General features: G+C 36.8%; 1 long non-coding RNA gene across 2 annotated transcripts; it reads right to left on the reverse strand.

Moving 5' to 3' along the window:
- Nucleotides 1-12313: 12313 nt before the first annotated feature.
- On the reverse strand, nt 12314-37329 carry LOC122905568. 2 transcript variants are annotated; one of them, XR_006384359.1, is made up of 6 exons: nt 37310-37329; nt 36979-37054; nt 36683-36840; nt 26929-27001; nt 13206-13293; nt 12314-12443 (listed from the first exon to the last, which is right to left on the reverse strand). It is a non-coding gene; the product is annotated as an uncharacterized LOC122905568 (long non-coding RNA). The 2 variants fall into 2 exon arrangements; XR_006384360.1 differs by lacking the exon at nt 12314-12443 and adding an exon at nt 12996-13045.
- Nucleotides 37330-72089: the final 34760 nt, after the last annotated feature.

A 72089-nucleotide genomic window follows, 5' to 3' on the forward strand; every position in this document is an offset into this window, starting at 1 on the left:
AAGAGAATTCTAACAAGGTAGCCACAGTCTTAATCAGCATAAAATATCTAAACCACAGATTGAGTGGGTTTAGTGTATAAATCTCCAGAGGAAAGTTAATGAAACCAGAATGTTGAATACTGTTACATATATATTCAGCCATAATTGGCCAGAAGTAAATGTTAGTTTTATATAAGTGATCAGGCTAAAATAATTATATTGTTTTAATATTAGTAAGAATTCAAGTTAAAGGTTAATAGAATAGCTCATACATTCCACAGGTACTCATTAAGCACCTCAGAAGTATCGAAGTGTATTTCCTAATTCCTAAAGTAGGAATTACAAGAGGTAAGAACGAGCAAGATCTTATGTCTTGTATGGACATAAGTAAGTAGGCAATGGTGATATGGTGTGGTAGGTGCTACGACAGAGAAAGACACAGATAAGAGAATAAAAATGCAATCTCATCAGGACTTGTGGGATTTGGGAGAGAGGAGATGGAATTTTTCTTGAAAAAAGTTATCTAGAATAAGACCAGAAGGGTATGATGATTAATTTTGTCAACTTGACTGGTCCACAAAGTGCTCATATATTACACTGGGTGTTATATGCAACTAATGAATCATTGAACACTACAAAAAAAACTAATGAGGTACTATATACTGGCTAATTGAACATAATAATTAAAAAAAATTTTTAAAGAAAAATAAATTTTAAAAAAAACCATTATTCTGGATGTGTCTGTGAGGCTATCTCTGGATGAGATTAACATTTGAATTGGTAGACTGAACAAAGCCTATTGCTCTTCCTAATCTGAAGTGCCTCATCCAATCCATTGAAGGCCTGGATAGGACAAACAGGCAAAGTAAAGGAAAATTCATTCATTCTTTCTGCCTGTCTTTGAGCTGGGACATTGGTTTTCTCTTTTGGACTTGGACTCAGACTGGAATTTATACCATATATATTCTATTGACTCTGTCTCTCTAGAGAACCCAAATAATACAAAGGGAGAATAATAAAAATGGAGCAAAGGAAGACATGTCTTAGGCAATGAATATGGCAGGGTAAATCCTCTGAAGCAGGACAGTGAATGAGCTATTCCAGGAACTGGAAGTGTTTCGCTGTGTAGCAGGGAATGTCAGGGAGGAAGAACCAAGAGATAAGGCTAGAGTAGATGGAACCAGATCATAAAGTAAACCGTGACCCAAGTTAAGGAGTTTAAACTTTAATTTTAGGGCAGAAGGGAGCCATTCACATGTGTAGGCACAGGAGTAACATGAAATAAGTAGCTTTGTCTGCGTTTGTATTAATGCAAGAAGCAGGCTAACAAAATAGGATGCTGTTGCTGTCAACTGGGTAGATGATGCTGATGGCTTAGAAGGGCTGCAGAGATGGAGAGAAGGAACTGGATTCAGTTAAGGAGGCAGAATTGAGAAGATAACAGTAATTGACTGGATGCAGGTCTGCTTATGGAGAAGGAACCATTTGGATGATACCCAGTTTTTTTGTTTTTGTTTTTGTTTTTGTTTTCAGAAAGTAAGCAATTATATGGGTGGTGATATCTTTCCTTAAGATTTGTGTGGAAGAAAATTAATGAGTTCAGCTCTTCATAATTATTGTTTAAATGTCTGTAGCAGGGAACAGTGGACAGTTTAGAATGTAGACACAAAACTCAGGTACAAGACCTAAGTTGGTAGCTCAGACCCACAAGTCTTTGGAACAATTTGCGAATGTGTAATTACAGTTCTTGGAGAGAATGAGATCTTTCCAGGTGAGAGTATTCACATGGCATCCATATATAATAAGCTGAATGAATATTAAAAATATGTATAAGGGTCAATAAGGCACCTCATAAAAATACTTCCCATTTTTTATACAACATTGCTGGTTAAAGAGAGGTGCATAAATAATGAATCTTGGAACACTGAAAAATAAAATAAAATTTTCAAAAAAAGAGAGAGGATTTCATGTAGACTGGAATCAAATCTGAAAGTCACTCTGTGACAACAACTCATATAGAAAAAAAAAGAGAAGGGAACAGCCAGCATTGATAAGAAGATATAAAAAATTATTATACCTAATATTACCTAGAACAGGTATTCAAGAATATACTGATATCAAATAAGATGTATTTTCTGTTAACTTTGTGTAATTTAATGAACACACAAGAAGCCATGATTTATTCCTTTTCTTTGAAATGTATTTGAACAATATATCTAGCTACCTGTAGTGAACATGACTACACACTTTATCTCAAGGTGAAATGTGAAGTTCTCATTTCAAAAAACTTCATCATTCATGAAATAAAATTGTATCTTGATGGTAATCACACAGCAGATTTCATGCATCATGTTACATTCAATTACTGTTAAATTGGTCAAACACAGTATGCACTAATAATACAATGGATCAGTCAAAAGGCCAAATAGTGAGTTTAAAAATATCAGTATCACAACAATTCATTATTGAGTGCATATTGCTCTCCAAAAATTGTATTTCTTAAATACTATCCAAATAAGGCAAATATAGCTTCTTTTTTCTTTCTTTTTTTTTTTTCCTTTCTAACTTTCCCTTGTTTCTTAATGTTCTGGCCCACTTACCTTTTCTCACTCCTCTTTCCACCTTTAGGAAATTAGCCTCTTGAGAATTATGGTAAACAATCCAGTTCCTAGACAAGAACTTTCTCAGCATATATTTAAAGAAAAGCAATAAATATATTAGCTATTTTTAAAAAGATTTATTTATTCATTTGTCAGAGAGCGAGCGAGCACAAGCAGGGGCCAGAGGGAGAAGGTTCCCCACTGAACAAGGAGCCCAATGTGGAACTTGATCCCATGACTCTGAGATCATGACCTGAGCTGAAGGCAAACACTTAACCAACTAAACCACTCAGGTATCTTAATATATTTGCTATTGAAAGCATAAAGTACTTCACAGGAAATGGGGTAAGGACAAGTTGAGGAGAAAATATAAGGGTAATAATTTCAATAATGATTAATATTTGTTGAGTGATATTATATGATGGACACCTGCCAAATACTTTACTTGTTAATTAAAACCAAAATTACAAACAATAAAACGGTTCAGAAAGAATGGTGGCCAGAAATAAAGAGACAGAACATACTATATCTTGAACACCAACATTGTACCAGAATCTTTGTTCCTTTCAACAACCTTATCAAGTAAAAACAGGATACAAAGATGGCTCTATTTGGCCACCAAATCCTCATGCTTTCCTCTGACTCTCCTGCCTTTACCTGTGTTCTGTAGCTTCATGAGGAGGGAGAGATCCTGGACCTAGACCTAAGGTAGCTCTAAATCCTGCTGCTAGGGAAACCAACAAGAGAGAAAAAATATTTTGGAATTAAAAAGGAAAGACTGATTTAAAACAAAACAAAACAAACAAACAAAAAAAGTCAAGCAGAGAGAGTCAAGTACCATATGGTTTCACTTACTTGTGGAGCATAACAAATAGCATGGAGGACATGGGGAGATAGAGAGGAGATGGGAGTTGGGGGAAATTGGAAGGGGAGGTGAACCATGAGAGACTATGGACTCTGAAAAACAATCTGAGGGTTTTGAAGGGGCAGGGGGTGGGAGGTCGGGGTACCAGGTGGTGGGTATTATAGAGGGCACGGATTGCATGGAGCACTGGGTGTGGTAGAAAAACAATGAATACTGTTATGCTGAAAATAAATTTTAAAAAATTAAAAAAAAAATGCAACAAAGATGTCAGAATTGATGGCTTACTAAATAAAGAAAAACAAAAAAGGACTTAGTGAAACAGCCAAATTAAGAACCAATGAGGAATTTTCAGTAGTGAAAAATGAGGTGCTACTGTTTTGAACAGAAGCGTAAATGTGCTCAAAGGTCATCTTTATTGACAAACAAGGGTCTGCAGAAGGAAAGTACCTGGAAGACACACTGCTAGCTAGCCTCTTTCTATAAGAGTAAAGTATTGTTAATATTAAAAAATACTGGACCTTTCAACAAAATCTACCATATATATTTTAAATGATCTGGTAGTAGTTTGAAATATGCAAATATGGTGATTTTTAGTTGCATTTAAAGCATAAGTGTTTAGAGAACTTGGCCTAAAATAAGAAAAAATACAGCTAAAGTCCAGGTCTTGTCTTACATAGATGTAGAAATAAACCACAGGCATAATTACAGGATAAGGAAAGGCCAAATCAGGCCATTAAGAGCTAATTTCAGTTCTATAGGTCAAGGAGAATTTTACCCTGAGATCCACTATATTGTGAAAGATACTTTTAAGAGAAGACATGACTCTAAGTACTGTTACTGGATTTTAAAAATACATCCCATAGGGGAAAAATATATCTCATGAAATAAAATTAGAGGCCAAAACCTCTCCTATGACAAATGTATATTAAAAAAATGTTATTGAACATCAGGGCTAGGAAGAGAGATAATCACTATTTCCTATTGGTGGCAGAAATAAAGTCCGGAGTTTTTCTCAGGGTATATTATTGAAAGAATATATGGTGGGTATTGGGGGGCACCTGGGTGGCTCAGTTGGTTAAGAGTCTGACTTGGTTTCAGCTCAGGTCTTGATCCCAGGGTCGTGAGTTCAAGCCCTGCATCAGGGACCATGCTGAGTCTGGACATTACTTTAAAAAAAGAGTCATATATGGGAAAATATTGAGTCATTATTCTTTCATTTTGGGTGAAAATAAAATGCTTATCTCTCATTCTAGTTAAAATAAGATTGCCACTGGGGTTTCATTTTAAAGGACCAGAAGCTGACAGATCAGAGGATGAGATGAGAAATTTTTCTTGACACTAACAATGCAATGAGCACTAGAATACAATATTAAAGAAGCACCAAAAGACAGGATGAGTTTGAGTTGGTTCTCTCCATTCAATTGTTAGGAATATATAAAATTCATCCCTGTACCACATCTGCTACTCTGATACATCTACTTGAAGAAAAAAACACCATTAAGGGAAATAGCATAAACTTGCAATGTACTTTTCTATTATTCCATTAATTTCCCTTAAATTTGCAAGTATGTAATTTAACTATCCTTAAATTTATCATCTTAATAAGTAGAAAAACATTTTTAAATGCAAAAATAAAATTTGTGAATTTCCTCAAGATAGTCATAGGTTTTTAAAAAAAGAAATGCAAAGGGGAAAGTTATTTAAAACAGAGAACAGAATTTAAATAACCATACCTATCTATATCGGCAAATATCTAGACCTGCGTATATTTTATATAATGAATTGATTTTCAGTCTAGCTTTTCCTTGTTTTAATGCATTCCACATCCTTCTCCATCACTTGATTTAAATGCTCAGAGTTTTACTGTTTTTATAGAAAAGATCTCTTGACATTATGCCTTTGACTGAATGACATGCAGAGTATACACCCACAAAAATTTTTTTAAAAAGGGTGTCAAAGAACATGACATGATAACATCAAACAAAGTTTAATATCTTTTTGATAATTTCAAAATTTCAAACTCCACAGAATTTGCTTTGCCTCTGACAGTTTAACCTTGTGAACTACAGCATGTTCTTTATTTAATTATGGAAATTTTCAAACATACACAAATGTGAGAAAATAGTATAATGAATACACATTTTACCTACGACTTGCCCTAACAATTACTAAATTTATCAATCTCAGCATGTCAAAATTATATGCCCTTATTAAAGAAAGTAAACTCTAAACCACAAATAAACATACTACTATATATTACCTTGTACCTTACAATTTAGATTTAAACTGGACCTAAGAGTTTAATACATTTCCCTATCATTAAACTACTGAGTTTATGGGATCTAGTTAAATCTAAATTTTATGTATGTAGATATATATATAATTATATATTATATAATATTTATAAATGAGGATATGTATATATCTACTGCCTTCTCTCTCTTTTTTTTTAATATCTCAAGTTTCTATTTAAATTCCAGTTAGTTAACACGGGGTATAATATTAGTCTCAGGAGCAGAATTTAGTGATTCATCACTTACACGTAACACCCAGTGCTCATTACAAGTGCCCTCCTTAATACCCATCTACCATTTATCCTCTCCCCCTGCCCACCTCCCCTCCAGCATCCCTCAGTTTGTTTTCTATACTTAAGAGTCTCTTGTGATTTGCCTCCTTTTTTTCCAAATTCCCCTAGGCTCATCTGTTTTGTTTCTTAAATTCCACATGAATTTAAGAAATTCATATGGTTATTTGTGAAATACCATATGGTATTTTCTTTAACTGACTTACTTAGCATAATGCATTCTAGCTCCATTTATGTCATTGCAAATCTCTGCCCTCTTGTTAAGAAAAAATATTTTTAAGTAGGCTCCATACCCAGCATGGAGCTCAATGTGGGGCTTGAAACCACAACCCTGAGATCAACAGCTGAGCTGAGATCAAGAGTCTGACGCTTAACCATCTGAGCCACCCAGGCACCCCCTCTACCCTCTTTTTTAAAGAATGAGATGTTTAGTGGGCTCTGACTTCAACTGGAAAGTGTAATACAGGAATTCTAGCGTTGGGTCTACCATAGCAAACCAGATAAACCCATGCAAGTCACTTGTATTTTATATCTTGTTTCTTCCTTTCAAAGGTTAAGAGGTTACAATCATCTTCAGCTCTAAAATGTTTTCTCAAAAAAATACATCATAAAAAAAAAATACATCATGGTGGTATTTATATCAAGTCTATCATTATTATTTAAGATCCTGCTCTAATTTATGTCACTATCACAAAATTTGTATTTTTTGTTAAAAGACGCAAATTAATTGTTCAAATGTGCAGAATATATGGAAAGCTAAAGGAAAAACAGCTGACAACCAGGAAATATATTGTACACCACATCTTAAACATTTTTTTAAAGATTTTATTTATTTATTTGAGAGAGAAAGAGAGAGTGTGTGAGTGCACAAGTGGAAGGAGGGTCAGAGGGAGAAGAACAAGCAGGCTCCCCACTCAGCAGGGAGTCCGATGTGGGGCTTGATCCCAGGACCCTGAGATCACAACCTGAGCCAAAGGCAGATGCTTAACCGACTGAGCCACCCAGGCTCCCCAAATTAAATACTTTTTGAAAATTATTTCAGTATGTCATGAGGAGAATTCTTCAAGAATGTAGTAGGACTTTCTGTGAACTCTTTTGTCAGTAGTATAAGACTGCAAAAAATATATACAAATGAATAAGATAAAAGAAATGATTGAGTGTTTCCCAATCTAAGGACAGTAAAGAACATTATCCCCAGATTAAGAGAAAAGTATTCAATTTTGAAGACCCTGTTCCAGCTCAGAACTGGATAGGAATTTGTATTCATTATCTATGTTCCAGTATCCACACACTTAGTGGCTTAAAAGGACATGAATTTATTATCTTACAGTTCTGTAGGTAGGAAGACTGACACAAATCTCACAGGGCTAAAATCAAAGTGTTCCTTTCTGCTTTCCTTTCTGTAGGTTGTAGGGGAGATTCCATTTCCGGCTCATTCTAGTGTTGGCAGAATTCAATTCCATGTGATTGTAGGACTGAAGACTTGGCCTGGCGTCAAAAACTGGGGCCACACTCAGGTCCTAGAAACCTCTCCTTAGCCCTCGCACATATACCACTACATCTCTGAATAGGTAATGGGGCATCAAATCCTTCACACATGGTCAACTCTCTCTTGGCATAGCCAGTTAAAATTCTCTGACTCTAAAGTCATGTGTGATAAAATTGGGCATATTTGAATAATCTAGGATAATCTCCCTACCTCAAGGTCAATGACCTGAATCACATCTGCAATCTGAGATAACACATTCACAGGTTCTGAGGATTAGGGCATGGACATCTTTAGGGCAGGGGACATTATTCCACCTACCACAGAATTGTATTTTCAAAAGGAGCAGCAAGATTAGCAAGAAAAAATGAGGAAAAATTCTGATTTCATGGAGATATTGCCACTTATTGGTTGTCTGTTTATTTGTTCATTCATTGACCCATCTATTAAATGTTCATTGTGTGCCAGGCACTATACTAGATGATAAGGAAACAGTTATAAATAAAACAGACAATGTGCCAACTGCCACAGACCTTACGTCTAGAAGTTACTACATACATTATACACTATATAAGATTAAGTGCTGTGAGTATGTATTATGAAGGAAAACATACTGGGGTTTTCCTCAGGCCTGTTATTGAGGCTACCATAACGCATGCTCTCAAGATAAGGTGTTTGAAAGATGAGGAGTTTGCCTGAAAAGGTAGTGACCAGAGAATTAAGAATCTGAGGGTAAAATGAAGCCATGCAAGACAAAGAGAACAGCATGTGAAAGGGTTCTTAGTTATAAAGAGCATTCTCTATTTCAGGAATAAATAAAGACCAAGAGAAATAAAGGACAAGACCAGAACTGCCTTCATATTTGTAGAGTCCAGGTTAGACTACCAGTGCAGACCCCTAACCGGCTCTCCTCCCCACTCCAGATCCATCATGCCCTTTGTAGTTTTCACACACATGAGGATGGACTCCCCAGTCTTCATGTCCAAGTTCTAGCCATCCTCCCCAAACATTCATGTTTAAGGATAAGAAGACTTATTATTGTTAAATGGCAATACTCCCAAATTTGATCTGCAGATTCAACGCAATTGCTAACAAAATGCCAGTTAGTAGTATTTTTGCAGAAATTAACACATTGGTCTTAAAATTCATATGGGAATTCAAGGGACCCAGAAGATCTAAAATAACCTAGAAAAAATAATGCAGTTGGAGGACTCACACTTCCAGATTTCACAATTTACTATAAAGCTGTAGTCATCAAGACACCGTGCTATTGCTATAAGGTAGAACTATAGATAAATTCAAAAGATTTTGGGGGGATGGGGGGGTGCTTGGGTGGCTCAGTTAGTTCAGCTCAGGTCATGATCCCAGGTTTCTGGGATCGAGCCCTATTGGCTTCCTGCTCAGCAGAAAGCCTGTATCTCCTTCTTCCTCTGTTGCTTTCCTTGCTTGTATGTGTACTCTCTCTGTCTCTGTCAAATAACTTAAAAAGAAAAAAAAGGAAAAGATTTTAGGTCCACAAATAAAGTATCACACTTAGGATCAACTAATTTTTGACAAGGGTACCAAGAAAATCCAATGGGGGAAAGAATCATCTTTTTTCTTTTTTCTTTTTTTTTTTTTTTAAGATTTTGTTTATTTATTTGACAGAGAGAGAGATCACACATAGGCAGAGAGGCAGGCAGAGAGAGAGCAGAGGAAGCAGGCTCCCTACCAAGCAGAGAGAGCCCAAGATTGTGACCTGAGCCAAAGGCAGAGGCTTAACCCTCTGAGTCATCCAGGTGCCCAAGAATCATCTTTTAAACAAACGACCAAATGGTGCTGAAACAAATAGAGAACCACATGAAAAAGAGAGAGAGACGGAGGGAGATAGAGAGAGAATTTGGACACCTTATTCAGATCATATACAAAATTAACTCAAAATAAAATAAAATAAATGTGAGAGCTAAAACACTTAAAGTTTTAGAAGAAAATATAGAAATAAATCTTTGTAACTTCAGACTAGGTGATAGATTCTTAAGATATGACTCAAAAACACAACAAAAAAGGTACATAGATTGGATTTCCTCAAAATTAAAAACTTCTGTTCAAGGAACACATCAAGAAAGTGAAAAGCAATCCACACAAAATGGGAAATAATATTTGCAAGTCATATATCTGATAAGGGACTTGCATCCACAATACATGAAGAGCCCTTACAAGCCAACAACGAAAAGATAAATAAACCAATTAAAAAATAGGCAAAGGATTAGAATAGACATTTCTCCACAGATCATATATGAACAGCTAATAACTACATGAAAATATGTGCTATCACTATTAGCTATCACAGACAGGCAAATCAAAACCAGGAGGCATCACTTCATACCTAGGAGATTGACTGTGATCAAAAAGATAAAAGTTTTCGGTGAAGACATAGAGAAATTAGAAATTGCACATACCACTGGTGAGTATGGAAAAGTCTGGCAGTTCCTCAAATGGCTAAGTATGGTGTTACCATATGGCCAAGCACCTCCACCTAACCAAGAGAAATAAAAACATATCCTCTACACAAGAACTTGTACATGAATACTTAGAGCAGCATTAATCTTAATAGCCAAAATGTGGAAACAACCCTCCTCCTTATTAAAAGAAAATAAAATTTGGCTTATGTATGTAATAGAATATTATTTGGTGATAAAAAGTGAAAAGTAATGAAATGCTGATCTATTACATACTACAACATGGATGAAACTCAAAACATAATCTTCAGTGAAAGAAGTCAGTAACAATTAGACCACATATTGTATTATTCCATTTATATGAAGCATCCATTACAGGCAAATTTTAGAGATAGAAATAAATTGTTTTCCAAAGCTGGGGTGTGTGGGATAAGGGTACAGGACTTCTTTTTTATAATTATACAGGCTTTCTTTTTTTTTAATTTTTAAAATTTTTTATAAACATATAATGTATTTTTAAACTCAGGGGTACAGGTCTGTGAATCACCAGGTTTACACACTTCACAGCACTCACCATAGCACATGCCCTCCCCAATGTCCATAACAGGGTTTCTTTTTTGATTGATGAAAAGGTTCTAAAATTAGATTACGATGATAGTCATACAATTGTGAGTATACTCAAATTAATATAAAAATTAACTGAATTGTCTACTTTAAATAAGATTGATTTTTATGATATATAAACTCTATCTCATGAAAGCTATTTAGAAACATGTCTATTACAGATTTGCGTCCAGCATCCTGGCTGTTTTGAATGTTGTTCTTAAAGTCTCATTCTTTTATAGCTTTTAATCATAATATGTTTACAAGGACCCCTAGCCCAATATTAAATAGAAACAATCATGATGACTATACTTACCTCATTGCTCATACGAAAGGAATGTTTCTAACCCTTCATCAGTAGGTATTATGCTTGCCATAAATTTAAGAAGATACTTGACTCATATCTTACATCCTCTAGAAAGAATTTTCAGACCATTCCAGCCCTCAATCATGTCTTCTTTGAGAGCCTTTGGTATTTATTGTCTGCCTCATGGATGTAAAGATAATAATCTTTTCTGTTCTAATACTTCTTAACACAAAACAACCTTCAAAGAATAAACTGAATGCCCATCAAACTTCCCAGACCAGACCATAGCAGCCTAGAATGAGCTACTTCACCTTTAAATAGCCACACGAGTCACTGAGCATGTAGCACGGAACAGATTTAAAACGGTTTTTGTGTGATTATTAATTAAGTTTTATGCATATTTTATGACCGGATCTTATTTCTCTGATTAAGGTCCTGGTGGACATGGACTGTGTTTATTTGTAGTTCCATGACATCCTCAATAAACAGTAGTCAAATTGATGTAATACAGTCCTTTTAAAGGTCTGTACTGTCATTACAACCCCCAGGGTTTTATATTATATCCATTACTTCCATTTCCTCATAGGACACACGTGATTTTCGGAGATGAAGGACTATATACTGAGAACACTGATTTAATCAGCGTGGGCCTAGGAGAATCTGCTGTACTTATCAATTAGCACAACTTCAAAATCAGCAGTAAAGCAGACTTGTAGATGAGAATACCAGTCCATCTGGAAATGAGGGACATCCTTACTTACTTTTTTCATTTTGTTTGTTTGTTTGTTTTTAATTTCACCATTCTGTTTTAATGGTCAACTGCTTCAGCTCCAATTCTGAGCAACCACAGAATCAAAGCAATTTTAAGAAGCTCTTCTTCAGGCCTAAACTCTCATTCTGAGGGTGAATAAAGAGGAGAATAAATCAATCACGAAGTTCTTGTAGTGACCTGATATTAGTGCTGGAGTTAAACCTCCCCAATTGTGTTCTATTGATTGGGCAACTAAACTACGATCTCCTTGTTTTGCTTTCCTTTTCTCATTCAAGATTTTCATTTAATGAACTGGTTCGTGAGATATGAACTGTTGCCATTCCTTGGGCTACTGAGTTAAAAATATCCAGGCTTTATCAATAAGAATTATAGAGTTGGATTTTTAAAGTCTGCCAGTATCACCATAAAAATGTGAATAACATCTTTAGATCAAATAGTACATAAAAGAAACTTTAGCAATAAAAATTAATAGTGTATCCATTTACTGCCTTATGGTCTGCTGCGTATTGAATTAGTCCAGTTGCTGAGGATAAAATCATAAAGCTTACTAAAGAAAAATAACATAAAAACATATTTGTTTATGATCTTTCAGTACCAAGAGAGGAATCAAATTTGTGATTTGAAAACCATTTTTCAAAAACTATAACAGAATACAGAATAAAAAGCAATTTACCTTTACTCAGTAGGGTATGTTAAGACTGCAGGAATAAAGTGAAGAAACTCTCCACTATGTGCAGTTTTTCAAGGTGAAATAAAATCCTTGTCAAATCCCAGCAGTGAAAGGAAATGAGGAACGATGATTAATAACACTGTTGGCAGAACAAAATAAACCTTGAAATCTAAACAATCTTCTAGCACACAGAAAGCACATGAATCTGTTATCTCTTTGCATTTTAATTATTGGTTATTTCTTAAGTACTGTTGAACTCCGTTTAAATGTGTGCAAATATTTTTCAGCATTAAAGTAGAATTATGGAAATATTAGTGAGCCATATAAATACCTGATAGCTCCTATTGCTTTTAAGTACATATAAATCCTTTAGCTTCTCAGGTAGTCACTTAGTAATTCCTCTATCAACATTGCTTATACACTGTGTCTGACAAAGTTACTATGTGTCTGTGTAAAGTCTGACACTCTTTACTATGAGTAAAGTGTTTAGCTACATAAACTAATTTCACTGCTGTTTGAAATGACCTATTCTGGACCATTACTTGGATTACCAAGTTTATCCTTAAACAACCAAACACAATCACAAATATCCTCCCGTTGAATTTTTCACCTGATTAACAACTCTTAAAAATTATTTTTCTTTTTTACCTTGGATTCATAGCGTTTTTATTCATAAATTGTGTCCTCTCTGAAATAGGATACTTCCACTTGGAATTGCTCAAATGTGAACACTGATTTTTCCTAATAAGAACATTAAAAGTACTATTAAAGGAGAACTCTCATCGTATCAAATTTATGTACTAGCTATTATTAACAAATGTATCCCCAAATGATCAAAATAATTGAGATTATTTTGTTTTTCATACACCATTACTGAAAGGCAAATGTATTGGTAGGGTACCCTCATCCATGTAATAATTCAGAAACCCAGGCTCAGAGCAGTTTTGTAATCTTCAAGGTCACCACTGATTGTCTCCATGCCCGCTAGCCTGAAGGGGAATAAAACAAGAAATGCGCATAAGAGGTCCTTAGGAACCGGGAACGGAAATATCATGCAATACTTCCTCTCACATTACACAGGCTCAAATTCAGTCACAAAGCCACAAATGCCTCCAAGGGAGGCTGAGAAATAAAATCTTACTATGTACCCAGAAAGCAAACACTATTTTTGATGAACAACTAGGTGCTTCCTCTCATAGTTATATAACTTAAACCTTTGATGTTTCTTTAATTTGATGAAAAATGTTTATATTTCAATAAAACAATTAGATTGTTTTATTGTTTGTTTAGACCTAAACAATTAAACAATTGTTTAGACCTAAACAATTAGGTCTTTCATAAATTAGTTATAAATTCAGGACACTTTATCTGATGTAACATTTTATAATGCATTATATCCATTTACTTAAGAAAACTTGGGCTCAAAGGTGTCCAATGACTTAATCTAATGTCACAAGTGTATCTAATCTTTAACTATAAATCTAACTTTTCTACCAGAAGTTTTCAGTATCCTCAACAAAATATCAAGAATACAACAGAGTTGTGTCCAGTTTGAATCAAGTATTTCATGTTAACTTAAGTCAAAACTTATTGTAGAGGTAAAAAAAAATATATTACAGAAATTGAGAAAATGTCTGAAAAAGAAATGAATATTTCAGATACATAATAGGTGTTCAATTATATGTTTTAAACATTATTCTGATATTTTAACAAAGATAAATCCAGGCTCAGATGGTTTCAATGGTCAGGTCTTCTAAACATTTAAGGAAGAAATAGTACCAATCATATACAATATCTTCCCAAGAATATAAAAATTGATTACTTTCCATCTCATTTTGTGAAACCACCACTACATCAATACTAAAAAAAGCAAAGACATTAAAAGAAAACTACAGACCAATATCCCTCATGAACATAGACACAAAAAATTTCAACAAAATACAACAAATTAAATACAGAAATACAGAAAAATTATGTTAGAACCAAGTGGTTGTATCCTGGAAATGCAAGGCTGGTTCAACATTCAAAAACCAATCAATATAATTCATCATATAAACAAGCTAAAAGAGAAAAACCATAAGATCTTTTCAAACAATGCAGAGAAAGCATTTTATAAAATTCTACATTCACTGATAGTAAAAAACCTAATAAATAGCAATTTTCTAAAAACACGTACAGCAAATAACATAATTAATGGTAAAAGACTGAATGTTTTCCCCCAACCCAGGGAAAAGGAAGAGTGTCCACTTGCTCCTATTCAACATCATATCAATAAGGAAGGAAAAGAAATAGACATAGATTAGAATGGAAGAACAAAAAAACTATCACTGTTTATAAACATTATTATCTACTTAGAAAGTCCTTATAGAATCTAAAAAAGGTATAAGTAGAGAACTCCTAGAATTATCAGAGTTACCAAATCACCAATTAGAGGGTTAATATATAAAATTCAATTATTTTTCAATATGCTAGCAATTAACAATTAGAAATTAAAGTTTAAAAAGCAATATTATTTATAATAGCCTTAAATAATGAAATATGTACTTATAAATTTCATAAAATATGTGCAGGATATGCATGCTGAAAGCATGAAACACTGATAAAAGATATCAAAGTGAACCTAAATTAATTAAGAGAAAGAACAAGGCTGGAGGTATCACAATTCCAAATTTCAAGATATACTACAAAGCTGTAGTAGTAACTAAAAAAAGTATGGTACTGGCACAAAAATGGACTCATAAATCACTGGAACACAGAAGAGACCACTCTTATATGGTCAATTAACCCACAACAAAGGAGGCAAGAATATACAATAAGGAAATACAGTCTCTTCAATAAATGGTGCTGGCAAAACTGGACAGCTACATGCAAAAGAATGAAAGTAGACCACTTTCCAACACCACACACAAGAATAAACTCAAAATAGATTAAAGACCTAAATGTGAAACCTGAAATAATAAAAATCCTAGAAGAGAACACAGGCAGTTATTTCTCTGACATCAGCCATAGCAACATTTTTCTAGATATGTCTCCTAAGTCAAGGGAAACAAAAGCACAAATTAACTATTGGAACTACACCAAAATAAAAAGCTTTTGCACAATAAAGGAAACCATCAACAAAAGTATAAGCTAAGTAAATAGAAGAATACACTCGCAAATGATATATCTGGTAAGAGTTTATTATCTAAAATATATAAAGAACTTTATACAACTCAACATCAAAAAAACAAACAACCTGATTAAAAAATGGGCAGAGGATCCAAACATTTTTCCACGGAAGACATGCAGATGGCTAGAGACACACATAAAGATGCTAAACATGACAAATAATCAGGGAAATGTAAATCAAAATCACAATGAGATATTACCCCACACATTCCGAATGCCTAAAATAAAAAAGACAAGAAATAAAAACTGTTGGCAAGGATGTGGGAAAAAATGTTCATGCACTCTTGGTGGGAGTGTAAATTGGTACAGCCACTGTGGAAAAAATATGGAGGTTCCTCAGAAAATTAAAAACAGAAATACCATATGATCCAATAATTCCACTACTGAGTATTTACCCAAAGAAAATGAAAACACTAATTCAAAAAGATATATGCACCCCTATGTTTATCGCAGCATTATTTATAATAGTCAAGATGTGGAAGCAACTTAAGTGTCCATCAGTGGACAAATGCAGAAGGGAAATGTGATGTGTACACACACTCAAAATGGATTATTATACAGCTATAAGATAGGATGAGAGCATGCAGTTTTCGACAATATGGATTAACCTAGAGGGTATTATGGTAAGTGAAATAAGTCAGACCAAGAAAGACAAATATATGATTTCACTCATCTGTGGGATCTAAAAAACAAGACGAATAAGCAAACAAGCAAAACGCAGAATCAGACCTACAAGTATAGAAAATAAACTGATGGCTCCCAGAAGGAAGGGGTTGAGGGTAAAATGGGTAAAGGAGAGTGGGAGATACAAACTTCCAGTTATGGAATGAATAAGTCCTGGGAATAAAAACACAGCATAGTTATAGTCAGTGATACTATAATAGTGCTGTAAGATGACAGTGCTACACTCATGGTGAGCGCATTATAATGCACAGAGAAGTTGAATCATTATGTAATTCATCAGTTGCGTATAAAACCCAGTGCTCATCACATCATGTGCCCTCCTTAATGTCCATTCCCCCCACCCCTCCTCCCCTCCAGCAACCCTCAGTATTTTTTCCTACAGTTAAGGGTCTCTCGTGGTTTTTCTCCCTCTTTGGTGACTTCCCATTCAGTTCTCTCTTTCTCCCCCTATGATCCTCTGCATTGTTTCTTATATTCCACATATGAGTGAAACCACATGATAATTATTTCCCTCAGCATAATTTACCCTCTAGTTCCATCCATGTTGATGTATATGGTAAGTATACCTGAAATTAATGTAATATTGGATGTCAACTGTACACAAAATTTTTTTAAAAATATAAATGTGTTCATGGGTTAAAACTTTATATTATAAACACATTAAAATATTCCAAATAGATAATAAATTCAATGCAATCCCAGTAAAAAGTCCCAACATGATTTTTTTGTCAACAAGCTAAATCTAAATTTTTTAAAGATATTTATTTATTTACCATGAGCAATGGAAGGGACAAAGAGAGGGTGGAGGGAGAGGGAGAGAGAGAACCTCAAGCAGACTCTGTGCTGAGCATGGAGCCTGACGTGGGGCTCGACCTCACGACCCTGAGATCATAACCTGAGCTGAAACCAAGAGTCAGATGCTTAACCAACTGAGCCATCCAGGTGGCCCTAATTCTAAAATTTATAATGTAAATATAAAATAATTAGAATTGCCAAAACAATTTTGAAGAAAAACAATAAATATCTCAATATCTAATTCCAAGGTTTAATATAAAGCTACCCTAACTAAACAGTGTAGTATTAGAAAAGTAGTAACATACAGATCAATGGAATAGAATAAAGTCCAGAAGTAGATCAACACATAAATGGCTAACTTATATTTTACAAAGATGTAAGGGCAATTCTATAAAGTAATGACAGACTTTCAACATATGGCTCTGAAACTATTGGACACTTATCTATCTAATTGGACACTTATATCATATACCCTTCATAAAAATTAATTCAAAATGGATCATAGACCTACATGTAAAATGTAAAACTATAAAATTTCTAGAAAATCTGCATCATTTTATGTTAGATAAAAAGATTTTAGATCCAACACCAAAAGCATGACCCATAAAGAAAAAAATAATAAATTAAATTTGTTAAAATCTAAAACATTTGCTCTGCCAAAGATACACTTTTTTCTTAAATTGTTTTTTTTTTTTTTAATTCATGACAGAGAGAGAAAGGCAGAGGCAGAGGGAGAAGCAGGCTCCCTGCTCAAAAGCCTGATACCAGACTCATGTGGGACTTGATGAGGGATTCATCGTAGGACTCGGTTCCACAAGCCTGGGATCATGACCCTGGGATCATGACCTGCACAGAAGGCAGATGCTTAATGGACTGAGCCACCCAGGCGGCCCCAAAATAACCTTAAGAGAGTGAAGAGACAAGCCATATACTAGGAGGAAACATCTGCAAGTCACATATTCACAATGGATTTATATCCAGAATATAGGAAGAACTCTAAAAACTCAATAATAAGAAATCAAATAACCCAATTTTTAAAAGACTTCTCTTTTTTTTTAATTATTTATTTGACAGAGAGAGAGATGCAGCGAGAAAGGGAACACAGGCAGAGGGAGTGGGAGAAGGCAGGCCTCCCACCAAACAGGGAGCCCAATGTGGGGCTCGATCCCATGACCCTGGGATCATGACCCAAGCCAAAGGCAGATGCTTAATGACTTAGCCACCCAGGCATCCCAAGGCTTTTCTTTATTTTTTATGTAATCTATACACCCAATATAGGGCTCGAACCCATACACGCAAGATCAAAAGTCGCATGCTTTACCAACTGAGCCAACTGGGCTTAAACAACCCAATTTTAAACAAATGAGTGAAATATTTGAGCAGAAATATCTTCACCAAAGAAAATATAGGGATGCCAAATAAGTAGATGAAAAGATGCTCAGAATCATTAGTTATTAGGGCAATGCAAATTACAACCTCGAGATACCACTACATATACATACCAATACAAACCTATTAAAATAGCTGAAGTCAGAAAAGCTGATAATATTAATCACTGGGAAGGAGTGGGCAACTGCAATTCCCATATACTCCTAGTGAGAATATAAAATGGTACAGTAACTTTAGAAAATAGTTTGGCATTTTCTTATAAAGGTAACATACACTCACCACATGCTCTCATAATATAATCAATCCTAATTATTCACATCTGTATTTGTGAGTTTGCCACTTGCTGAAATTTATGTATAACCTCAAACCAATACTTTCTTTTATAATTTTCTTCTCATTTTTAAAAGATTTTATTTATGTATTTGACAGAGAGAGATAGAGACAGAGCAGAAGCAAGGGGAGAGGAAGAGGGAGAAGCAGGCTCCCAGCTGAACAGGGAGCCTGATGCAGGGCTCCATCCCAGGACCCTAAGAGATGAGCTGAAGGCGACCTGTAACTGACTGAGCCATCCAGGGCCACCACCCCCCCAATCAATACTTGTGGGACATATGCAGCCCCTTAATGGCATGTGAAGAACAATGAAAAACTAGTCTAGGCCAACATTCGTGTGCCTGGCTGAGAATGAACAAGGCAGTGCTATGGATTCTTGTTTTTATTCTCATATTGTAAGTAAATATCTTTTTTCTTGGTTTATTTAGTTGTACATTTTTTTGGTTTTTTTGGTGGGTTAGTTTTTGTTTTTGTTTTTGCATTTTTGTGCTATTTGTTGGTAATTCTGTTGTTTAAAATGGTATCAAACGGGGTGCCTGGGTGGCTCAGTTGGTTAAGCAGCTGCCTTTGGCTCAGGTCATGATTCTAGGGACCTGGCATCGAGCCCCACATCAGGCTCCCTGCTTTGCAGAGAGCCTGCCTCTCTCTCTCCCTCTGCCTGCTGTTCTGCTTAATTGTGCTCTCTCTCTCTGTCAAATAAATAAATAAAATATTTTTTAAAATAAAAAATAAATAAATAAAATAAAAATAAAATGGTATCCAAGTGTGTAATGCTTAAATGCATTTAGTATTTTCAAACACAAGAAAGCTATGATGTGCCTTATGGAGAAAATACATATGTTAGATCAGTTTCATTCAGCCATGAGTTACAATGCTGTTGGTTGTGAGTTCAAGGTTAATGAATCAACAATATATATTCAATAAGGTGTTTTTAAACAGAAAACACACATATAATAAGGTTATGTATTGATCAGTTGACAAAACTGTCATTGTGGCCAGAGGCTCACGGGAACATAACTCTGCATTTCCCCTAGGAGCAATGTCTTATTACTTGCTAATTCGGTGTTCAAGATGACTTTATAGAACATTACTACCACAGAAATTAGAATTGATTGTGACACTTCTAGGTATTTTCCCAAGATAAATGAACACTCAGGCTCCATATTTAAGTTTTATAACAGCTTTTTTTCATAATTGTCCCAAACTGGAAACTACCTATTACTTTTCTGTTATTGTCATAACAAACTACCACAAAAGTAGCTAATTAAGCAACACAAACTTATTATCTCACAATTTCTTTTTTTGGGGGTGTTTAAATGAATTTAATTAACTAAATATGCACACATATTTGAAAAGTTGGAGCATACACATACATGAGATCTTATTTGTCTGGTCTCTGTGCAATGCTCAGAACACTTAGGGATTCTAGGATTGCTTAAAGTAAAACAGTGGGATTCTTGGGATCCATGACCCAAAAGCTGGGATTCCAGAATTGGAATAGATTCTTCAGTAAAGTATTGGTAGTGCCTTTTTGCCTTAATTGACATAAGGCTCCTAATTGAAAACTAAATCTTTCATTAGTAAGAGAGAGAAATTTGACAAGGCCTTTCTTTCAGCTTTTACCTTCCATATGATGAACATAATGAAGTAAAAAACTTTGGTTTCATGTATGTTGAGATAATTGATGAATTATAGTTATGTCCTCTCTCTCCCTCCCTCTTGCTCTCTGCAGTTTGTCGTAATAAAGGAACACCAAAATCTCAGGAAGGGAAGTCAACCTGTGGCCCTCAAAGACAGTGAGGCAGCAGATGTTAGCCAGTTCTCTCCAGAGCCAGGTGAGTGGCTATCTTTATCCAGAACCCGAATGTTTTCCCGAGTTATCTCACAATTTCCATAGGTCAGATGTCCATCAGATTCCACTTAGTTTCTGTTTAGCATCTCAGAATCTCACTAAAATCAAGGTGTTGATAAAGTTAAGTTCTTTTCTGAGGATTCTAGGGTAAGATCTGTTTCCTTGTTCATTTAAGTTGTTGGAAGAATTCAATGCATTGCAATTGTAGGAGTAAGGTTCCTGTTTTTGGTTGGTTATTAGCTGAGAGCTATTATTACTTTTTAAGGTTAGCTCACATCTCCCTTCCTCTATCTGCAAAGCCAACAACAGCAAGTCAAATTCTTCTCACGTCATATCTATTTGACTGACTTCTGCCTTCCTCATTTACACTTAAGAACTTGTGATTACATTGGACTCACAAGGAAAGTCTTCCTGTTTTAAAGTCAGCTAATTAGCAATCTTAACTCCACCTGCAACCTATAACACTAATTCCATCTACAAATATTCCCTTTTGCCATGTAATGTATTCATGAGCTTAATACCAGGGGGCAAAGCTCAGGGGAACCCAAATCTTGTCTACCACACTAACCAAATGTCCTCCAACTAGTGAATAAACAAACTATGGTACATCCATGCAGTGGAACACTGCTCAAGAGTAGAAAAGAAAAAGCTATTGATAAACTCAACAATATGGATGAATCTCAAATATATTATGCTAAGTGAAAGAAGACAGAGTCAAGAAGGTCACACCCTCTCTGTGCCTATTTATATAGAAAGCTAAAAACAGATCAGTGATTGCCTGGGTTAAGGGTAAGCAGAGGGTTTGACTACAAAAGGGCAGAATGAGGGAGTTTTTGGAGGGAAATATTATGTATCTTGACTCTGATTTGGTCAAAACTCAAAGAATTATAAACTGAAAGAATAATTTTTTCTGCATGCAAAGTTAAAAATAAATTTTAATGATTATTCTGTTTGGGGCACCTGGGTGGCTCAGTTGGTTAGGTGTCTGACTATTGATCTCAGCTCAGGTCTTTATCTCAGGGTTGTGAGCTCAAGACTCATGCTGAGCTCCATGTTGGACATGGAGCCTCCTTAAAATTATTCTGTTTGGTTACTAATACTCTTCCTTCATTTTCAAAGTCCTTACCATTTGACTTGGTAGATACAACACCAATATAAAGATGTAATATAAGAGAGTAAGTTTCATCAGTATAAAGAAGTTTTTTTTCTTCTTCTTTTTTCCTGGCTTAGACATATAATACTGGAAGAAGAAAGGCCACTATTCCTCGGTTTCTTTTTCTATTCATAGGACCCACATTCTTTACCAAATGCCTCAGACCAGTTCCATCAAACTGTTCTCATCCTAATGTCAAAGCTCATGCAAAGAACCTGCATAATTCTAATCAACTTTGGTTTCCACAAGATTTCCTTCATTTTAAGCCGTATAGAACTTAACCTGTGCTTGACCAGGAATAACCCTTGGTAGCCAGGCTCCAAATACTCTCTAAAAATCAAGAAGAATATGTGATGGAAGTAGCCCATTTTGACAGTGGGTGAAGTTCACAGTCACCAAGAACCTTTCTGAAAATTACTCTGAATTAGCTTCTGAAAATTAGCTTCTTCTAAAAGGAAATAGGTCATTGAGATAATTTTTGATATTATTTCTGAGAATTCCCATGCTAGTGTCTCTCCAGTCTGTAACTGGTAGTGTGGCTACAGAAGAACAGGAGATGTCATATTTTGGGAAGGGATTAAATGAAATTCCTATGATATGACCCAAGAGTTGACTCCTCCAATTCTCACCAGCCATGGAGGGCACAATTATCAGAACAGCACAAACCTCCAGGTTGTGCTGTTTGCTGGTGACAGGATTTCTAGTCTTCAGCCATCATTCTGTCATGCTGGACTTAATGAGGGGAACAGAGTGAGAAAGAAAATAAAAACTCAGCTACAAATCTCCATGACTCAAATGACTTTGTTATTTTTGAAGGGTGTTGTCCTCGCAAAGAAGGAAAATTGAAATGGGAGTTCTGGGGTTACAGTATTCCCATATATATGGTTGCCAACAGAAATTGAGCTGAAGCCTCCTCAACCTTGACTAGAATTTCCATCCATTCAAGCTTTATTAACTCATTCTCATACTTCCAATATTTTCTGTAAAATTTTCTGCACGACAGAGATAGTGGGTCTGTAATTGTCTGTTTCTTCAAAATTTCCAAAAGGTAAAAGGGAATTTTATAATACAGACTGGTCCTCAGCTTCCATACCCCTTCTCATTCCCATATCAAAAACCAAAACCTCTGCTGAGAAAGAGTCATTAACTAGGGACGCCTGGGTGGCTCAGTTGGTTGGACGACTGCCTTCGGCTCAGGGCGTGATCCTGCAGTCCCGGGATCGAGTCCCACATCAGGCTCCCAGCTCCATGCGGAGTCTGCTTCTCCCTCTGACCTTCTCCTCGCTCATGCTCTCTCTCACTGTCTCTCTCTCTCAAATAAATAAATAAAATCTTTAAAAAAAAAAAAAGAGTCATTAACTAGCTCTAGCTTCAGTCTCTGGGAGTCAGCATCATGATCCTTGTTCTAAAATAACCTTAATTCAGCATCTCAGTTCTGATAACTGAATTGCTTTCTTGTTCTGAAGCATCATTTTATTTTGTATGCCTCCATTTCTTAAGTCTGTCTTTCTACTTGGTTGCTATTCCTGAATTCCCCTTCTGGCAGTACACTAATCCATGTACTAATCACCTATTAAGGTAATAGTATTTTCCCTAAGAGACAGGATGGCACTTAAATAGCCTTTTATCCAGTAACAGATTTTTTTATTTATTTTTTTTTTTTTTGGTGCTTGTTGCAAGGACTTCTGGATATATTGCTCTTTCTTGCTAGGTTTCCATTTTGAAATCTCACCCTCCCACATAATGGAATATCTCTCTTCTTCATTTTGCCCCCCTTTCCATTTCCTTTTTCAACTGTTATCTTGCAGATATCATTAGCATTAGATGTTATTAAAGAGGAGATTAGGGCAATTTGGTCTTTGCATTGGCTGGGGACCAATGGGATACAGTGATCCCAGTAAGAGCACTACCAGAATGAGGACGGGGCTCTAGGCGGTGAGTCTGGATGAGACTGACCAAACTGAACTCAGTTGAGATGGCACTGAGTATGAGGTCTTGAGTAAGTCTCCCCCCAACCTTTGAAGAAATTAATATAATTCCATATCCCTATCCCTTTCTCTCCAAGTCTTCCCAATCTTTCTAAGAACTTAGTCCCTACTTACACAATTCCATTTGTTCCACTCTCAAGAAAAAAAAAATAATAAAAGAAGCTTTATAGAATTGCATTTTTTTCTTATAAATCCACTTTTACTAGGTAAGGAGCTCAGAAAGGGGATGTGCTCAATTTAAACTATGGGATGGGCACAGACTTTGCCTCCTATGTAGGATTAAACCTTCACCTCACACCTGCAAATGTATCACACTTGCCCTGGGACATAAGTAGGATCCAAAATAACTCACAGAAAACTAAGATGAAAATTTCATCACTCATGCCCAATCCATGTAACTATTTGTATATGTACATTTATGTGTGTATAAAGTACTAAACCTTGAAAACCTCACTTAGTTCCTCGATATTTACCAAAATGTAAGGAGACTTATGATATAGTAGCTTTTAAATATGGAATATTTAACTCAAAATTCATTTATTTATATCAATCTCAGCAACAAGAACATGGGAAGAAACCTCCCTTTTTCCTGTCTTGTATCTTCCTCCATCCAATCAGATGATCCCCTGGCCATTGCATCATTCTACCCTTTCTTCCATATAGCCCCAAATGGCAATCAATGCCATCAGCTGAAGGTTTATACCATTATCTGCATATTTTTTGAGAATCAAAGACTTGCTCTTTCTCTACTGACCACCTGCCCCTCTGGTTTTATTATTTCAGCAGTTTCACTGTCCACTTAATAACACTAATTCTTGAGGGGCGCCTGGGTGGCTCAGTCATTAAGCATCTGCCTTCAGCTCAGGTCATGATCTCAGGGTCCTGGGATAGAGCCCTGCATCGGGCTCTCTGCTCAGCAGGGAGCCTGCTTCCTCCTCTCTCTGCCTGCCTCTCTGCCTGCTTGTGATCTCTCTCTGTCCAATAAATTAAAAAAAAAAAAAAAAGAAGTCTGCTCAGCCTGCTCCCTCCACTCTCCCTGCCTCTCTGCCTACTTGTGATCTCTGTCTGTCAAATAAATAAACAAAATCTTAAAAAAAAAAAAAGAACACTAATTCTTGAATCTTCTTTCATTTCTCTCTTTCTTTTGCTTATCTCACATACACTCACTTAGTCAACTTTAAAAACATGTTCCTCAGTCCACTCTTTATTTTTATTCCCCTTGCTACCACCTTAATCTAGTTCCTTTGTTGTCTATTCTTTGGCCATTAAATAACCTCCAAAGCAGTCTCCCTGGCTTCAGGGCTGTTGTTTTTGGTTGTTGTTGTTGTTGTTGTTGTTGTTTTTAATTAAAGATTCATTTATGTATTTGAGGGAGAGAAAAAGAGCTCGAACACACGCTAGCAGGAGGGGGGCAGAGGGAGAGGATACCCAAGCAAAGCCCCCGCCAAGCATGGAGCCCAAGGTGGTCTTGATTGCAAGACCCAGGAGATCACCATCTGTGAGATCATGAGAAGTCCAAACCAAGAGTCGGATGCCCAGCTGACTGTGCCATACAGGCTCCCCCTGGCTTTAGTTTTATTTCTTTCTCCATCAATCATCCCAGTTTACCACAGGCAGATTGGCCTGCTTTCCTAATAAACAGAAGAGATTGAGAAAGAGAAACTTTCCAGTGACTCACAACAGAAAATACTCGACATATATTAGAATAAGTATTACTTAGAATATCTATCAGGGCACTTTGATTATGAGAGGCACTCAATAATTAGAATAAATTTTCCAATTGATGTTAATTTTTAATAGATCTTAAAAGAGAGGGTTCGAGTGTACAGAAATCTAAATATTTTCCACATAAAGAAGGTAATCAGAATCAGCTCTTAAAACATGCCTGAATAATATTCCAGCAATGTTCATAGATCTTTAAAATGATCCTTTTAGAGCAACTTTAGTTCTAACTTTATCATTGTCAATGAATTCATACTTTGCTTAGTTTCATCTAAGGTTTTCCACAAAGTGAAATCTCTCATAGATTCAAATGTTTCCCCCTAACTCCTGATTCTTTCTGTAACATTTCAGGCATGCATGTCACCACCATAGCCTGTGTTAAGTACAAATACACATATACGTATGCATACATACTTGTATTTAACAAAGGAATTCAAAAAACATAAAAGTGAATTTTCATGTTTATTGCAATATTTCATTCCTTAAATAGTCTTTAAAATGTAAAAGTTGAGCAGTTTACTTATTTTGCAAATAAATTAGAACTGAAATCCCTCATTAGAATTCTAAATTCCTAAAAGTCAAAACATAAAAATAACACTATTTAGTCTATTAGGCAGTTTAATAATTGCTAAAGCTAATTACTTGGATAATATAAATCTCAAAAAGTGAGTATCAAGCATAAAAAGAGAGGAAACAACAAAACTACGCAGCAAAGATAGAAAGTGATTTTTTAAAGACCTCTTTTCTTCAGCTTTCATGTTACAGGCCAGTCTTGTATGATCGTTCTTTAATTTTATCTCTCTAACCAGCAATGACCATTTTTTGCAGCGAAGAACGAGTTCCATACAAGGGGAGAAGCAGTGTGAGTGGTTTTCTAAGGAAAAGTTCTTCGAACAAAGTTCATTTAAGACCATTTACTACCACAGAGGTTGAAAACCGTTTCCATTACCCACATGAACCAGCACCGCTGCTGTAAATCCAAAGCACCACTGCCAGGAGTGATGTGGGTCATTAAGCCCCAAGCAGATGCCAAGACTTGGAAGACCCAGGGCGTTGCACAGTGTTCCAGTGTACCCCAGCCCATAACTTCTGGGCGATCAAAGGTCAAATGAAGAGAGCACAAGTCTACAATTACGGGAGATTATTTGGCACACAGTCTCAATTGTTCTGTCTTCCCTGGTGGTCAACAGCATTATCCTGAAATGCAATGCATTTCATACAGAACACACCATAGGAACCATGATTCCTTTACATTTAATGCAATTCCTATCAAAGTACCATCCATCTTTTTCAAAGAAATGGAACAAATAATTTTAAGATTCCTTTAAACAAAACAGGAAAGTGGATTGTCTCTAAAATGAATACATTGCTATTGCATGCCGATTTACTCCTTTGGAATGTTTACAGATGCGCTATCTTTAGTGAAAAGAGACCTAATAATTTCACTAGTCTCAACCCTCACATCATCACAATCTGGTCTCTGTATAAACAATATGAACACAGAGAACCTCCAGTCAGAAAGACGCACATCACCTTGTCTTACCTCCTCACGGACAGAGCCAGAAGGGATGGGATATGAAAGGGAGTGCCACAGACTTCTCTTTGCAAGCTGCATCCTAGATGTGAGCCAGAGGAATAAATATTTATTATGCTGACTTTAAAAAGGAAATATTTAAAATTTAAGAAGTGATGCAAAACAGAATACAAACATACTAAAATCCATCACATAATTTAGTGGTTTTCTAGTATCCTCAGTCTTTTCCTTTTCTCTTTTCAAACAGTTTAATTACTACTTTATTAAAAAACAATTTTCAATTCATGCTATTCGTAGTACTAACAACGCTTCCCTCTGTTTTTAACACTCGAATTCTCCCTTCTTTTATGCCCTCTTCCCTCATTGTTCTCTCTTAGAACTCCATATTCTAGCCATACCAAAGTAGGGATAATTTCTCAATGGGGCCCACTCTATCATTCTTGGCCTTTGCAAATGATGCTCTCCCACTTAAAAGGTTTTCCATGTTCACTTTCACTTCTTAACTAATTTATAATCAAATCACTTCCTTTTTCAGACCAGTTATGACCATCCAGTTAGATTCAACTTCTCTATACTTCTGTTGTATCCTATCCTTACTTCTATTTCATCATTTTCCATACTGTCTTATATTTGTCATTATTATTTGACTCAAGATTATTTTCTCCTTGAAGATAAGAACTGTCTTTTATCTCTCTATCCCTGCCCTGAGCATAGTCCCCAGCATGCAACACTTACTAGATGCCTACTGAATAAATGAGTACAAATAAATAAAATGTATCCAAAGCAATGATTTCACTTTTGATCCAGAAATCTAGTCTCTAGGAATTTACCTAAAGTAGTCAATTATGGAACTATAAAAAGATGTCAGTACAAATAGGGGACCTAATTCGATGGTATTGTCCTAAGTCTTTAGCTTGGCAGTAGATATATGTGTGTCCACTACATTTTCCTTTATGTATTTTTATATATCTGAAATACATCCTAATTTTAAAAATTAAAATAAAAATATAAGTATATATACAAAAGCCACACATGAAAATATTATATGCAATAGTGAAAAATTAGGAAAAACTAGAGTACATTTTAATAGAATATGGATAAAATCACGATATATGAATATAAATTCAGTCTACATATATGTTAGAAAGGATAGTTTGGATATGTTTCATGGAAAAAATGACCACAATATATTATTCAGTGGGAAAAACAAGTAGATTACAAGATACAAATTATATTATGACCCCATTTATTTTAAATTGTGTGTTAATACAAAAGATACCTTAGAGAATTTTTTTTTTTCTGTAAGATTCACTTGGGATTCATTCTGGATGGTAGGATTTCAGGATATATACATTTTCTATCTAAGTACAGCCTGGGTGGCTCAGTTGGTTAAGCATCCAACTCTTTTTTTTTTTTTTTAATTTATTTATTTTTTTTAAGTGCCCAACTCTTGATCTCAGCTCAGGTCCTGATCTCAGGGTCATGAGTTCAAGCCCCATGTGAGTTCAAGCTACAAAATTTAAAAAAAAATTTAAAATACCTAATGACCTAGAGTTAAATAATAAGACAAGGAACACAGAACAAAATTTTATTTTTAAAAGATATATAAAATTTTTCATTCTTGGGGCGCCTGGGTGGCTCAGTGGGTTAAGCCGCTGCCTTCGGCTCAGGTCATGATCTCAGGGTCCTGGGATCGAGTCCCGCATCGGGCTCTCTGCTCAGCGGGGAGCCTGCTTCCTCCTCTCTCTCTGCCTTGCCTCTCTGCCTACTTGTGATCTCTCTCTGTCAAATAAATAAATAAAATCTTAAAAAAAAAATAAAAAAATCTTTCATTCTTCTTCATGCTATCATCAGAAAGCAAAGTTTAAAAAAAAAAGGAAAGCAAAGTTTTTCTATGTTCATATATTTTCTACCCATATTATGGAAAGAGAAAGACACAAGAAGAAAAAGGAGAAAATGAGGAGTTGATGAGACAGAATAAGGCTGACATATAAAGATAGAACAAGAATTCTCAAATTTATTCAATCTCATTTCTCTTTAAAAATCTCATAAAAATATGGATCGTCTCCAGAAAAAAATGCCTATTTAGCAGCATATACATCTAAGTTCAGTGGATCTGAGAACAAAAATTATTACCTAGAAAGACAAGAAAAGCAGAGAACCACACAGAGTTAGGCACCAAATAAAGAGAAGCAAAATCCAGATGCAGATTTTCTGTATGACAAACCTTTCTTAATGCTAGAAATTGTTAAGTCGGAGAGTCTTTATAACTCACAGGAGTAGGCAATAGAATTTCTCATCACTTGTCTTAAAAAATATTTTTTAAAGATGAACTCCAGATTAGAAATGCTGATGTGAACACCTGCATGGAAGTTTTAATAATTATAAAAGATACGAACATAGTAGGTTCACAGTAGACGACATTCTTTAAGTGAAATTTTGTCAAGCCAAGCTCTGATGTTGAAAGTCTGGTTTCCCATAATTTAGTACTGAAAACATTAGAAGGAGGAGCTGCAAGGGGTGGGGAGTTGAGGGAGAGAGGTTGAGGTGTGAAGAAAAGATGGATAAAATGAGAAGACAGTTCAAGTAACTGAACTGTCTTCACTTTAATCAGAATTCAATTTTTTAAAAAAATCAAAAGGAAACATAGATAATCTTGCAGAATGTCATCTGTGGGCTAACTTCAATAATCTACATCTAAAGAACAGTTGTCAAATTTTATTTATACTATAACCTAAAGAACTAAAAGTTTGTGTGTTAACTTTGTTATAGGCTTAATTTGCTATTCTGTCTATAACTAAACTATTCTTCCTACTATGACCCACATTGTTTATGTAAGTAAATACCCAATCTAACCTAAAATTTAGTCTGATGCCAAAAAAGAGTCCTTCAGGATATATTCATTCTTTTAGATAAAAACGGTCAATGTTGGGATGCCTGGGTGGCTCAGTCATTTAAGCAACCACCTGTGGTTCAGGTCATGATCTCAGTGTTCTGGGATCGATCCCCTCATGGAGCTCCCTGCTCTGTGGGAGGCCTGCCCTCCATCTCCACCTGCTTGTGCTCTCTCTGTCAAAATAAATAAATAAAACTTTGAAAAAAAAAAAAGTCAGTCTTGCAAATAACTTTTCTCTAGCTGTTTCTCTATCTATGACAAGACAGTTGTATTGTTTACATGTTCTGGACTAAAAGGCAGAGCAGAACAATCCACAATTTTGGAATGTAGATTCCTTACCAGCCTACTGTTGGGCTCCTCTAGTCTTCAATACAAAAGTTGGTCCCTGGTAAACTTTTGGTCCATTCTTCCTTGCTTGGACCCTGTTTCTGTTCAGAGTTCAGGTCCAGAAGGTCTCATCTTATATCCTGCTGGTCCTAAAGATAGTTCTAAGGTCTTTGATCCTACTCCTTCCTGGAAAGACAATAAATACATCCCACGGCCATGACTGAAGAGTCATGTTGCTAGACTAGTGCTTTTGGGTCTCTCCGAAGCATGTTTTCAGTGATGTGACATGGGCCAAATCTAGCTTTGCCCCAGAGTTGCAAACAAGGGCATGGATAAGACTTGTCCCTCTGTACTTGGTGATATCCTTATTTATATGGCATACTACCACTCTAGGCTGAAGAATAGAAATAGAGGTCCCTGTATTTGACCATTGCACATGCTACTTTGTCTCCTTCTCCTTGCTACAAGCATTCAAGACTGGGAAAGGGAGTTTCCCTTTTCTCCTTCTTCTTCTACCTACCAAAATTTCCACTATCTAAAACTCAGTGATCTTGGGTGGTGCTTGAGTGGTTCAGTCGTTAAGCGTCTGCCTTCAGCTCAGGTCATGATCCCAGGGTCCTGGGATCAAGCCCCATGTCAGGCTTCCTGCTCAACAGGAAGCCTGCTTCTCTCTCTCCCACTCCCCCTGCTGTGGTCCCTCTCTCACTATCTCTCTCTGTCAAACAAATAAACAAAAGCTTTAAAAAAAATAAAAATAAAACTCACTGATTTAGCTTTCCAAACACTATTTCTTTCATGCCTGAATGGATATAAACTTTAACCAATTCACCAAACAACAGCCTGGCTTGCAAGGCAAAGTATAGATGCAAGCACCCTCTTTTTGAATTTCAGAACCTGAAATCTTTTTCTGGATGTCATGGGTGCTTAGGTGAACGAGAATGAAGGAAGACTTAGAAGGTCAAAAAAGGAATCATATAAAAATCATATAAAAATTTAATCTATTAACATTGTTCTATATCCTAAGTCAACTCTCCCTGGTCCATCTGCATAATTAAGTAAAGCACCATTTAATAGCAAAAGTTAATTTATAGAAAGCACTGACCAAATGTAACAGAAGCGATACCAGCACCTGTCCTCTTCTCTACTTTTCTGCCCCCAGCCCCAAGGTATGCTGGGATGGATGTAGTACAAAGCTAAATCAAAGATCATTGTTTCTGCTGAAACATAGTCCAGCACTCAACTGAGTGTGGTTGTGTTGAGTCTCAGGGCATCACCTTGACTGGAGGCAGAGGAACAATTAACACTACTTGAATTAACTTCAGTCAACGTACAAAATTATATAGTCCCTCTCCCCGTGTCTTCCCATCAGAGCAGAACGTGTTTTTATAGTTCTCTCTCTCCCAGGACTCTTAAAGCGGAATTATTTCCTTCTGAAACTCGGGAAGAAGAAACACATATTGTCTATTAGCTCAACTACTTTATCTTACTTAGAAAGACAAGTTTAATAAATCAGAACATTCTTCTCTCTGAATCCTGTCTACCAATACTATGTTATCTTTAATTCATGAGTATATGTACTATCTGAACTTTGAACAGTAGGATGGCCTTGACTATTTTTTTTAATCTCTAGGGGGAAATTCCCATACACAAATTAAAATCCTGTTTCACCTTTTTCATCCCAACTCTCAAACTGATATATTCACACACAGAATCTTTAAGAAATCAAAAGAAGGTAAAAGAGATTAATGACGGGGAGCAGAGAAAAAGAAGGCAAAGTTCAAGACTCCTTTTCTCACCCCCCTAGGAAAACTGGATGTTCTGTGAAGGATGACATTTGAAAACATAGTAAAAATGAAAAAGCAATTTGCAGGTGTTGGGAATTGGGGCAAAGAGATGCTCCTATACATACCTAAGAGCGAATGGAAAGAAGAAGTATTTTTTCTGGGTCAGGATATGCCAGAAAACACTTTCAGGGGATATATCTTGGTCTGTTTGAGCTGTTGTAACAAAAAACTATGGACAGGTGGCTTATAAACAAAAGAAATTTATTCCTGACAGCGCTGGAGTCTGGGAAATCCAAGATGAAGGCACTGATAGATCTGGTGTCTAGTGAGGGTCCACTTCCTCAAAAATGGCTGCCTTTTCATGGTACCTTCACATGGGGGAGGAGGTGAAAAATCTCTCTGGAATCTGTTATATAAGGGAACTAATGCATTCATAAGGACTACACCCTCATGACCTTATCACCTGCCCCACCACCTCCTAATACCATCACATTGGGGATTAGGTTTCAAATAACCCATTTTAGGGCAACAGAAACATTCAGTCTGTGGAAGGATATTGGTGAAAAGAGATTCCAATTTGCTAGGATATGGTTTGCAAATTGATCATTATACCCAGAGATTTTGCTCCATAGTAATAGGTTTGTCATAGAGTAAGGTAAGTTGCCTGGCTTCTATTGAAGTATTCTTTCCAAATATTTGAAATTTTCATAATCTTTCTTACTAAAACCCTGTGAGAATTATTCCATTTAATCCTTGCAAAGTATTATTTCATAAAATTTCTGAAAACACAAAGCATTTTAATGGCAAATTTTATTTTATGTACAAGTATTCCCTCAAGTATCTCTTAGCTCGTTGAAGGCATGTTAAGAGGTTTGCTTTGTCATTAGCCAACACCAAGAGTTAACATCTGGCATACTGAGCAGAGAAGGGATAGAGAGGGAGGGAGGGAAAAAGGAAGAAAAGAACTAAATATAAAGACAGAGAGTGGGAAGGACAAAGGAAAGGGGGAACAAAAGAATAGGGTGGGAGAAAGAATAAGTTTTAGACAGACATAGCAATGTCTTCTTCTTGACTTACAAGAAATAGTAAATCTTACAACAATTGCTGACAGTGAACTCCTCAAGGAGTAACCAATGGTACAGTGTGAAAAATAAGTATCTTCTAAACCAACAGAATTCTGAGTACTTGAGAACGGTCATATCTGGGTCTGAAGGAAATCCCTCAGATAACAGATGTGTCCATAGCAGACAAAATCTCTCTTCACCAAGTAGTCTCAAATGTTTTCCATGCCTCATGTGGTTGGGGATACACGCTAAGAATTGTCCAAATATTTCACATGTGTCACAGATGCTGTAGCTCTGGAAGCCTATTAATTCACAGTTAATACTAAAAGGACTGATGCTACAAAACAAAGACATCTGTACCCTGGGAGCTGTGAGTGTGTGCATGAACACATGTGCATAATAAACATGTGCTCACATAAGAGCATGCAAGCAAAAGGATAGCTGTTGTTTTTATCACCTTTATCTAAAATATTTAGTAATTTTGAACAGCTTTCTTCTGATTACAAAAGTAAAACAGTGACTAAAATATTTTGAAAAATACAGAAAATCACTAAAAAAAGAAATAAAATCACCCATAACCCCATATGCAAGAAATAAGTGCTATTAATATAGTCTTTATTTTTATATGCATTTTATAAATATTCAGTTGTTTGTTGATCTTAATACTTTTGAGTTATTTCGAGTTATTTGGATAACAAATCACATTTATCTACAAACAATGATAAGTTTGCATCATCCTTTCAAATATTTTAACTTCAAATTTATATTTCTTTATAGCATTTGGTAATGGATTTCAGAACAGGGTAAGTGTACTAGTAAGCTTTGAATTAACTATCAATTCAAATGGCATTCTTTATGTCTATGTTTTCTCTGTTGCATGTAACTTTTATTTATGAGAGCTTTGTTAATTTCATTAGACTTTTCAAGGAAGTAATTTTTGGTATTAATCTATCATTTTTGTGGTGCTTTTCAAATTACTAAATTCTTCCTTTGCCTTATCATTTATGTGTACGTTCTCCTTAATTTTTTTGTGTGTGGACTTAAAAAAATATTTTGAATAGGGCACTTAATTATTTCACTTTTGTTCTTCCTATTTCAATAGTAAGGGTTTTTAAGGTATGAGTTTTTTTTATCATATGTATGGAGGCATCTCCTAAATTTGGGGTGTTCAAAATGACATAATTTTTTAATTTCTAAAAATAAATTTAATTTCTGACCAGGAGCTACTGGCCTGATGGGTACAAACAACTTTTCAAGTTCCTTACTGTGTTAGACATTACAGTGTTGGCTCTCAATGAATCATGTTTCCGGTTTTCAAGCCTTGTATAGTTCTCTCCCATATTGATTCTGGGCTTGGACATGAGACCTTGGCCATTTATCAACATGCACAATGTGAACAGAGGGTTGACAAGCATTTGTACACTAGGATTTATCTTCTTGGAACATATGGAAATATGGAAATCCATTCTCTGAAGGATAAGATACCACATGGAGAGCCAGGGTAGCCTGGCCAATCTCCCAGCTTAAAGCAGCTGACACTACGTGGAGTAATGAACCACCCAGTCAACCAAAGAAATCATAAAAAATAATAAATAATAAATGCTATTATTTTATGACACTAAGTGCTGGGAATGTTTGCTCTGCAACAATAGAAGACTGATAATTTTTCTATTTAAACTTGACCTGACTCAATGAATTTTCTACTTACCTAAGTTTCAGAGATTATTGAGAAGGAAGATATTTAAGTCTCCATGTATCAAATATGCCATGCCACCAAGAAGGCAGTAATGTCTACACCTAAGTGTGGATTGGAAAGGCTTTTTTTTTCCTCTCTTTTATTTTCAGTTGCAAGTGAATCCTTGCTTCATTTTGGTATCATTTATTTGTGATCCAATAGAAATATCGGACATGATTTATTAAATATCAATATTCTCAAAGTTCTTGTAGATAATTTTTAAATCCTATCTTCTTTTGAAAACACAAGATGTCATGCATAATATTTAACCAATGGTGATTAATTTCTTGTGAGTTATCGATCTTTTTAAATAAATGAGAAAGTTGTGTGGCTCTCTTCAGAAAAATACAACTTTACAAAGAAATTATTACATACAATTTCAGCAGTGTCATGGATCATCTGAGGCAAAATCATAGACTCATTAAGGAAAACATGTAGTGATTTTCAAATACATTTGAGCCAACTAATTTGTCCTCAGATAAAAGCTTACTGGGAAGAAAAAACAAATAAAAGAATAAAAAACAGAGCTACCATAGTTGAAGCAAAGGTGGTGCCTGACAACCCACCTGTTTCCTTCAGTCTTCCATTTACCTACGCCCACACACTATCCCTCCACAGAGTCTAGTTTGTAAGTCACTGTTTTAAAATGACATGATAAAATCAAATACCTAGATGGGTGCCTGGGTAGCTCAGTCGGTTAAATGTCTGCTTTCAACTCAGGTCATGATTCCAGGGTCCTGGGATCGAGTTCTGCATCGGACTCTCCACTCAGTGGGGAGTCTGCTTCTCCCTTTGCTACCCACCCCCCCTTGTGTGCTTTTGTGTGCGCTCTCTTATACATAAACAAACAAACAAAAAAAAAACAAATAAATCTATCTTTGGAAAAAAAATTAAATACTTAGAAGAGAAATCAATAAACATAATTGGGCTGGATCCAGAGAAGTTCTGACACAAACCAAGAGCAAGTATAGAATAAGGAGAGACTGGATTCATTGGAGTAAATGTAAAAGAAACTATGGTGTGAATCACTGTGGACAGAGGCTCAACACGAGACAGCAAATTATCTGCTGCTTTGAAATCAGTTGGATGGCCACTCCAATTAATTTTATGTGTCAGCTTGACTGAACCTTGGAGTGCCCAGATATTTGTTCTTACATTTTTCTGGATGTTTCTGTGAGGATGGTTTTAGAGAAGATTAACATTTAGATTGGTAGACTAATAAAGCAGTTTAACTCATCCAATCAGTTATTTAGATAGAACCTTAAAAAGACTGGCCCTCCCAGCATAAGAGAGAATTCTGCCTGATGACCTTCAAATTGGGACCTCAGTTATCCTGGTTTTATGGCAGCTTCCAGACTTTGGACATGAATTGGGACCGGGCTTTACAGATGTTGGATTTGCCAGTCAATTTCTTATAATAAATCTCTTTGTATATACTACATACTATATAATAATGCATCTATAAAACAAAGAGCATTGGCAAACCCTGATATAACCATATATCTCACTGTGCCCAGGACAGAGCAGGTTTATGCCTAGGATCCCACTGTAAATATTAATAGCTCCCCTTTTCCCTCACAGATGCATCCAGTGTTTTTGTTTTTGTTTCTATCATTTTTGTTTTCACAAGGCAGAGAGAAGTCATGTTTGTCTGAAATGTGTTACAAAAGGACCAGTGGTGGTCCCAGCTAAGTGGGTCATCTGTTTGTTGAGGGCTGCACTGAGCAAGGCAAATGAACTGGGGACTAGGAACAAAAGCCCCAGTGGGTGCAAAAGCAACAGGGATGGCAGTGTGGACTCACGATAGGGTAGACTGGCTGAGGACAGTGGTTGTTCACCAGCCCAGGCTACTCTTTCCAGAGCCACTGGAAGCTGCTGGTGGCTAGTCACGGTGTGTCCTGATTTAATGCCCCTCCCAGCTTTGCCCTGTCCCTTGGACCTGTTGGGGATAAATTACCTGTTCATCCACAGAAAGTCCTGGTTCTCATCAGGTTCGTTCAAGAGGCACAGCAGTACCAAAATGTCCTTATTCCTCCCACGGTCAGTCTGTTACCTCTTAAGCAACCTGGCAGCACTGGCAATGCAGGAGTAGAGCCACAAGTATGATAGAACATGCTACTTAATAACCAGAAAAAGAAAAAGTAAATTAGGTCGAGACAACTGTTCTTGTTAAATTAACAAAATTCTCAAAATTATTAAATTATTTCTTTTTCAGAGTTAGGTTTAGCATCATGGTTTAATGGAAATGCTCACCTTAGATAGAAGGAAAAGCAAACTTTGTTTCACATTCACCTTTTCCTCCACACAAGTGAATCGAAAGTTCTAAAACCTGAAAACATATTACCATTTAAATTCCATCCTATAGGATTATATCTTCACACTTTGGTTCTTTTTCCAATTAATGGTCCATTTGTGGAATGCATATGTAGTTATTTCAGTTCTATATGGCTCATTAGAGAGCCTTCTCAGTGATGGGTTTCATTCCCCTTGGTCTGATATGAATGTATTCATTAAGGACATACCATAAAATAACTAATAAAGTAAATTTTGAACATTTAAAAAGAAGTAATATAGCACAACTTACCTTCCTTAAAAAAATAATTTAATCTGTTGTGGCTGTTTTAAAGATTTGAATTCAGGAGAAAATTCTTTACAAGTGGTTTTTATTGTGACTTGAAACCCGACTCCTCATTCAAATGTGCATATTAATATCTAATGCATATCAGAGTAACTCCTGTGGGAAGAATAAATGTGTTAGACTGTGCAAGTATAAAGAAGTAAGAATAAACATGAAAACTGGCAGAGGGTCAGGTGGGAGGAACCTCCATTCTATTTATCCTTCCCTGAGTAATTTCCCAGTTTGCAAGAAACTATTGTCCCATTTAAATAGTAGAACTGATCATGATTTAGTCTGACTTGTGGATAAAATCCTATGTAAATGTGTTGCTCATTTGAATTGAATCAATTGAATCAATTGAAAAAATTCAATTCTTTTTTACTTTCACTTTTCTGTTGTTTCAAGGAGCCAGTCTGCACCTTCCTGATTAAAAACGGATTTCTTCAGCAAAATTCGCCCACTTCAGACACACAGACAGTTTTATACTGAGAAACAAAACCTCAGGCTTTTCACTGGCAAGCAAAAGTTGGGGTTTTTTTCTTCCTCTACTGACAACAGAAAATTAACAGAAAAATATTTTTCAAAAAAGAAACTGTCCTAGATGTTACCTATACATATGAATTTTATATGATGCAAGACTAAGTTATTGACAAACCGTAAGACTGCTCATTTGACCACCAGCACTTATCACTTACAAGTAAATAATTCAGCTATGTGCCAGATAAGATGCCTTTCACTGCTTTAGACCATAATATGATTACCAACATTCCTTTTGTAAGGCAAACTCCTTTACATTTTCATACACATGCTGTTTGATCAAGCTCAATTTCTTTTTTATTTTTAAATTTTCTTAAAGATTTTATTTATTCATTTGTCAGAGATAGAGAGAGAGCACAAGCAGGGGAGCAGCAGGCAGAGGTAGAGGAAGAAGTAGGCTTCCCACTGAGCAAAGAACATAAATGTGGGACTTGATCCCAGGACACTAGGATCATGACCTGAGCCAAAGGCAGCGCTTAACCTACTTGAGCCACTCAGGCGTCACTGATCAAGCTCAACTTCAATCCAACATTTAACATTCAACTTCACACCATACAGGCAATAGTAAACAAAACCATCATATTATCTTTAAAGTGCAATGCTAAGAAACTTTTGAAGAAATTACCATTTTGAACCTATATTTAATTGGTTTATTGCTACTGAGCTAACATAGATATTTTTGGTTTGTTTTTAAAAGATTTTATTTATTTATTTGACAAACGGAGATCACAAGTAGGCAGAGAGGCAGACAGGGAGAGAGGGAAGCAGGCTCCCTGTCAAGCAGAGAGCCCAATGCGGGACTCGATCCCAGGACCCTCAGATCATGACTTAAGGGGAAGGCAGCAGCTTAACCCACTGAGCCACCCAGGCGCCCCTGTAGATATTTTTAAATGGGTATTTCAGTATTGTTAGGTGATATGATGGTTCTCTTATTTTCAATATTGCTCAAATCACATGGAATTGAAAGAGAGACATGAGACATGGATGAAAAAATCTATTATTCTTAGCCACATATTATGATGGTTATAGAAAACTGTAATAACAAAATATCAAAACATATTAATAATGCTATAATATTTATGAAATGTACATTAAAATAGACTTCAAAAGATCTAAAGCAGACTATAAATAAATAACATGAAATAGTTTCCAATTTGTTCAGGTGAATTGGGTTTTTTAATTGAAGGGATGGTGAGCTATGAATAGTCAATTCAGGAGGAAGCTAAGTTGGCCATTTAAGAACCCTGACAGATTTTTGTTTCTCTAAATTTGTATGTGTTTTGTCTGTCTTACCTTTCCCATCTCCTCTTTCAACTATTTACGGCAAGGCATTCAGCCTTAAATAGTCTTGCCTGTCATGAATAAACTATATTTCTAGCAATGCATTACATAACTCTTGCAAAGAAGCGTTTTTATTAAATACTTAAAATATTTATATTCTATTCTGGCAAGAGGCTGATTCATGGATGTAAGAACCACGGTCAGTTGATAAAGTGGGGTCATTCCTAATATTAGCCAACTGGTACAAGACAGAAGTCAATGAGAGAAGGCCTTTTTTTTTTTTAAGTAAAAACGCAGGGGCACCTGGGTGGCTCAGCTGGTTAAGCCTCTGCCTTCAGCTCAGGTCTGATCCCAGGGTCCTGGGATTGAACCCTGCATGGGGAGCTTGGTTCTCCCTCTCCCTCTGCCACCCGCCCCCCTCCCCATGCTTGTGCACTCTAATAAATAAATAAAATCTTCAAAAAATAAGAATAAAAATGCATACTAACGATATTTTGATTATAGAAACAAAAAGACAATGACAAAAAGAAAAGAAAATTGATTGAGAACTTGGGTTTGGATCTCACCAAGCTGGATTCCCACATAGCTCTATTTCCTGCAAGCTGAGTAATCTCTCAAAGGAAAATCTATAAAATCTGCTTTAAAAATGGCTGAACGTACTCCAGATATTAGTATTAAATGAAGTTATATGATTGTAATGTAGCTATATTTACTATACCTGAGAATGTCACCAGGTGATTTGGATCAAGTGTCTTAAGCAGAGGGATGTGGCAAGGAGCAGAGTTTTCAACCTCCAATTTTTTACTTACAAATGTCCTTGGGATTTGTAGTAGGCAAATGCAGAGGCTGGGAAGTTGGCAACAGTAAAATAAACAGGAATAAAGCAAGTCATGGGGCAAGGTCAAGCATCTCTCCTGCTGGGCAAAACTGGCATGAGACCCTGAATTACAAAAAAGTGAGGTCCTCATGAGACACTGACAGGAGGAATTGCTAAGACTGACACAGCTATTGGAAGCCCACGGAAGATGCATGCTCAAGTGCTGCCAGAACAGCTTGCAATGGCTCAGTTCCTATGTGAAGCCAGAAAATCCAACAAATGCTTCTGCACTGATTATTTGCAGGTCCTTTTACTGGCTCTTCCCAGATATCAGGTTTCCTTCTTGGGAAACTTACATTGGGATCAGCTATCAGAGATTATGCTTTCTGAAAACCCTCTCTTTTATATATTGTTTGTCCTCAAACCATGTATATATACAGGCATATATAAATATATTCTTATATCATTTTCCATATTTCCATAAGTATTTATGGAAATATTTTCTTCTGCCAAAAACAGAAGACAACTTATCACACCCTTTGACCAACCAAATGTCAAGTTTTGTCCTGTTTTGTCTGTTCTGCAAACCCACTCCTCCTTTCTCATTTTTTTTTTTTTTTAGGATTTTATTTTTTTGACAGAGAGACAGAGACATGGAGAGAGGGAACACAAGCAATGGGAGTTGGAGATGGAGAAGTAGGCTTCCTGCTGAGCAGGGGTCCTGATTCAGGGCTCATCCCAGGACCCTAGGATCATGACCTAACCTGAAGGCATACATTTAACAACTGACCCACCCAGGCACCCACCTTTCTCTTTTCTAAGCAAAATCTTTTCTCTCTTATCATATTCTTTAACAAATAGCACTTAGTAGGTCTTAAAATTCAGTCTGATAGAAGGAAAATAAATTCCCTTTTGGCTTAATCTTCAAATCCAGCTAGGTACTAAGAGCAAAAATTAGTTGACTTCTAATGCAACAGAGAGAGAGAGAGAGTTGAGCATCTTTATCCTGCCATATATTTACTGAACTCTCTGTAGTTCTCTCTGCATGCAATAAATATTAAAACAATAGATAACATTCTGTGTTTGAGAACCCAAATTTGCTTCCCTGGGCTGTCATCCACAATAGAATAGAGCCATGGTCTTTGCAGTAAATTTTCAATGTTAAATTCAGACTGCTGTCATTCATAAGTAAAAACATGTTTCCCTCTATGTTTGCATATCTTTTATCTCCTTCTCTATCCTGTAACCACAGTACCAGAGTGAATCACACTTAGAACAAAGCATTACAATGTGAATATGAGAGCCAAAAGTGTCCTTGAGTTCTCCACACAGAATTGCAGCAGCAGCGATAATTAAGGATTTCTAAACTTCCAAAAGTTGAATGAAATCCAGAAGCCTGAAGTATGGACTGCTAGAACCTGTGCTTTCATTTAGTACATTTGCTTCTGAGCAAAAACCAAAGAGGTACCAGTAAGACAACTTATCAAAGTTCTTACCTCATTGAATGGCAAGTTTTTAAAAAGTCTTTGTGCCTCCTTGACACTAGTCCTCTACATTTCTAAAACCATTTGTACATCTCCCATGGGGAAAACAGGTCACTTACTTGATGCCTACTTTCTATGCTTCTTATATAACCAAGGCTTCTCTATCTTCTTTGAGCTTCAGAATTCTGTAGCTCTGATGGTCCAATGGCCCTGTGTCTCTGCAGCTCCTGAAGCCAATTTACTAGCACATTCCATTTCTTCCCCAACATTACATTAGGGAAGTTTCCCTTAGAGTTCCGTCATCTCACAAAGCTGTACCACTCCCCTGTCCCATCTATCACATTCCCCCTGAATTTCAACATGAATTTGTTGTGGATGAATTTCAACATCCACTAGAAAAAGACTAGATTGAAAAATCCCAGTCTGAACTTGATCTATAAAACTTTGGTTATGGACATTGGGGAGGGTATGTGCTATGGTGAGTGCTGTGAAGTGTGTAAACCTGGCGATTCACAGACCTGTACCGCTGGGGATAAAAATATATTACATGTTTATAAAAAATAAAAAATTAAAAAAAAAAAACTTTGGGCCCACTGAGAGTACTACTTCACCCCCATTTCCTCTGTATAGTTGCTTTCCATGAAGTCTCCTTCCTCACTTTGTCCATATTTGTTTACAGCATTACAGCAAGTTCTGACACAAAACTGTTACTAATAAAGAACATGATTATTTTCATTATTCACATTCTCTGCCCTTTAGAATTAGGTTCACATAACAGTAACATTGAATTATGATATATTCAAGTTTTCAAAAATTTTTAGCACCCCTCTCTTTCAACAACAGATTGAGTGGAGAATTTGGCAATCTGAGAATTATATACAATTAAGGTAGAAACACAGGGGTTGGCAAACATTCGTGCTGCAAAATACCATTTTTTAATAGTATCACCTACGCCCTGGAGTGATAGGATTTCCTCATAAGCAAACATTTTTTTCAGTTACTCCCATATTGGATAATACCTCTGTCAATGTTTGTAATGAAGGTGAGCAGTTTGTTTTTGGCCCCAGGACATGCTGTAAGAAATAAAATTTGCAACCTCCACTGTGCCTTGGGGAAGCATTTAGACATCTGTACATTTCACATAGTCTTTGCTATGTTGCCATAGAGAGTATCATCTTGTCTTCTTCTTTGGTAGCTCTGGGGTAATATACAAAGCTGGTTTTGAGTTATGAAATGCCAACTGGAGACCTCTTAAAGTGTTCTCAAATATAATTCACTTCTTTGGAAATAGCGATTATCAGTTCTTCCAAAATATGATTTAATTACGTACTTACATAAAATGTCATCATCCTAGTACACTTGACATTTTTAACACATATTCTATTCCTGTCATCTATATCAATGACAAATGACAGAATAAAGGTCTACTTAAAAATTATATCATCTGAGACATTTTATATAATTATGGGCAATTAGAATTTATAAAACAGTTAAATGAATTTAGCTTTTCTTTAAAAGCCCAGTAAGTTCATAAGAAAGCTAAAGCAAGCACTGAATACTCAGTCTATTAATAAAGAAGCCTGGTGAGAAGCAGGTACTAGCGTGAGTTATGGTACAATCACTACCTCACCTTTGACTTTGGATGGGTACCTCATACTCCTCATGATTGTTTCTTCATCAGCAAGACTAAATGGCTAAATTAGATGCTTTCTAAGATTCTTTCAAGCAACAAATTTATAATCTCTTTATATCTACTGGGTATCTGTAAGTCCAGAACTTCTAGATGTTATGAGGGGTCTAGACACAGCTCTTATCTTGAATTGCTGATAGACTACTTTTGTAAAAAAGAGGAAAAACATGAGGAACATGAGGACCACAATCAAGAACAATTAATAAATAATTACCAGAGTATTCACTAGACAATGGATGGTAGATAACCAGAATTCTAAGAACTGAAAAAAAATAGGAAGAAGTAGCAGAAATCTCTATATTTAAGCTTAAGAAGAAAATATCCAGATTCTCTTCAGGTTGACTACAGCCTGCTTTTCCTAGAAAACCTACACTAGATGAAATTATATCCAGTTCAAAATACATTTATTGAATATTTTCTACATTACTAGTTAACAACTTATTTCAACATGATTTTCCAATCTGTTTCATTTCATCATTGTCAATTCTCCTGCTAAACTTTGAATCCCAACCTCTTTGGAGTTCTTAGTCCTTGCTCCCTTTGGTCTGGGCAGTCACTCAAGTGTTACCCAGCAACAGAGTGGTGTGGGAGAGGTGGAATGCAGTTTCCTGACTCTGGTTTAATTCTCTCATTGGCCTGCTGTCTCTGGGACAACACACTCCCAGGTGAGCTCCCTCTCAGCGGTGTTTCGGGCACACCCTGCCACAATAAACTTCCTCAGATCACTCCTCTCTTACAGATCCCATCAGACTATACCAAGCCACCTCGGCAGGGAAGAACCTTAGAAATCACCTAATCCCATTTCTCTCCAGGAGGCAAAGACACAGCTGGTAGCAACTGCAGAACGGCACGGTCTATACTGTAAAGTGATTACTTAGTGTATGGAGGCTGGCAGGACTTCATCACAAATTGGGACTTTTACCGCAATCGACCAACATTAACTCCTTATTTTATAAAATCAAAACATAATTCCTATCTTACCAGTTATCATGAAAAATAAATGAGACAAAGTCTGTGCCAGGTATACAGTTAAGTGTTTAATACTGTATTAGCTGTTCTAGGAAGCATAGCAACTACTTGCCTGTGTAGGCACCTTTCAGATGCAAACCAATCAGTACAGATCCCACAAATCCAACTACTTTATCAGCTTCTCACATTCCAGGACACTTTTCATATTCTGTTAGAGCCAAATACCAATTTAAGGGGGAACAACTCCTACACCCTAAAGCCTACTGAAATCAAACTAACCAATCCTATGGCTGCTTATCTTGCCTTGCTCATTCCTTCCCACAAATAAAAGAACTTGTCCATATTTTCCTCTGCCTTCTAGCCATCCCTGGTACTTCCCTGTATGACTCTGCCTTGTGTGCCATGTCCCCTATTTCTAAGGATCTCTGAATACAATGAACTTCTTCCTTTATGACGGTCACTTCCAGGTCTGCATGCCTTACCTTACCGGATTAAAACAAATCCCAGCTCCCCTCAAAACAAATGCATATTCATTTTCCATTTGTTGAGCCTTTCCAAGTGATGGATAGCCTATCTTTAAACTTGAGCATCCCCCAACTGTGCCTCCTAGAATTCTCTCTTGCTTTAGTAAACTGACAAGCAGGATATACTATGTTTTATACACCTATGACCTGGGTATCTTCCCTGTCCCTCTTTCCATCCATATATTCAGTCTTGGGGAGAGTTCCACATTTCATATGCAGTTTTGCCACATCTCAAGTCCTTTCTCTCTCCGTTCTGATGTTCTGACATATCTTGTATCTTATCCCTATGCAGTTTTCTTTTTTTAGAATAAATAAAACTTGATTTAGGTCACAAGTCTAGAAGATTTGTCTGTGCAGTTGGCTCTAAAACTCTCATCTTACCAAATCCAAACCTCTCAACACACCCAAAAATGAAAGTCAGAATTGTGTTAAAAGGAAGAACAATGGATTGAAAAAGATTTTATTTTAAAAACTGACTCAGACTATCTGCAGTTCTTAGAAAAATTGCTTAGCTTCTCTGAGACCTAATACTCTTACTTGTAAAGTGGAGATAATAATAATATTAATAGCATTGGGTGATTATAAAAATTAAATATATGCAAAGATATATATGTAAAGAGATAATATATGTAAAGGGCCTGAACATAATACACCCTAAAAATATTAGCTATTATTGGTGTGATTTTAACTGGGATTGCTTTTATGGCAATGTTAGTAGTAGCAGTTATTTTAAAACTAAGGCAATCTCTGGAAACAAACTCAGGAAGCACCTTTAAAATGTTTCTACTGTCACCTTGGAATAGTGTGGCTTAATATATGGCTTTAAAATAAGTATATTTTCACATATCTCCAACTATATTTAAAGACAAGCCCAACTATTTAAGAATTTACAATGCAGAGGCAATTCTTATTGGCTCAAACATATTTATTAAAGGAATAAAGTACACGTTCATTGTATCAGTGTAAATTTGGTTAAAATATATCTACCTTCAAATATACAAAAGAAAAATAGAGGCATCTGTGTGGCTCGTCGGTTAAGTGTCCAACTCTTGGTTTCAGCTCAGGTCATGATCTCAGGGTTGTGAGATCAAGCCCCCAGTGGGCTCTGTGCTCACTGCAGAGTCTACTTGAGGTTTTCTCTCTCCCTCTGCCCCTCTCCTCCATACACATTCTCTCTCTCTAAAATAATCTTTAAAAAAATAAAAGAAAAATAAACGCTATTTTATTTTTGTGTGTAACTCTATATAGGTCATTTTTTTCGTATGCATGGGTCATTTGATCCTTACAAAAATCTAGTAATACAAGAGTAAAAGGAATGACATGGGCAAAAAAACACCATTATCATCATTTTACACGTGAAGAAACTGAGGGAAAGTAATTTGAAATTAGTAGAATGCCTAACTTCATATATAAATGATTTTCATAATAATCTTATCTACTCTACTTAAATGACTCTTGTGAAGTCCACTTAATATCTCCAAATTACCAAGTCCATTAGTCAATTCTATGTCCTTATCTTACTAAAGAATTCAACAACATTGAGCACTTCTCCCTTCTGAAATATTTTCTTCATTTAATGTCTTTGACACTGAATTACCTAATTTTTGCTCCCACTTTCTCCTGCCTTCTTGGTCTCTTTTTGCTGGATGCACTTTCTACTCCTGATTTTGAAATTATGGGGTAGCTCAGATTCTTCTCTTCTTTCTGTAATTTCCCCTTAGATGAATCATACTGCCCTAAGCATCATCTAAACGTTGTTGATACCCAGATGTACACTGTAGCACCAGCCCCGAATCCCATGAGATCCAGAATTAGATATTTACTACTAATGGTACATCTCCACGAATGTTTTACAGACACCTCAAAACTTAACTTATCCAAAACACATATATTTCATTTCTGACCCCATTTCTAATACGATCTCTTCTCCCAATTTTCTCATGTCTAAAATGTCTCTCATCATCCAACCTCAATCTGAAATAGATTCTTCATTTTTCCTAACTTCACAGAAACAACCCTTCAGAAAATCTTGCCTGCTTGAACTGCAAAGTGTATCGTCAACCTACAACTTCTTTTTTCCACAGTTGCCTCTCAAGTTCAAGTTTTGTTATTTCTTACTTGAACTACTGAAATCACTTTTTAACTGGTTGGTGTCTTGGCTTCTCTTTTTGCTCTCCCACATCCCATTCCCTACAAAACAGCTAGAGTAATCATTATAAAACACACATAAGTTGTATCACTTATCTGATTAAACCTTCTAAAGACATCCCACTGAATCTCATGCCTGGAATAGCGACCACCTTAGAGTAAGATTGCTGTGACAGACATTTTGTTGGATGAATAAAGAGTGAATGCATAAATGAGTTATCTCCATTTTACAGATGAAGAAGATGAGACTTAGAGAAGTTAAATAAATTTTCTAAGATCATATGGTCATGTACATTAGTGGTTCAACAAGGATTCCAACCTGAAACTGACTCAAATTCCTTTCTTTTTCCAAGAGGCCATGGTAAGTGGCAACTTGAGATCCAGACAAGTTGTGCAGGATCACTTCTCTCTGTTCCTCTTATAAGTTTAACTATAAATTCTAAATAAATAAAAGGCAATCAAAGAAAAACTCTGGAAAATGGAAAGACGAAGCCAAACTGGTTTGCAATACCAGAAATAAAAAAATAATACAAAAGGAGGGAAATTTACATGCACCCTCTTCCCAACTTAGCAATAGGAGACAGCCAAAGGAGCTTCTTTTTTCCCCCCAAAGTGAAGGGAGTCCCTCTGATAATACCAGCCAGTTGTAAGGAGGATGGACAGGGAACGCCATTAACAATAAGATGCTAGAGGAAGTGCTCTCCTCCTAGACACGACCTGAGATTCTTAGTAAGACACAGAGCAGCTAAGCAACACTGGCTAGAGGGACATTGCCATAATCCCACCTGACCCAGGAAGCCTCAAAGTTCCTAAAGGCTGAGGTTGCCCTACCTCTACACAGAGACAACTGCTTCCCAACATCAGGAAACTGCTTTTGCCCCACCCCCCCTTAGACAGCACCAGCAAGGACCAATAACAACCACATGAGTTCCTTATCAACCAAAGAGACCAAAAGAACATTGCAAATACTCTGAAAATTAAACTGCTATTAGAACTACAGCCCAAAACAATAGATACTAAACAACAGGAAAGCTGCTTATTAAATAAAAGATTTAAATAATATCCAGAGTCTCCTATCATAATAGATATAATATCCAGAATAAAAAAAATCACTCCTCATGCCAAAAATCAAGAAATCGCAATTTGCATGAGAAATGTGAGCAACTAATGTTAACAAGAAGATAGAATAGGCAATGAAATTATATGAGTAGGATTTTAAGGCTGTCATTGTAAAAATGCTTCAGCAATCAATGACAAATTGTCTTGAAACAAATAGGAAAAAAACATAATTTCAGGAAATAATAAAAATTAAGTAAATGGAAATTATAGAACAGAAAAATATAATAGAAGAATAAATATGGTAGATGGTCCCAATAGTAGTGGAGATAACAGAGTATTGAATCAGTGAACTTAAGGAAAGATCAATAGAATTTACTCAGCATGAAAAAATAGAACACAGACTGGAAAAAAATAAAAATGAACAGAGACTTGGAAACCTGTGGGAATGTAACAGAAGGATCCAACATTCATATCATCGGAGTCCCAGAAGGTAAAGAAAAAGTGGGTCTGAAAAGGGTATTCATAGAAATAATGGCTGAAAGCATCCTTAATTTGGCAAAAGACACAAATCTACAGATTCAAGAAACTAAGTGAAACTTGAAAAGGATAAATCCAAAGAAATCTTGGGAGGACCCATCATAATTAAACTTCTGAAAAGTAACACAAAATAAACATTTTGAGAGTAGTAAGAGAGAAATGATGCATTACTTACAGGAGAACATTCATTGTAATGGCAGTGGTTTTTGTTGTTGTTGTTGTTTTCATGTGGAACTGTAGAGAACAGAAGAAGTACCCAAATTTCAATATTATGTTTTTCCCCCAACAAACAGGAAGAATCATTAACTCTCATTGGATGTACAGAAAAATGTCTGCTGCTACTTACCTAGAAGCAAACTAGATCAAGTTGGAATGTGGAATGTGAGAAGCGGCTCTCTGCAAATCAATGTTTACAGTTCCACTGGAGGCATTTCTTTGAGGGGTCTCCTGGGTCTTCCCAAGTGAATATCTTATTTAATAATAGCCTACATATTAAGTCCCAAGAAGTGTTTCTAAATTTCAGAAAATCTATCCAAACATTCTCACTATATGCAGTAACCATCAGAAAGAAACTTAATTTTATTTATGTAGATTATTCAGGATAGCAATTCTAGTTTGGGTTTCATGCCTTTAGCAGATGCATGCTCAATTTCCAATGTTGTACTAAAATCTTAAGTTTAGTGCTACCCTGCCCTGGCTTGAAAAAGGATAGTCAGGCTGGAAATATACACAGTATTTCTTTTTGTGGATATATATCAAATATACTTTTCAGACTTCCTCAGAAGATTAGAAACTCCCATGAAAGACTACTTGGTATTCACATGATAGGGAACTACCTGGAAAGAGTGAGGGGAAAATAAGACTGCTAATTGTAGCTTCTTTAAAAGTTACAGCCATTATGTGGCTTTGGTATTTCATTTTATTTAAAGTATGTCTGTTTTATATCTCAAAAATTCTTTAGAAATGATTAGGCAGTTAATAAGTCTTTCAAGAACTAAAGGCAGTCTTTTAAGTGTGCAGGGTATCCCAGCTTTGCCCCTGATAGTATATCCTCAATGAAATGTAACTCGAAAATGGATTTTCTTATCATCCATGAAAAAGTATAACCTTAATCTAGTTTCAATTTCTTTATCTCAATACCCTTTTAATTGACACTTTGCCTCACCTAATGAAAAAGCACCCTCTCCACAATCACAACTATTAGAATGTTATTTTGGCCTTGTCGAGACTAACTGACAGCAAGTTGAGGCTTAAACACTGATAGTTGAAAATCTTCTAATCCAAAAGCCAGTAAAAATCTTCAGTATCCTGACTGAATATATATCTATTATTCTTTATACCTAACTTCAAGAGGATTTAAAATGACAGATAAAAAGATTCAAGGAAGCCTTAATGTACTTTAACTCTAGCCTTAAAAGTCTTAGACACTGTGATTCTTTTTCCTCTAAAATATATTTAAATATAGAAAAGGAGCTAAAGGTAAGTTGTATAGACTTCTCAAAGCATACCATTTACTGTGCTTTAAAAAATAATTCAATTTGTCCCATGAAAAAAAGTATGAGCCCAAAGCTATGATTGAGCATATCAAAAATCCCAGACCTCAAAGAACATATACTCAAGATATAGAGCATATCCATGGAGATATAACTGATTGTAACTCTCCATTAGCAGCCAAAAGAAAATTAAATCCACAAACAAGGGAGCCCACAAGTTTCTGAAATGCTCAATCCTATTTTGTTAAATAGCATAAAATTGTGATGCTGGTGGTGAAAACATAGTCCCACCAGTGATTAGAAAATGTGTTAAATAACATATAACTCATCTAAATCATACAATACTACATTTATATAAAAAGTCACAGCATGGGGCACCTGGGTGGCACAGTTGCTTTAGGCATCTGACTCTTGGTTTCAACTCAGATGATAATCTCACAGTCCCTTGTCGGGCTCAGCACTCAGCAGAAAGTCTAGTTGGGACTCTTTCTCCCTCTCCTTCTTCCCCTCCCTGCCACACTTTCTCTCTGTTTCTCTGAAATAAAATAAATCTTTTTTAAAAATCACAGTACACACAAAGGTAGGAAAGCACTTATTCTATACTGCTAAGGAAAAAAAATGAAATTGTGGCCCCAGCAACTTCTTGCTAGATATGTCACCAAAGGCAAGAGAAACAAAGGCAGAAATGAACTACTGGGACTTCATCAAGATAAAAAGATTTTACACAGCAAACAGTCAATAAAACCAAATGACAACCAACAGAATGGGAGAAGACATTTGCAAATGTTGTATCAGATAAAGAGCTAATATCTAAAATCTATAAAGAACTTATCAAACTCAACACCCAAAGAACAAATAACCCAATAAAGAACTGGGCAGAAGACATGAACAGACATTTCTGCAAAGAAGACATCCAAATGATCAACAAACATGAAAACATGCTCCACATCACTTGGCATCAGGGAGTACAAATCAATACCTCAATGAGATACCACTCCCACCAGTCAGAACGGCTAAAATTAACCACTCAGGAAACAACACACATTGGTGACGATGCAGATAAAGGGAAACCCTCTTACATCGTTGGTGGGAATGCAAGCTAGCATAGCCACTCTGGAAAATAGTATGGAGGTTCCTCAAAAAGTTGAAAAGAGAGCTACCTTATACAAATGTAGTGATCCGAAGGGGCACCTACACCCCGATGTTTATAGCAACAATGTTCACAACAGCCAAACTATGGAAAAAGTCCAGATGTTCGTTGGCAGATGATGGATAAAAAAGATGTTTTTTACATATATATATATATATATATATATATATATATATATTTTTTTTTTTTTACATGATAGAATACTACTCAGTCATCAAAAAATAAAATCTCCCCATTTGCAATGATGGGGATAGAATTAAAGGGTATTATGTTAAGTGAAATAAGTCTAACAGAGAAAGACAATTATCATATGATCTCATTCATATGTGGAATTTAAGGAACCAAACAAGGATCATAGAGGAAGGAAGAGAAAAATAAAACAAGATGAAATTAGGGAGACAAGCCGTAAGAGACTTTTAATCATAGGAAACAAACTGATGGTTGCTGGAGGGGAGGGGGGTAGAGAGATACGGTAACTGGGTGATGGGCATTAAGGAGGGCCTGTGATATAATGAGCATTGGGTATTATATAAGACTGATGAATCATCGAACTCGACTTCTGAAACTAATAATATACTATTTGTTAACTAATTAAATTTAAATGAAAAAAAAGAAAAACTATGAAACTGTATTTCTAGTAGCATCCAGATTTTTAATATCTCTCTTATTTTCATTTATTGCTTTGCATTCATATATGATTCAAATATGTATATGTAAATATACATGCAAACACTGATTGCGAGTCATGGCCGAGTTTTCACCAGTTTCCCCAAAAGACCAGTTGTCTCATTTTACTGAGTTTATCATACTATTTTTTTGCCTCTAGGAGTGATGATTTTCCTTTAGTAAATTAAAAAGACAGAATTTACAAGTGACATAAATAAGACGGATGAATGTCCTTTGATGGATGAATGGATTTTAAAATGTGATGCATATATATATGTATATATACACATATATATTCACATATATATATATATATACTTTTCACACACACCCACATGTGTACACACACATGGAAATATTCAGCTATAAAAAAGAAGGAAATCCTGCCATCCTCCAGGATGGACCTTGAGGGTATTATGCTAAGTGAATTATATCAAACAGAGAAAGAAAAATACTGCATGACCTCACTTAAATGTGGAATCTAAAAACGTCAAATTTATCAAAACAATACAGAATGGTGGTTACCAGGGGCTGAGAGGCGGGAATATAAATAGGGAAAAGTTGGTCATATGGTACAAACATTCACTTACAAGATGAATAAGGTCTAGAGATCTAATGTGCAGCATGGTGACTACAATTAACAATACTATAAGATATACTTGAAAGTTGCTAGGATGGGGCCCCTGGGTAGCTCAGTTGGTTAAGTAACTGCCTTTGGCTAAGGTCATGATCACAGGGTCCTGGGATGAAGCCTCACATCGGGCTCCCTACTTAGCTGGGAGCCGGGAGTCTGCTTCTCCCTCTCCCTCTGCCGTTCCCCCTGCTTGTGCTCTCCTGTCAGATAAATAATAAATAAATAAAATCTTTTTTTTTTCCAATTTATTTATTTTCAGAAAAACAGTATTCATTATTTTTTCACCACACCCAGTGCTCCATGCAAGCTGTGCCCTCTATAATACCCACCACCTGGTACCCCCAACCTCCCACCCCCCCGCCACTTCAAACCCCTCAGATTGTTTTTCAGAGTCCATAGTCTCTCATGGTTCATCTCCCCTTCCAATTTACCCAAAAGCACATACCCTCCCCAATGTCCATAACCCTACCCCCCTTCTCCCAACCCCCCTCCCCCCAGCAACCCACAGTTTGTTTCGTGAGATTAAGAGTCACTTATGGTTTCTCTCCCTCCCTATCCCATCTTGTTTCATGGATTCTTCTCCTACCCACTTAAGCCCCCATGTTGCATCACCACTTCCTCATATCAGGGAGATCATATGATAGTTGTCTTTCTCCGCTTGACTTATTTCGCTAAGTATGATATGCTCTAGTTCCATCCATGTTGTCGCAAATGGCAAGATTTCGTTTCTTTTGATGGCTGCATAGTATTCCATTGTGTATATATACCACATCTTCTTGATCCATTCATCTGTTGATGGACATCTAGGTTCTTTCCATAGTTTGGCTATTGTGGACATTGCTGCTATAAACATTCGGGTGCACGTGCCCCTTTGGATCACTACGTTTGTATCTTTAGGGTAAATTCCTAGTAGTGCAATTGCTGGGTCATAGGGCAGTTCTATTTTCAACATTTTGAGGAACCTCCATGCTGTTTTCCAGAGTGGTTGCACCAGCTTGCATTCCCACCAACAGTGTAGGAGGGTTCCCCTTTCTCCGCATCCTCGCCAGCATCTGTCATTTCCCGACTTGTTGATCACTCGGCATCAGGGAAATACAAATCAAAACCACAATGAGAGGGAGGAGTCAAGATGGCGGAGAAGTAGCAGGCTGAGACTACCTCAGCTAGCAGGAGATCAGCTAGAGAGCTTACCTAAAGATTGCAAACACCTGCAAATCCATCGGCAGATCGAAGAGAAGAAGAACAGCAATTCTAGAAACAGAAAAACAACCACTTTCTGAAAGGTAGGACTGGCGGAGAAGTGAATCCAAAGCGACGGGAAGAGAGACCCCGGGGGGGAGGGGCCGGCTCCCGGCAAGCGGCGGAGCAACGGAGCACAAAATCAGGACTTTTAAAAGTCTGTTCCGCTGAGGGACATCGCTCCGGAGGCTAAACCGGGGCGAAGCCCACACGGGGTCGGCGTGACCTCAGGTCCCGCGGGGTCACAGAAGGATCGGGGGTGTCTGAGTGTCGCAGAGCTTGTGGTTATTGGAACGGGAAAGCTGGCTGCAGAGACAGAGCCGACAGTAAGCTCGCAGCTTGGAGTTGCCTTGAACCGGTCGCAAGCTTGGTGAGCTCGGAGCGCGGCCGGAGGTTAGGCAGACGCGAGTAACCAGGAGCAGTTCGCTGAGGGCGCACAGGGGAGCGGGGCCCTGGGCTCTCGGCTCCTCCGGGCCGGAGACCAGGAGGCCGCCATTTGTATTCCCGTCCTCCGGAACTCTACGGAAAGCGCTCAGGGAACAAAAGCTCCTGAAAGCAAAGCCGAGCAGATCACTCAGCCCCGGCCCCTGGTAAGGGCGGTGTAATTCCGCCTGGGGCAAAGACACTTGAGAATCACTACACCAGGCCCCTCCCCCAGAAGATCAACAAGAAATCCAGGCAAGACCAAGTTCACCTACCAAGGAGTGCAGTTTCAATACCAAGGAGAGAGCAGCAGAATTCCAGAGGAGGAGAAAACAAACCACGAAACTCATGGCTTTCTGCCGGTGATTTTTTAGTCTTGCAGTTAATTTATTTTTTTTTCTTTTTCATTTTTTTTCTCTTCTTCTGCTAAAATTTTTTATAATTTTACCCTTTTCTTTTTTAACGTTTTTTAACTAGATTATCTAATATATATATATATTTTGCTTTTTTATACTCTTCTTTATTCATTTAATTTTTTTTAATTCTTTTTTTTTCTTTCTTTCTTTTTGAACCTCTTTTTATCCCCAAATCAGAAGAGATCCTAATCTCTTCAATCTTTTTTTTTCTTAACTCTTTTTTAAATTCTTGATTGAATTTTTAATTCAATCTCTTTTTTTTAATTCTTTTTTTCTTTTTTTCTTTCTTTCTTTTTGAACCTCTTTTTATCCCCAAATCAGAAGAGATCCCAAACAGAAGAGATTGGGAGATCCCAATCAGAAGAGATTGTGAGATCCCAATCAAAGGAGATCCCAATCAGAGGAGATCCCTCACCCAATCGTGAGGTGCGAGAAATCCCCCCACATGATTTGGGATCTCTTCTGATTTGGTTAAAGCATATTTTCCTGGGATTGTTGCCACCCTTTTAGTATTTTACTTGCTCCCTCATATACTCTTAGCTGGACAAAATGACAAGGCGGAAAAATTCACAACAAAAAAAAGAACAAGAGGCAGTACCAAAGGCTAGGGACCTAATCAATACAGACATTGGTAATATGTCAGATCTAGAGTTCAAAATGACAATTCTCAAGGTTATAGCCGGGCTTGAAAAAGGCATGGAAGATATTAGAGAAACCCTCTCCAGAGATATAAAAGCACTTTCTGGAGAAATAAAAGAACTAAAATCTAACCAAGTTGAAATCAAAAAGGCTATTAATGAAGTTCAATCAAAAATGGAGGCTCTCACTGCTAGGATAAATGAGGCAGAAGAAAGAATTAGCGATATAGAAGACCAAATGACAGAGAATAAAGAAGCTGAGCAAAAGAGGGACAAACAGCTACTGGACCATGAGGGGAGAATTCGAGAGATAAGTGACACCATAAGACGAAACAACATTAGAATAATTGGGATTCCAGAAGAAGAAGAAAGAGAGAGGGGAGCAGAAGGTATACTGGAGAGAATTATTGGGGAGAATTTCCCCAATATGGCAAAGAGAACGAGCATCAAAATTCAGGAGGTTCAGAGAACGCCCCTCAAAATCAATAAGAATAGGCCCACACCCCGTCACCTAATAGTAAAACTTACAAGCCTTAGTGACAAAGAGAAAATCTTGAAAGCAGCCCGGGAAAAGAAGTCTGTAACATACAATGGTAAAAGTATTAGATTGGCAGCTGACTTATCCACAGAGACCTGGCAGGCCAGAAAGAGCTGGCATGACATTTTCAGAGCACTAAACGAGAAAAACATGCAGCCAAGAATACTATATCCAGCTAGGCTATCATTGAAAATAGAAGGAGAGATTAAAAGCTTCTAGGACAAACAAAAACTGAAAGAATTTGCAAACACCAAACCAGCTCTACAGGAAATACTGAAAGGGGCCCTCTAAGCAAAGAGAGAGCCTACAAGTGGTAGATCAGAAAGGAACAGAGACAATATACAGTAACAGTCACCTTACAGGCAATACAATGGCACTAAAATCATATCTCTCAATAGTTACCCTGAATGTTAATGGGCTAAATGCCCCAATCAAAAGACACAGGGTATCAGAATGGATAAAAAAACAAAACCCATCTATATGTTGCCTCCAAGAAACTCATTTTAAACCCGAAGACGCCTCCAGACTTAAAGTGAGGGGGTGGAAAAGAATTTACCATGCTAATGGACATCAGAAAAAAGCAGGAGTGGCAATCCTTATATCAGATCAATTAGATTTTAAGCCAAAGACTATAATAAGAGATGAGGAAGGACACTATATCATACTCAAAGGGTCTGTCCAACAAGAAGATCTAACAATTTTAAATATCTATGCCCCCAACGTGGGCGCAGCCAACTATATAAACCAATTAATAACAAAATCAAAGAAACACATCAACAATAATACAATAATAGTAGGGGACTTTAACACTCCCCTCACTGAAATGGACAGATCATCCAAGCAAAAGATCAACAGGGAAATAAAGGCCTTAAATGATACACTGGATGAGATGGACATCACAGATATATTCAGAACATTTCATCCCAAAGCAACAGAATACACATTCTTCTCTAGTGCACATGGAACATTCTCCAGAATAGATCACATCCTCGGTCCTAAATCAGGACTCAACCGGTATCAAAAGATTGGGATCATTCCCTGCATATTTTCAGACCACAATGCTCTGAAGCTAGAACTCAACCACCAGAGGAAGTTTGGAAAGAACACAAATACATGGAGACTAAACAGCATCCTTCTAAAGAATGAATGGGTCAACCGGGAAATTAAAGAAGAATTGAAAAAAATCATGGAAACAAATGATAATGAAAATACAACGGTTCAAAATCTGTGGGACACAACAAAGTCAGTCCTGAGAGGAAAATATATAGTGGTACAAGCTTTTCTCAAGAAACAAGAAAGGTCTCAGGTACACAACCTAACCCTACACCTAAAGGAGCTGGAGAAAGAACAAGAAAGAAACCCTAAGCCCAGCAGGAGAAGAGAAATCATAAAGATCAGAGCAGAAATCAATGAAATAGAAACCAAAAAAACAATAGAACAAATCAACCAAACTAGGAGCTGGTTCTTTGAAAGAATTAATAAAATTGATAAACCCTTGGCCAGACTTATCAAAAAGAAAAGAGAAAGGACCCAAATAAATAAAATCATGAATGAAAGAGGAGAGATCACAACTAACACCAAAGAAATACAAACTATTATAAGAACATACTATGAGCAACTCTACGCCAACAAATTTGACAATCTGGAAGAAATGGATGCATTCCTAGAAACATATAAACTACCAAAATTGAACCAGGAAGAAATAGAAAGCCTGAACAGACCCATAACCAGTAAGGAGATTGAAACAGTCATTAAAAATCTCCAAACAAACAAAGGCCAGGGCCAGATGGCTTCCCGGGGGAATTCTACCAAACATTTAAAGAAGAACTAATTCCTATTCTCCTGAAACTGTTCCAAAAAATAGAAATGGAAGGAAAACTCCCAAACTCATTTTATGAGGCCAGCATCACCTTGATCCCCAAACCAGACAAGGATCCCATCAAAAAAGAGAGCTATAGACCAATATCCTTGATGAACACAGATGCGAAAATTCTCACCAAAATACTAGCCAATAGGATTCAACAGTACATTAAAAGGATTATTCACCACGACCAAGTGGGATTTATCCCAGGGCTGCAAGGTTGGTTCAACATCCGCAAATCAGTCAATGTGATACAACACATCAATAAAAGAAAGAACAAGAACCATATGATACTCTCAATAGATGCTGAAAAAGCATTTGACAAAGTACAGCATCCCTTCCTGATCAAAACCCTTCAAAGTGTAGGGATAGAGGGCACATACCTCAATATCATCAAAGCCATCTATGAAAAACCCACCGCAAATATCATTCTCAATGGAGAAAAACTGAAAGCTTTTCCACTAAGGTCAGGAACACGGCAGGGATGTCCATTATCACCACTGCTATTCAACATAGTACTAGAAGTCCTAGCCTCAGCAATCAGACAACAAAAGGAAATTAAAGGCATCCAAATCGGCAAAGAAGAAGTCAAATTATCACTCTTCGCGGATGATATGATACTCTATGTGGAAAACCCAAAAGACTCCACTCCAAAACTGCTAGAACTTATACAGGAATTCAGTAAAGTGTCAGGATATAAGATCAATGCACAGAAATCAGTTGCATTTCTCTACACCAACAACAAGACAGAAGAAAGAGAAATTAAGGAGTCAATCCCATTTACAATTGCACCCCAAACCATAAGATACCTAGGAATAAACCTAACCAAAGAGGCTAAGAATCTATACTCAGAAAACTATAAAGTACTCATGAAAGAAATTGAGGAAGACACAAAGAAATGGAAAAATGTTCCATGCTCCTGGATTGGAAGAATAAATATTGTGAAAATGTCTATGTTACCTAGAGCAATCTACACATTTAATGCAATTCCTATCAAAGTACCATCCATCTTCTTCAAAGAAATGGAACAAATAATTTTAAAATTTATATGGAACCAGAAAAGACCTCGAATAGCCAAAGGGATATTGAAAAACAAAGCCAAAGTTGGTGGCATCACAATTCCGGACTTCAAGCTTTATTACAAAGCTGTCATCATCAAGACAGCATGGTACTGGCACAAAAACAGACACATAGACCAATGGAATAGAATAGAGAGCCCAGAAATAGACCCTCAACTCTATGGTCAACTAATCTTCGACAAAGCAGGAAAGAATGTCCAATGGAAAAAAGAGAGCCTCTTCAATAAATGGTGTTGGGAAAATTGGACAGCCACGTGCAGAAAAATGAAATTGGACCATTTCCTTACACCACACACAAAAATAGATTCAAAATGGATTAAGGACCTCAATGTGAGAAAGGAATCCATCAAAATCCTTGAGGAGAACACAGGCAGCAACCTCTTCGACCTCAGCCGCAGCAACATCTTCCTAGGAACATCGCCAAAGGCAAGGGAAGCAAGGGCAAAAATGAACTTTTGGGATTTCATCAAAATCAAAAGCTTTTGCACAGCAAAGGAAACAGTTAACAAAACCAAAAGACAACTGACAGAATGGGAGAAGATATTTGCAAACGACCTATCAGATAAAGGACTAGTGTCCAAAATCTATAAAGAACTTAACAAACTCAACACCCAAAGAACAAATAATCCAATCAAGAAATGGGCAGAGGACATGAACAGACGTTTCTGCAAAGAAGACATCCAGATGGCCAACAGACACATGAAAAAGTGCTCCATATCACTCAGCATCAGGGAAATACAAATCAAAACCACAATGAGATATCACCTCACACCAGTCAGAATGGCTAAAATCAACAAGTCAGGAAATGACAGATGCTGGCGAGGATGCGGAGAAAGGGGAACCCTCCTACACTGTTGGTGGGAATGCAAGCTGGTGCAACCACTCTGGAAAACAGCATGGAGATTCCTCAAAATGTTGAAAATAGAACTGCCCTATGACCCAGCAATTGCACTACTAGGAATTTACCCTAAAGATACAAACGTAGTGATCCAAAGGGGCACGTGCACCCGAATGTTTATAGCAGCAATGTCCACAATAGCCAAATTATGGAAAGAACCTAGATGTCCATCAACAGATGAATGGATCAAGAAGATGTGGTATATATACACAATGGAATACTATGCAGCCATCAAAAGAAACAAAATCTTGCCATTTGCGACAACATGGATGGAACTAGAGCGTATCATGCTTAGCGAAATAAGTCAAGCGGAGAAAGACAACTATCATATGATCTCCCTGATATGAGGGAGTGGTGATGCAACATGGGGGCTTAAGTGGGTAGGAGAAGAATCCATGAAACAAGATGGGATAGGGAGGGAGAGAAACCATAAGTGACTCTTAATCTCACGAAACAAACTGTGGGTTGCTGGGGGGAGGGGGGTTGGGAGAAGGGGGGTAGGGTTATGGACATTGGGGAGGGTATGTGCTTTTGGGTAAATTGGAAGGGGAGATGAACCATGAGAGACTATGGACTCTGAAAAACAATCTGAGGGGTTTGAAGTGGCGGGGGGGTGGGAGGTTGGGGTACCAGGTGGTGGGTATTATAGAGGGCACAGCTTGCATGGAGCACTGGGTGTGGTGAAAAAATAATGAATACTGTTTTTCTGAAAATAAATAAATTGGAAAAAAAAATCTTTAAAAAAAATAAACCAGTAAATATACTGCAAAAAAAAAAAAAATCAATTGAGTGAGGTAGTTCAATGTTATATTGTCTAAAGTTAGGTATAAACTTCATAGTAAAATCTCCAAATGTTGTTAATGACAAATGGAATTCAACCTGATATAGTTGTGCTTCTATTAACATTTTGTGCTTGCCTGTGCCTCAGTGATAAAAGATTTTTAGCTCAATAAACATATTCATTTGTAAAAAAAAAAAAAAAAAAAAACCACAATGAGATATCACCTCACACCACTCAGAATGGCTAAAATAAAATCTTTTTTTAAAAAAGCTGCTAGGATAGAATAGCTTTAATGTTCTCACCATAACAACAAAATGGTAATTATGTGATGCAAAGGATGTATTAACTAATCTTATTGTGGTAGATATTTCATATTATTATATACATGTTTCAAATCATTGCATTGTACACCTTAAACTTACATAATGTTATGCCAATTATATCTCAATAGAGCTGAAGGGGAAAAAGGAAGACACATACCCTGGCAAGTCAGAAGAGAAAATAATTTTTCCAATATGGTCATGTTGTTGTGAGTTGATAAACACTTGCTCTAAAGAAGTAAATTCAAATGGCAGTTACAGTTCAAGATAGGCTTATCTTCAAATAGATGTTATAAAAATCCTCAGAGCCCTCCATCATTTCAGATAAACTCTACTAAAATGCACATAAGTGACAACCTTGAATAGAGTCATATAAGCCATAAGAATAAAGTCCTGTCATAGAGGCCAGAATACAGCTGGGGAAGGTTTGAACTCATATGATTTGAAGAACTATGCTCTTATTAGGTACAGATCCTCTGCTATATACATTCATAATCTCATCTAATGCTTTAATTACAAATCTATGCAAACTTCCCAGTGGTCACAGGTGGTAAAGGGCAGAGCTTAAATGTCTCACAATCAACTCTTCGCTAAGTAAGACTGATGGTGAGATCCCAAATCAAAATGACTGAGAGAGTTATAAAGGAAGAATGGGTATGTGACAGGCTACTGTCAGAACTTACATCTGAGTAAACAGCATGACCATTCCCCCAGTTGCTCAGAACATACATTTTTTTAATGCTTCTCTTTCCCTGAATACCGTTATCAATCTAACAGCAAGTCTTGTCTAGTCTACCTTGAAATCACATTTCAAATCCCCATACTTTGCTCTGTTCCCACTAACTATCACTCTACTCCATGGCATGACCATGTCTTGCTTGGCCAATGCAATAGACCCGTAACTGGGCTTCCTAATTTTATTTAGTGCTCCTTCTAGTATATTCTTTGCACAGCAGTCAAACAATAGAGATTAAATAATGCCACCCTTTACTTACAAACATCCTATTTTGGTTATAAAAACCAATGAGATTTAGCCCCTGTTTTTATCATTTCTCTGTACTCTCACTTATTATATTACTAATTTCCCGACACTAATCTTTTTTTGACTTCTCAAATGACCAGGCTCATCCTCAGACTTAACGGCCTTTGCACTAAACTGCTCCCTTCTCTCAGAACATTTTTCCCCCCTGATCTTTTGCAAGCCTGCCTTCTGGTCAACCAATTCTGTTCTTAAATGTTACTTTTTCAGAGAGATTTTTCTTAACCTCCTAACACAGAGTGGCCCCACACAGACACTTTCTATCATATCTTTGTATTAAATCTCTCTTTGTAACACTTACCACTATTTTATTAGTATTTATTTATTATCTCTGTGTTAATTACTGATCATCTCTGTCTCCCCACCAGCATGAATCTAATCCTGATGAGCAAAGACCTGTCCTCTTTTGCTTACCTCTGCATCATCCAAACAGCCTGATGAAATAAATCCCCCCAATAATTGTTGACTTAATCAATGACCTAAATTATTTTTCAGCCACAAAGCCTTCTTTTCTCATCCTGTAATCCCCTTTAAACATGCAAACTTCAGAGGCAGTTTTGACTTCTAATATCCTATCAAAATATCTCCTATTTTCAGAGTTAGCCAAGGAATAGTAGTTTCATTCTTATTATCATTTTAGTATTTTCTATATCGTTCAGGAAATCCATTTGATCCTTGTTAAGGAAAAACCATCCATAATCAATGAAGATCAAAGTAGATAAGGCCAGTAGCTTAAGATCCAAAATTACTAACTATTAACTCAGAAGAGCAATTGCATTTTGAATGTGGGAGGCAGACATATGGCAAAGCAGCTCTAGGTACAACACATGCTATCAACACAGTAACACTGCATTCATGACTCAAAATAAATTAGCAAACAATGAATAGCAAGCTAAATGTGAAATGATGAAAGGGAGGAGAGAGGAAAAAGAAGATAAGAAGGAAGGGGAAGATATTACAAAAACTCAACTGCAAATGAAAAAAATCATGAGCAGTTGGTATATGTACAAGTATCATAATGTCTGTTCCAATGGTTTCCAAATCAGAACTACCTAAAAAATCCACAGTCCCAGGTCCAAGTCATTGATATTCATATTTCAAAGGCTTAGAATGGAGACCTGGAATCTATGTTTTTGACAACCATCTAATACTTTCTGAGTTTGAAAAGCTCTGATTTGTTCCACAACCTGGATTTTGCAGATGAGAAAGCAAAGATCCACAAAAATTCTCGATGCCCAACCCAATAAACGGTGAATATTAAGTTCCCAAGGATTTTTTTTCTTCTTTTAGATATTAAAAATCTTTTTAGAAGAATTTCAAGTACTTCAGAAAAACAGATGAGTGAAATGGACGGGTAGTGCAATTAACAATGAAGACTGAACATACCTGTGGACATATTTCCCAAGGAGTATTTTACTGTTTGAAAGCACCTCTCATCAAGCAAGGACCACCCTCTGACTCAAATGCTGGTTTCTTTTACTTGAGTTCCAAGAAGAAAATCGAGTAAAGGAAATGCATAGAGGCCAGTTATGGAGAAATTAAGATGTGACCATATCTTAGATTCATGGGACTGCTATATGGGTTATAAAGAACAGTGATGCTGAGAATAGAATCACTCCAGGGGGCTCCAGTCACAGAGACTGCAGCATGAATGGTTCACCTGAAATAGTACAAGAAAACACACCTATAGGCTGAAATGGAGAAGGAAGGGAGAGCCAGAGTGAGAAAGGTAAACCGCTGAGACTAAGATATATTTAGGGTATAAAATGCACATGGTTTACATATACAAGTAAATTGTGAGTTTATGTGAAGTTGCAGTTACATTGTTGCTATTTCTAATACTGTATGTTCCTAGGGTTATATTCTCTATTTTTTCACTTAAATTTCTTCATTATCTTTTATACAAGTCATAGCTTACATATTTGACCCAGAGAGTGGAAATAAGAAGGGAAGAGAAATTCCTCTTATTAGGATTTAGGATTTATGCTTCATTATGAATAAATGTTCTTATACATATTTTCCAGTGATTCCTGTAGCAATAAAGATATTCTACTATCTTCATTTCTAAAATAGCTCAAAAAGAAATGTTTCTAATAATAAACTAATAAATCAAGGAGTAGGCAGTATAAAAAATAAATATTTCCAAAAAAAACCTTTTTAAAGGCTTCTTTTTAAATGTAGTATTTGCTATTTCATCTCTGCTGAATTCCAAATCACTATCAAATATTTTCTACTTAAACTGATTTGACAAAGAAAAGAAACTAATGATATAAATAACAGTGTCCTTTAAAATAAATATTTGAGAATCTATTATCAGTGTTCAAAAAGTCAGAAAAGGAAGGAAAAATGTTGCTGCACTGAAGCCATCACCTAAATTAATTTTGTTTATGGTCTCTCTGCTAATGTAGACCAGTTAAAAGAAGCTCCAAATTCAGTATATACAATATAGTCTTCTTAGTCCCTAATTTAGTATCTTTAAGAAAAACAACAATCAGGTTTGCATGCATTGTTTTTTTTCCCACTAGACTCTCATGTAGTTCATTGTTCATGACTTAATTATCCATAGTTCTAAAACTTTAATAAAACCTTGTGCAATTAAGGAAGCTTAAATTTATTCCAAATCAGTTTGCAACACTTGCAAAAAGGAGTTTATGAGAAAGAAGTTAACAAGAGCAAAGGTTGTCCTATAAGAAGACCTTTTGGTTGTTAATTTAAAAATTTTAAAAGGCAAATTAAAGGTCATTTGTAAAATAAATGACCAAGAAAAAATTCTGATGCTTGTGAGAATGAGCAAGTGTTTTAAAGAACTAGTAAAGGAAACATTCTTATGAAAAGAATAGATTAAATTTATACCTTATCCCTACAACTACACACTCAAAGAGACGCCCTATTAGCTGTATGTTTGGCAGTATTATTATCCCCCCCCAACTCAGTCAACCAGAAAACTGAGTCAGAGGTCACTCAAAGGAACACTGACTAGAGTCTTGACCAAGATGGTGACGTAGGAGGATCCTGAATTTCCTTCTTCCCAACTGCACACCAAATGTACAAGCTATACATGATGCAATTCCCTCTGAGGGGACAGGAATCATATGGGGCAAAAAAGAAAACATACATGTTGAAATAAGAAAGGCTGACATGGGCACCTGGGTGGCTCAGTGGGTTAAGCCGCTGCCTTCAGCTCGTGTCGTGATCTCAGGGTCCTGGGATTGAGTCCCACATCGGGCTCTCTGCTCAGCAGGGAGTCTGCTTCCTCCTCTCTCTCTCTCTGCCTGCCTCTCTGCCTACTTGTGATCTCTCTCTGTCAAATAAATAAATAAAATCCTTAAAAAAAAAAAAAGAAAGGCTGACACAATTTCTTACCATGAACCCATCCCCTCACATCCACATATAACTCCCAGATTCTCCCTGAGGAGAGAAGTGTTTGGACTGCACATCTAGAATCCCAACATCAACTACCTAACCTGAGAGATGAACTCCCCTTCCTCACCCCCTCACTGCCTCCCCTACCTCCCCTACTCTGAAAACAAATGAGACTTATATTCACAAGTCCCACAGGCCTACACCCAACAAGCACTCACTGAAGCTGTCCCCACAGGGCTCAACACAGAGAAAAGAGGCAAAAATCCACATCTCCCAGTTTCTCCCTGGAAGACTGCACACTATACAAGTTGCTGCCTGAAGGTCTGACTTCCCGTTAGGAAGCACCATGGCTGACTGCAATACTGGGGGAGCTGATGGGCACTTCCTGTCTTCTCCCTCCAGCTCACTCCAACTATAATACAAAATTGCCAGCACACCCCTGGAAGTCACTTGTTCACATACCTAAAGCCCAAACTTTTAGAGCTGCCACCTTAGAACAAGCCCGAAATCACAAAGCTCTGATAGTCAAGAGGATTCAGCATTAGGCATCCCACAAGACTACAGCAAATTATGAACCAGTTACTAAAGAGCAGGCAAGCATTCCAGTAGCTGTTCACCTAGGGTTCAGTGCAGAGGGAGCAGGCAAAAACCCATCTCCTGCTTTCTGCCTGGAAGGGGCTTAACCACACTCTCATAGAGGCATCTTTCAACATCTCCACGTCTTCCCTCTCTGTGTGCCACCATCCTAATCTCCTCTTACACAGACACTGGTCATGGGGTGCCTGGATGGCCAAGCTGGTTGAGCATCCTATTCTTGGTTTTGGCTCAGGTCATGGTCACAAGGGTGAGATTGAGCCCTCTATCTGGCTCCACACTCAGCATGTCGTCTGCTTGAGATTCTCTCTCCCTCTACCCCTTCCAGTTCGTTAACATATACTATAATATGAGTTTCAGGTATACACTTAGGGATTCAACACTCACATACAACACCCAGTGTTCATCACAATGAGTGCCCTCCTTAATCTCCTTCACCTATTCCCCGTTCCCCAACCTCCGCTCTGGTAACCATCAGTTTATTTCTCTATAGTTTAGAGTCTGTTTCTTAGTTTGTCTCTCTCTTTTCCCCCCTTTACTCATTTGTTTTGTTTCTTAAATCCCACATGAGAGAAATCATATGGTATCTGTCTTTCTCTGACTGACTTATTTTGCTTAGTGCATTACTCTCTAGCTCTATCACATTGTTGCAAATGGCAAAATTCTTTTTTTTATGGCTAATAGTCCATTATACATACATACAACAACTTCTTTACCCATTCATCAGTTGACTACTGATGGACGTTTGGGCTTTTTCCATAATTAGAATATTGCACCCAATGATCTTTTTTCATCTTAATTACATCTTTAAACACCCTATCTTTAAATATAGTCACATTCTGAAATTCTATGTTGTAGGACTTCAACATATGAATTTGGGAAGGGACACATTGTAGCACATAACATCATCTGAAGCCCTCTTCCGCATTCCTACTACCAGAATCCTAGTTGAAACCCTGTCTCATGATGTATATCCTGGAATTTCAACCCTGTTCTAATCTACCTCCATTTTATCTTCCACACTGCCCTCATTCTTGCTTTATTTCTACTAGGATTTTAAAACAGAATAAAATAGAACCCTTGGAATAAGATATTTATTGCTGCACATAATGTAACTCTGAAGAAAGAATTTACATGTGTTTATGAGCATGTCAATGCTGGATAAAATAACAACAAAAATAATGGCTTAATAATGGGCTACGTACTACATGTCAGACTTTAAGCTAAATGTTTTACAGATTTTTGATTTAATTATCACAACACCACGCATTAAATATTATCTGTATTTTGCAGGTGGACAACCTGAGACTTAGAAATATTAAGTAACTGTGGGGGCACCTGGATGATTCATTCGGTTAAGTGTCTACTTTTGATTTGGCTCAGATCACGATCTCAGGCTCATTAGATGGAGCCCTGTGTAGGGCTTTCCCTCTCCCTCTATCCTTCCCCTCAGCTTGCATATACACACTTTCTCTCTCTCTCTCTCACTCCAAAATAACTAAATAAACCTTTTTTAAAAAAAAGATAAAGAAAAATTATGTAACTGTTACAAATTTAAGCCACTTTTAAATGATGGAGCTAATTTACAAACTCCAAAATGGAATTGATACTAGGATTCATTGCCTCTGATTTCCCACTTTTTCAAGGCCACATTCCCTTCAAGTCTACATTATTTTCATTCTTTTCCTCTCTCCCATTCAGGACTCAAGAGTTTAATCAATTCACCCTGCAGTGTTGAGAAAATGTAGTACCCTTTCCAAGAGTCTTTGAATTTTAAAGAAACAGCTAAAGGAAACAATGATTAATCAATAACACTGGTACTCAAAAGTGTGGGCGAGGAACCCATATGAGTCCCTGAGATCTTTTAAAGTGACCTATGAGATCAAGGCTTATTTTATAACAACCTAAGATAGTCATTGATTTTTCACTCTTACTATTTTATAAGGGTATAGGGAATTTTCCAGAAGCTACATGATGGGTGCTCTCTCAACAGATAAATGCAGAAACAGATTAGAGAGTCTACTTGTCTCTATGAAGTCAGACAAGGATCAGATTTGCAAAAATGGGAAAGGAGAGGGGGAATTCCATTCTTCTCAGGATTTTTTTGTTTTATTTTGGAAAATGTAGTAATTCTACATGGAAATATTATTTATGTTAACATATAAGGGTCTTATATTTTATATTTGTTTTAAATTTTAATACAGCAATATCAGTAAATTTAACTCACATAAGTAAGAGATCTCTAAGGTCTCTAATAATTTTTAAAAGAATGAAAATATCCTGATGTGCCTGGCAGGCTCAGTTGCTTAAGTGTCTGACTCCTGGGTTTGGCTCAGGTCATGATCTCCTGGTGGGGTCTAGCTGCAAGGGGCTCCCTGTACCGCAGGGAGTCTGCTTCCCCTCTGCCCTTCTCACCCCTGCTTGCATACACTCTCTCTTTCTCTTTCTCTCTCAAATAAATAAAATTGTTTTTAAAAAGGATGAAAATATCTTGAGACAAAAAAGTTTGAGAATCACTGCAGTAGATACATCATTCAGTAATCATGAAGTCCCTGTTTGTGGCTCTGGGTAAGCCAAAAAAAAAAAAAAAAAAAAAAAAAAAAAAAAAAAAACCCAGACACAAAAAAGTAAAAAACAAAAAACAACATTTTGTAAGATTTGACATTTCTAGCAGCTTCAATCTGTTCCACAACAGGAATCCCTATTCCAGCTAAGTTTGCTTTCAAGTTTTCATCATTCTTTCAAGATCTTTAAGAAAAGCAAATACTGCAGTCTACTGAAATTATATTCAACCCCAATATTCAGGGACTGATGACTCATTTGTTTTTAAATCTAACATTTTGGGGGTACCTATCTGTCAGGTTTTTAATACAATCAATATTTGGCAGTGCTAAGATATAAACCTGTTTTCTTATTCTGAATTAAGTGCCTTTTCCATACATTGCCACTAAGTCACGTTTTAAAACAATTAATTTAAATACACCCAAGTAGGAACATCACAGCACTGTGCCAGTATATTCTCTCTCAACTTTTTCATATATACACACACTTCCCTATTAATAGAAACTGAAAGAAGCAAACCCTCATTTTCTGAAATAAAAAGAGAAACCACTGTTTTGACCTCTGCATTCTCATGGCAAGATAGTCAATTAATCAATGACCCAAAAGCTTCTTTCTTCATTTCCACTGATAATAGCATTACTGAGCTACTGAACTATTACCCTACACCCATGATTCTTGTTGTTTTTCATGCAGTGTCTCAATCTTTACAAAAACCTGTGACTAAATATTATTATTCCCATTTTTTAAATGAGCAAAGTAATGCTCTGAGTAAATAATTTGGCACAATCACATAGCTATTCTATTGCAGAGCTGGGGTTCATACCCCAAGTTCTCTATGTATAATTCTCACATTCTTTTCTTTCTTTTTTAAGATTTTATTTATTTATTTATTTGACAGAGAGAAATCACAGTAGGCAGAGAGGCAGGCAGGGGCGGGGGGGGAAAGCAGGCTTCCCGCTGAGCAGAGAGCCCGGTGTAGGGCTCAATCTCAGGACCCTGAGATCATGACCTGAGCTGAAGGCAAAGGCTTTAACCCACTGAGCCACCCAGGTGCCCCAGTGCCTCAGATTCTTAACCAGCTCTTTATTCTCCCTTGTAATTTTTATTAGCTCTCCATGTGATACATGGAATGGAATTACTTGCATGGCTGTTACATGGTTTGATACCTCACAGTAAAGATGGTGACTGGATATGGTGCACAAGGGCACGCGGAAAATCAAGTTTTATTCTTATTATCTACTCACAGACTTTTCTTTTAAGATGGTTTTAGTTTCTACTGTGTTATGGTTCCTCGAAAGTTTAAACAATAGGCCATGAAGCAAATGAAATGATTAGTAGCAGTATTTATTCACCCAGCTATTCTGAGTTCAGTGAAAAATAATAAACAGACTCTCTTTTTTTAAATGTAACTAAAACACTAGAGAGACTTCATGCAATCTAGAGAGTATGGAAAGAAATATGGACAGTGGCAAGTACAGTTAATTGAACATTTTATAGAACATTGAAAGAGTTCAGGGAAAGTGCCTTTCCCATTTTTTATCTTCCCATGTTTAATGAAAATCCACCTATTATGACTGCATAGAAAAAGAAGAAATAAAAGAGAATTATCATTTTTATTTCTACTTAGTAGCTCATCCAAGCATTTTGCTGGGTCTAGAGGCAAAACATGTGGAGAGTCAGTTGAAAGAGAGGAGAGAGAGCAAAGATAGCTACCTTCAATCTCCCTCACACAGACGAAAACCTCCCTTTCCCAGGTTGCACAATTTAGCCTTTAAAGTATATTTTGAAATAGGCAAAGATCTTCCTTCAATTCCCAGGACTCCCATTTAGTGCTTTATTTCTCTGCTATCTTTCCAGTGGGGTGCCCCACTCCATTCTCCCTAGGGTATATAGTGCCCACACGCACTAAAAATGTACCTGATCGGCTCTGGTGGAATAATGGTACCAGTGTCTGATGCTACTTACATTTCTTTGATGATAAAAATCAATAGGCCAGAATAAAGCCTTAGGATAAAATTTCAGAAAAGGTGATTAATAATTAGCAGCTGCATTTGTAAAAAGCAAGTACAGCCACAATTGCTACTTCTAACCTAATCATTACATTTTCAAACCAAATATTCAGTAGCAAATTGTCTATAAAACTTATTAGTGATTTCATTTTCTACATGTTCACTTTTGATAATTATGTAACTCTTCCATTAAAAATTTTAGAGGACATTTTATTTTTTCATAGCTTATACATATTAGAACCTAAGTGCATATTATCAAGAAAAAAGAAAAAGAGGAAGGGAGGAACAGGAAGAGTACAAGGGAAGGGAGAGAGAAAAAACATGCTTTTCACAGGAAAAGACCCTTTTAAGGGATTTCATCATTAAAAAATACTGAAAGTCATCACCCTTCACCTCAGGGACCCCAAGTCCTAAAAAGAATAACAAGAGTAAAATCTCAATAGGCAGAACTCTTATTGGTTAGAATAATTTTATGAATGTCAGACCACAATGCAGGAACATATGGATAAAATCTTGGAAAAAGCATATTTTACTGATAGGACACTGCTCACCAACATGTATGAAATGTTGAACATAAAAGGAATCTTCGGAGGATCTTGTCCAATCCTCAAACTTACCAGTCAGGAAAGATAGAAAGGGAGGGAGGGTGGGAGGCAGAAAGGGAACTAATGCTTAAATGATAAAGATTTTTTCAATAACAGATAGCTAGGGAGATGCTGAAACAATTTTATAGTCTCCTTCTTATTCCCAGTCCAGAATTTTTTTCCCACAGCTCCACTAGGATTCACTCTGTTCCAGTAACTTGGACTTAAGCCCACCCATTTTCTAGATGTACTCTCTGGAGAAGTTTGGCAGTTCCTCATATCCCCATGTTCTCTTACTACCTGCTTTTTCTTTCTCTCTCTCTCTTTCTTTTATTTCCTTAACCAAACAAGGCATCCACATCTCTATGATGTTTATTTCCAAGAAGAAATTAAAATATCAGCACCACATGTCCTGGCCATTCTGCTTAATCTCAGTTCCATTCTCCGCTTTACTCTTGCTCTGTTTGCATACTGAGGAAACTAATCCTATAAATGACCTAGACACTTTGCCAAATGATTTCCACCTCGGTTTGGTTAATGGAAGGAGAAAGTAGGATATTAGATGAAGAGAGAAACCATGTCGTTTCCACCAAGGTTCTCCCACCCACAGCCTAGAGTAGCAACCGTCACTGCATCTCCCCATGGCTCCAGGTCACATGGAACAGCTCATCTCCTCCTAGAACTGGTTTCCATGAAACAGCACTCGCCACGGATTTAGTTCCCTCCTAGATACCTTGGTTTGAGAGTGCTGGTAACAACTTCGCCTCCTGCTGTTCCCCAGGCATAGATGGTATTGACTTCCTCCTATTGTCATATCATAACTGACTTGCCATTTCTTGTTTGCCTTTTCAGATCTTCACCTGTGTGACTTTTTTTGGGGGGGGGTATAAAAATCTCTACTGGAATACGTGCTATGGTGAGAAAAAGAAACAAATCTCTACTGGAAATAGGTGGAGAGTTTGCTGCTTCTTGACTGGCCCGTCATGCCTCTCAGTTACGGAGCTAATATTTTCTTCCTTTAAAAGATACCTCTTTTTCAGCCACTGATGCCCTCCCACCCGTTCACACTCTTCCCTAGCTCTCCGTCCCCAAAGCCAAGACCTCATACAGGTAAGGTTTGTGGACAGAGAAAGAAGATGGATACTTAATCTGAGATATATGGTGCTCCTCTATTTCTTTCATGGGCTGCCCTATAAATGACTGTAGCCTAAGAGCGCTGTGTAAAGAATAACTGATGAGAGTTAATATCTAGTGAAGTAGTGTCTATGTTCCTCCCCACAGACCAACAGACACACATGTGTGCGCCGCATGCATGAATACATACATACACACACACACACACACACTCCCAAATCTACATAGAATAACTGTTCCACAAAGTTGGAAAAAAATTGACTTTGCATTAATACCTTAT

Source organism: Neovison vison, chromosome 4, assembly GCF_020171115.1.
Source record: "Neovison vison isolate M4711 chromosome 4, ASM_NN_V1, whole genome shotgun sequence".
Taxonomy (NCBI): domain Eukaryota; kingdom Metazoa; phylum Chordata; class Mammalia; order Carnivora; family Mustelidae; genus Neogale; species Neogale vison.